At 40.6% G+C, this 68,840-nt stretch overlaps 1 protein-coding gene across 1 annotated transcript; it reads left to right on the forward strand.

Annotated features, from left to right (window-relative positions):
- The first annotated feature begins 12,991 nt into the window (after nt 1-12,991).
- Nucleotides 12,992-51,855, forward strand: LOC145395182 (solute carrier family 12 member 9). The gene is made up of 17 exons (XM_080268872.1): nt 12,992-13,181; nt 20,076-20,247; nt 27,369-27,503; nt 28,946-29,080; nt 30,078-30,274; nt 31,757-31,988; nt 32,757-32,936; nt 36,973-37,062; nt 38,061-38,268; nt 39,377-39,575; nt 42,485-42,646; nt 43,984-44,061; nt 44,551-44,699; nt 48,895-49,098; nt 50,063-50,183; nt 50,909-51,079; nt 51,432-51,855. Exons 1-17 carry the CDS (start codon nt 13,092-13,094, stop codon nt 51,693-51,695), a joined length of 2,787 nt encoding a protein of 928 aa, XP_080124998.1. The 5' UTR covers nt 12,992-13,091; the 3' UTR covers nt 51,696-51,855.
- The last annotated feature ends 16,985 nt before the right edge of the window (nt 51,856-68,840 follow it).

Consider the following 68,840-nt stretch of genomic DNA (forward strand, 5'->3'; position numbering starts at 1 on the left):
CCTGTATCCCTCCTGTTTCTCCTGTCTCTCTCCTGTCTCCCTCCTGTCTCTCAGTCTCTGTATATGCGTCCTGTCTCCATGGCTCTCTACTTTTTCTCCTCTCTTACTTATCCTGTCCCTTTCGTCATGTACTGTCAGTGTTTACATGTCGTGTATCTTTTTCTCTGATCTCCCTGTCGCTGTCTCCTGTCTTACTGTCTCTTTGTCTCTCTCTGTCTCTCCTGTCTCTGCTGTTTTCCTGTTCCTCTGTCTCTGCCTCTCCTATCTCTCTCTTTCCCATCTCTCTTTCACACTCCTTCACCTCTGTCTCATGTCTGTCTCTCCAATATCTTTTTTTTTTTTTTTTAAAGTAGCTGAGGGGAAAGGGGGGAGTCTATTCTGTCCTGTTGCTGTCTCTCTCCTGTCTCTCTCCTGTCTCTCTCCTGTCTCCATGGCTGTCTGTCTCTCTGTCTCTGTGACCTGTCTCCTATACCTGTTAGCTGTCTCGTAGCATCTTTCATCTCTTGTTTAGTCCTGTACTTACCTACCTGTCTGTCTGTCTTTCCCTCCTGTCTATCTCTCTCTCTTACCTTTTTCTCCCTTCCTCCGGCCCTCTCTGTCTCCTGTCTCCTCTCTTTCTCTCTTTCTGCCATCCCTTCATAATGGGCTGTCAGTAACTACCTACCTCCTTTCTCTCTCTCTCTCTCTCTCTCTCAACCACTACTACTACTACTACTACTACCACCACCACCACTGCTACTACTACTACTACTATTTTATTTTTTATGGGTGCTAACTTTTATGTTTTATATTTTTATTTGCACCTTTTTATTTATTATGGTTGCTAAGTTTTATATTGTATTTTTATTTGGATCTTTTATTATTCATGGCTGCCAGCTCTTGTATTTTATTTGGATTTTTTTTTATTGATGTTAGCTTTGATATTTTGTTTGGACTTTTTATTTTTTACTGATGCTATCTTTTATATTTTATTGGACTTTTTGTATTGTTTATTGATGCCAGCTGTATATTTCACCTAAGACTTCTTTTTAATTGTATTGATGACAGCTTTGTTGTTTACCTTGGACATTTCTTGTTAAATATTTTATTGATGCTGTTTTTTCTCTAATAGGATAATAATGTGTGTGTGTATTGTGACGCCTTCAGGTTTTGTAATGTGATTTTTTCTTTTATATATAATTGTACAGTACACCAACTACTGTGTAATGTGCATATGTACAGTATTTTGTATAATTACCGGGTATGTATGTACTGCTGCTGCTGCTTATGCGGTGCTGTTGCTGCTGCTGTTACACTACTACTATCTTTATGATGGTGAAATGGATTATTTTCTATGTATCGAGAGATACGAAATAAAGCTGATTGAAATTGAAATTGAAATTGACTACTACTACCACCACTACTACTACTATTACTACTACTACTATCACCACTACTACTACTACTACTACTACTACTACCTCCAGACGATTTTATTCAGCTGAAGGTATGACCTCTCTGACTACACGAATTTCGTATCGATTTGAACTCTCTCTCTCTCTCTCTCTCTCTCTCTCTCTCTCTCTCTCTCTCTCTTCAGCTGAGCGAAATTTGATGGTAATACCCGGGTTAATATAAAAAAAAAAACGAAGCAAAGAGGTAGAGAGTAATCATGAGGCGAATGGGGTAAACCTGCTCTACCCTATGAGTGTTGTGAGGAAGACTTAATCGGTTATGGAAAGGTGCTAAGGCTGTTGGAGGTTTGAATGAGTCTGTTTTCCGGGCTTCGGGTGAGAGAGAGAGAGACAGAGAAAGAGAGGTGAACTAAAAAGAATATAGTTGTCTCCACCTATGTATTTGTATCCTGTGTGTGTGTGTGTGTGAGTGCAGGGGATCACAGCAGCAAAACCCCGGGCACGTCACACCCTCCCGCTGCTTACGACCTCCACCGTTTTTAATTCCCTTCTGCGATAACATTTAAGACGCTGAGCTGAGCCTCCTGGAGTAGGGGCCTATGCAGGGGGTTCCAGGGGCTTGGGGGACATTGAACCTTATGCACAGGGGGCTTAGAGTCGATGAAAGGGGGCTGGAAAGAAGGCGGAGGGAGGGGGAGTGTAAGGGAGCTTCAACCCTATCCTAGAAGATCGTAAGGGTGTAAGATGCGGCGCCGTAAGTCCCTGCCGTAACTAGCGCCTCAATTTACGCGTGTCCCAGAGGCGAGATGGTGTGGCGGGAGGAAGGGAGTGTTGGTTGGCGCTCTGTAGCCCCGCCAGGCGACCGGATCAGAGTAATATTAAACCAAATATGTCTAATTGAGAAGGGGTCGAACTTGAGGCGCCCCAGCCTAATCCCATGAAAGACGAGGCGCCGACGACGACGAGGATGGGGGAAAAAATCGTGTCCTACGCGGAATCAATACGTGCATTGAACAACAAGCTAATCCCTGCCTCTCGCTCCTTCCCTCCTTCCTTCCTTCCTTCCTTCCTTCCTTCCTTCCTTCCTTCCTTCCTCCGTCTCTCTCTCTTCGATCCCCTCCTTCCTTTCTACCTACATCTTTCTCTCCTTGCCTCCTTCGCTCTTTCTTTCCTCTCCTCCATCTCTTCTCTTTCACTCCTCTCTTTCCCTCCTTCCATCTTTATTTATCTTTCCCTCTCTTCCTTCTTATTTTCCATCTACCTTCCCTCTTTCTTCCTCCATTACCTCCTCTCTCTTCATCTTTCCTCCCTTCCATTCCCCTTTCTTCCCATCTTTACCTTCTTCCTCCCCTCATTCCCTCCTTCCACCCTCCCTCTCTTCCTTCCTTCCTTCATTCCTCCCTTCCTTCCTTCCTTTCTTCTTTCCTTCCTTCCCTCTTTCTTTCCTTCCTTCCTTCCTTCACTCTTTCCTTTCCTCTTTTTCCTCGCTTCCCTCCTTCTTTCTCACCTCCCTTCCTTCCTTCCTTCCTTCTTTCCTTACTTCCTCTTTTCCTTCCTTTTTTTTTTCCTTCCTTCCCTCTTTCCTTCCTTCTTACCTTCCTTCACCCTTTCCTTTCCTCCTTTTTCCTCTTTCCCCTCCATCTCTCTCACTTTCCTTCCTTCCTTCCCTCCTTCTCTCACCTTCCTTCCTTCTTTCCTTCTTTCTCACCTCCCTTCCTCCCTCCCCTCATTCTTTCTGACCTCCCTTCCTTCCTTCCATCCTTCTCTCTCCTTCCTTCGTTCCTTCCCCCCTTCCTTTCCTCCTCGCTTTCTCCTCCCTTCCTTCCATCAAAATCTGTCTTTTAGGTAGGTTGGTAGTGTAGTAAAGCGTCTGATTATACTTTTGCCACAAACAGACGATTTTACTCATCCATAGAGGGACATCGTGGGAGGTTGGATCTATCTATCTATCTATTGCCAGACGCCTTAATCCCATATACGGGGTGGCCACAAACAAATCGCCTCCACGTCACCCTGTCCCCCGCCATTTCACTGCCCTGCTCCCAATTCACCCCCCTTCCCCTCTCTCATATGCTGTCTTTATTAACCCCCTCCCCTTAGCTGAATAAAATCGTCTGGCAGAAGCAATAATTCACTATGCAATGATGTCACGTAATAAAGGTGACGTCATCGTTATAAAGGTGACGTCATCGTAAGTGACGTCATCATAGTAAAGGTGACGTCATCCTAATAATGGTGACGTCATCGTTATAAAGGTGACGTAGTAAAGATGAGAGAGAGAGAGAGAGAGAGACTTGTCATCCACCTTTAAATATATTTGGTCTGTTTTCTCGTTGGTTGATGAGGCTCCCTAACACCTCTCCCTAAGCGATTTATTTTTGGATACGGCTGGTTAATATCCTTTTGTGCGCTATTTATGCGGAGTATGGCGATGTTGGAAGGATTTATGCAACACAGAAGAGGACATGTGGGTGTAGTAAGTAATTAACATCGCTTAGGAAATGGTGTTACGGAGGGCCCCACTCTCAACTGAATATAATCGTCTGGTGTTAGAGTTCTCCCTACCATGAGACGGGAGGGAGAGAGGAGGGAAAGGGAGATGAAAGGAGGGAGGGAGAAAGAGCGAGAGAATATGGAAGGTAGAGAGGGAGGGAGGTAAAGAGAGAGGGAGGGAGAGAATATGTGAGGGAGAGGAGGAGGAGGAGGAGGAGGAAGATAGAGAGAGGGAGGGAGGGAGGGAGGGAAAGAGAGAGGAAGAGTACAAGAAATGGAAGGGTGAAGAGAAGGAAAAGAGAAGAGGGAAAAATGGATGGATAATGAGAGAGAGAGAGAGAGAGAGAGAGAGAGAGAGAGAGAGAATGGAAGTGAGACGATCAATAAATTAGTGTGCAAATAAAGATCTTAATCCCTAGAGGAAGGTGACATCCTCTTTCGTTTTTTATTCCCTTGCTGCCTTCAGACGATTTTCCTCAGCTTTGAAGACTCTTTCTGGACTGGAGGAGATAGACACAACCCCCCAGTACTCCCAGGCTCCTATGACTCCCCCTCAGCTGAGTAAAATCGTCTGGAATGGAAGACTACAGTTTTGCCGCAAGAGAAAGGGATATTTGTCTATATGGCCACTCTCAGGTTCCTCTTAGCTGAATAAAATCCTCTGGAGTTAACTGGCAGAGAATACAAGAGCTGTCCCTACCATGAGAGGATCAACCCCTTCATTGTGAAAACCGTAATCGATCTTTTAACAACATTATCTGGCGCTAAAAAATTGTAAACAAAGTGACATCCTGAGGCTGAGATAGTTCCCTCAGTACCGATTTTTTTTATAAGTTTCTCTACCTTCAGACGATTTTATTCCTCTCAATGGACGCGTCTTGTAGGGGCTTAACCCTCTGATAGCCGCTACGTACTGGTGAGAGACGCCTGCAAGTGGTGGCACCGTTTTAACAGGGCTGCTTCACTGCCTGGTTGCACAAACGTCCCTCGCCTCGCATCCTATCCCCCGAAAAGGAAGATGGTGGACTGCAGGAGGAGGGCAACTTCAGCCTGCAGTCTAGCGAGTTCACATTTCAGATAAACCTTCGGCTGCTACTACTACTACTACTACTACTACAGCTACAGCTAACGTTAGGTGATTTCACTCAGTGCATGAGGGGGTTGATGAGGACATTTTCTAAACCCTCCATATCCAAAAAAAAAAAAAAATAAAGACATATAAGAGCTGAACAAAATTGAAAATAAAATAAACCGAAATTTAAATAAAAACAGACATCATGGAAAAATGCAGGAATACTTAGAGATTTGTGATAATATTAACAAAAACATCTGTCAGTAGGAATTCCACCAACATTCTGCCATCATCACACCCTGCCACCACTACCACACTCTCTGCTACTACCGCACACGCTGCCACAACCGCACACCCTGCCACAACCACACACCCTACCATCACCATACACACTGCCACCGCCACACACCCTACCACCACACACCCTACTACCACCACACACCCTGCCACCACACACCCTGCCACTACACACTCTGCCACAATCACACACCCTACTACCACCACCACACACCCTGCCACCACCACCTTACCACCACCACTTTACCCCTTCTCTCCTCCTCCTCCTCCTCCTCCCTGCCTTTCTTCCTTCCCTCTTTCCCTCTTCCTTCCTCGTTTCTCGTCCCTGCCACCACAACCCCTGCCACCGTGCCAACACCCCCCTGGTGTCAATAGGGTGTGAAGCTAATAAAGCGAGTGATTACTTGATGTGGGAACCTAGCATCTTGCACTCTCTCTCTCTCTCTCTCTCTCTCTCTCTCTCTCCGCACCTCCTTCCTCCCTCCTCACTCCCTACTTAATATTCTTTCCTTTCTCCTCTCCCTCCTTCCTTCCTTCCTTTCTTTTTCCCTTCCTTCCTTCCTTCCTTCCTTCCTTCCGCTCCTCTCACACTCCCGTAGTAGTTAAGGAGATGGTGGTAGTTAAATGGTGGTAGATGTGGTGATATTGGTAGTTGTGGTGATGCTGGTAGTTGTGGTGATGGTGGTTGTGGTGATGTGGTGGTTATGGTAATGATGTCAGTGATGATGATGGTGGTAGTTGTGGTGATGGATGTAACTGAACAAACACGCTCTCTCTCTCTCTCTACATATGTGTGTGTGTGTGTGTGTGTGTGTGTGTGTGTGTGTGTGTGTGTGTGTGTGTGTGTGTGTGTGTGTGTGTGTGTGTGTGCAAAGGAATCGCTTGATTAATCATGATTCATGGGTATACTGATATCAAGCATGTATGCACACACACACACACACACACACACACACACACACACACACACACACTATATATATATATATATATATATATATATATATATATATATATATATATTTGGAGAGAGACAGACAGACTGACAGAGATCGAGACAGACAGCGTGAGAGTGAGGGACATGGCCGCTGCTAGCCGTGCTCCCGCATCTAAAAATCAGGTCAGTGTCTTTCTTCTACGTAAGGGGTATGATGACACGCAACTAATTTCTACCAAGCCTCAGCCTTCCCTCAGAACACTAGCCCAGTGGATACGGACAATACCCAGGTGTCCTACTGTACTGTCTAACCACCCTGAAAGTCGAACTAGGGTCTGACCAGCTGCGAGTGGAACGTGCTAACCACTACACCACTGCCTGCCCCGCCCAAGGTTACAATACTGTGACGTGGTGGCCCCAGTGACTCATACGGTGCACGGTGAAGGACATTGGTTACGGTGAAGGAGTGAAGGACATTGGCTACGGTGAAGGAGTGAAGGACATTGGCTACGGTGAAGGAGTGAAGGACATTGGTTACGGTGAAGGAGTGAAGGACATTGGTTACGGTGAAGGAGTGAAGGACATTGGTTACGGTGAAGGAGTGAAGGACATTGGCTACGGTGAAGGAGTGAAGGACATTGTCTACGGTGAAGGAGTGAAGGACATTGGTTACGGTGAAGGAGTGAAGGACATTGGCTACGTACTGTGTGTTGCCTAACGTCCTTGTTCATCCTGCCCTTGTTTCCCCCTCGTCTTCCCTTAACACCTCTTCCTAAGCTATTTATTTTTGGATATGGGTGGTTAATATCCTTGTGTACGTTATTTATGCAGAGTATGGCGAGTTTTGGAAGGATTTATGTAACACAGAGGAGGACAGTAAGGTGTGATATGCAAAATAAATCGCTTAGGAAAAGGTGTTAGGGAGTTTCCTTAACCGACGAGAATAAAGACCTAAGAGTTCATAATGTTGTTCTTGTTCTTATAATTAATGTCTTCTTCTTCTTCCTCTTCATCTTCTTCTTCTTCTTCTTCTTCCTCTTCATCCTCTTCTTCTTCTTCTTCTTCCTCTTCATCCTCTTCTTCTTCTTCTTCTTCCTCTTCATCCTCTTCTTCTTCTTCTTCTTTCTCCTCCTCCTCCTTCTCCTTCTCTTCTTCTTCCTCTTCTTCTTCTTTCTCCTCCTCCTCCTTTTCTTCTTCTTCTTCTTCCTGATGCTGTTTGTTTAAAGAAATGACTCGATCCTTTTCCCCTTCCCTGACCCTATTTACGCACCACTGAAACCTTTGTTGCTCTCTCTCTCTCTCTCTCTCTCTCTCTCTCTCTCTCTCTCTCTCTCTTCTTCTTCTTCTTCTTCTTCTTTTTCTTCTTCTTCTTCTTCTCCTTGGTTTGTGCCTGGAGCCAGAACAGACTGGTGCCAGAACCACCACCATACTAGCACCCAAACTGTGGAATAATTTACCTACTGATATCACTCATTCCCGAAACATACATGTTTTCAAATCTAAACTTAGGAAGTTAATTTTAAGTGATTTGTAGTTGATATTATCATGTATCGAATATGACATGACTAATTTTGTCTGTGACTTTGTATACCGATTTGTAAGAATAACCATATTATATGGAAATAAATTATTTGAACTATTTGAACTACCGGTATTTATACATCAGTGAAACCTTCGTTATAGGCTGTCATCTCTCTCTCTCTCTCTCTCTCTCTCTCTCTCTCTCTCTCTCTCTCTCTCTCTCTCTCTCTCTCTCTCTCCAAGGGGGGGGATCTAGTGGCAGAAAGAGACAGACAGACAGAGAGATAGGCAGACAGACATATAAACAGACAGACAGACAGACAGATAAACAGACGGATATATAGACAAACAAACAGACAGACAGACAGACAGGCAAACAGACAACTAAACAGAAAGATACACAGACAGACAGACAAAGACAGAAGCAAGCAGACAGACAGACAGACAGACAGACAGCAACCCAGTACAGAGAGAGAGAGAGAGAGAGAGAGAGAGAGAACAGACTACCTCTAACCCTTTGAGGACGAAAAGCCACCTCAATGTTTACTAAAATCGTCTGGAAACAGGTAAACTAAAAATAGCCTAGATTTTTAACATTTTGGAAGGGTTTACAAAGGAGATTATGATGGGAAGGCGATTGTCATAGGAAGCAGAGAGAGAGAGAGAGAGAGAGAGAGAGAGAGAGAGAGAGGGAGGGAGGGAGGGAGAGAGAGAGAGAGAGAGAGAGAGAGAGAGATGGAGGGAGAAGGTGAGAGAGAGCTTAATCATATCATTTTTTTTCGTTCAAGAGAGAGAGAGAGAGAGATAGTTCTTTTTTTTCGTTCAACAACTTGCATTTGTTCAGATCAAGGACGTCAATACTGAGAGAGAGAGAGAGAGAGAGAGAGAGAGAGAGAGGGAGAAATAAATCCACTGACTGCACACTTTAAAAAATACATCTTGTTAGTCTGGCCTTAATATTAAATGAGAGAGAGAGAGAGAGAGAGAGAGAGAGAGAGAGAGAGAGAGAGAGAGAGAGAGAGAGAGAGAAGGAAAGAGAGAGAGAGTTAAATAAATCCACAGACTGCACAGACCAAAAAATATTTTCTTGGTAGTCTGGCCTTAATGTTAAATGTTGAATTGGGAGAGAGAGAGAGAGAGAGAACAGGAAAGGCTTTGATTATGAACATGCGACACTAGGACAGGAAAAGGATGAAATTATTTTGTTATTAAGCAGTAGTAGTGATTGTATTGACGGAAGAAGTTGGTTATCAGTGTGTGTGTGTGTGTGTGTGTGTGTGTGTGTGTGTGTGTGTGTGTGTGTGTGTGTGTGTGTGTGTGTGAGAGAGAGAGAGAGAGAGAGAGAGAGAGAGAGAGAGAGAAAGTAGTGGAGGTAACTTACTGTTGACTTGTTCTGTTTGTTGTGGCAGGCCTTCAGCTGTGACTATTGTGGAAGGAGGAGAAGGGGAAGGCCGAGAGGGAAGGAGGGAGAGAGAAAGGGGAGGAAAGGTGGGGAAGGAGAGGAGAAGAGGAGGGGAGGGAGGGGAGGAAGAGGAGACATAGGGAAGGGAAAGACAGGGAGTAAGGAAAGACGAAGAGGAAGGGGGAGAAAAGGAGCAAAGAGAGTGGAGGTGAGAGAGAGAGAGAGAGAGAGAGAGAGAGAGAGAGAGAGAGAGAGCGGGTAGGGGGAAGGGCATGTCGTGTGCATACAGTGCCCAATAAGGAACACAGCAGGAAGGACCCCGCAGTGTCTTGGTGATTTCTCAGGCAGAAGGTGAAGAAGGTGGTGATTTATCCAGCAGAGGGTGAAGAAAGTGGTGATTTATCCAGCAGAGGGTGAAGAAGGTGGTGATTTATCCAGCAGAGGGTGAAGAAGGTGGTGATTTATCCAGCAGAGGGTGAAGAAGGTGGTGATTTATCCAGCAGAGGGTGAAGAAGGTGGTGATTTATCCAGCAGAGGGTGAAGAAGGTGGTGATTAATCCAGCAGAGGGTGAAGAAGGTGGTGATTTATACAGCAGAGGGTGAAGAAGGTGGTGATTTATCCAGCAGAGGGTGAAGAAGGTGGTGATTTATACAGCAGAGGGTGAAGAAGGTGGTGATTTATCCAGCAGAAGGTGAAGAAGGTGGTGATTTATACAGCAGAGGGTGAAGAAGGTGGTGATTTATCCAGCAGAAGGTGAAGAAGGTGGTGATTTATACAGCAGAGGGTGAAGAAGGTGGTGATTTATACAGAAGCCGAAAAATGAAGGACACCGAAATGAACTCTTGGGCCATGAAATATGAGGTAGGCTACTGCACTTATGGTTCAATAATTACTTCTGATTCTGGAGAGGGACGCCTTCACGTGGTGGCACCGACATAACCAGGCGGCTCCACTGCCTGGTTATACACACGTCCCTCAACTATATGTCCCTATCCCCTAAATGGAGGATGGTGGACTGCAAGAAGAGAGAAGTCTAGGCCTGTAGTCCACTGGGTCCACGTTTCGGATGAGCTTGGGGAGACAACTGCTACTATTATTACTCTCTCAGTTAAGCAAAATCGCCTCTTGTTAAACTGAATCTTTGTTACTGTGGTTGGGGTTCATTCCACACTTAATGCCGCTCGAGGATGAGGGAGGCTGGTCACACTCTCCTCAAGTTTGGGTGTGGCTGGGGCGGTATTCTCGTGTGGTTAGGAAGCTCACCAACACCTCTTCCTTACTGTTTTTTTTTTTTTTTTCTGATTCTGCGCCGTTACTATATTCTTGTGTGTTATTCATGCAATCTATACCGACAGTAAGAAGATATAAGAAGCCAAAAAGAGGATATTAATGGGCAGTCTGGGAAATACTGTAAATCGTCAAGGAGCAGGTGTTAGGGAGCCTCCTTACCCGACGAGAAATACTGAATGACAGGTGGGTAGAGGGAAAGAACTGTGATTTTCAAACAAAATCAGTTTCCTGTCAGTCAAGATAGACTTTTATTTTTATTATTTTCTTTTTCCCGCAGGAAGAACAAGGCAACGAAAAATTTTGTACCTCTTTGAACTTCCCGGAGATCAAAACTACATGGAAAACGCAGGTGAATTTCAGAAACATTTAATTAAACCTCGCCAAATAGGTGCCAATTACATACTGATCTGAGTGTTATAGGGCAGATATAGGAGTGTTGGTAGTTTATCTACCAGACATGTATATGTGTGACTTTCACCCGGTAACAGATAAGTTTGATTAGGAATTTGGTGGAAAAGGCCCGTGTCATCATTATTGGGACGGGAGACTTCGTGGCACCTCCTCCTCCTCCTCTTCCTTCTCCTCCTCGGCGACTTAATTTGCTTATTACACTTTAATATTTTCTTGTGCATCATTCACTGTATATTATTTTATTGCCTGCACTGTATCAGTCATATACAACAAGCTGATAAAATGTGCAAACTACAGTACATCGCCGAGGATGAAGTCTCCAAGGGCATGAATAGGGGACCTTTTATTTATAGTTGGTTTGGGATATTTCGTAACATCTATTCCCATGGTATTTATTCACCACATTACACCCCAATATCCTCTTCTATGTTTTTATACAAACTATATGGACATTAAAACAATGTGCATATAGCATTCAGTATAATACTAAGATGTAATACGCGCATTATATCGCTTAGGATGAGGTGAACCGAAATCTCTAAATATTTAACGAGACAGCTTTATCTAGAGAAGTGAGAACTGATAAAGCTGGAAGAAGGAGGCTATCTTGTCACTTCGCACACCACTTTCTCTACAACTCTCTTCTGTATTCCTAGATTCTCTCCTCATTTCGTCTCTGGTCTTCTACACCACTTCCATCACCACCACCACAACCCCTGCATCACCCATACACCACCATCACCACGTCTCTCTCTCTCTCTCTCTCTCTCTCTCTCTCTCTCTCTCTCTGCCATGGCCATAAGTATGATAAAGAAAACAGTTTAGTGTCTATCATTTAACATAGACTGATGATATAAACTTCATGTCATATTCTAGAGGATTTAGGGTTCTCAATAGCACCTCCTCCTTAGATTAAATAGATATATAGATAAATAGAGATATAAAACACAGCCCACACAATATCCCTCGAAGATATAGGGGCCCAAGGCTGAGTTACCGCAGTGTAAAACAAAATGACAAAGAGTATCAAAAATCCTCTGCCTTTTCATTCAAATTCCACACGATGAAAGGCAGTGTCGTCACCCGGTAATACTAGACTATTGGGCGCCGTCCGTCCCACCAGTATTTTCTTAATTCAATGTTCACCACCCGCAAGAACTCCATTCATTTCGCAACCACCCCGCATCTACGAAGACACGCCCACCGCAGATTCACACGTAGTTTCAGTAGTAACTTATGGGTATTTACAGCTCTAAATGTTGTTGGATGCTTGGGTAATTGCTTGTGCATGTTCTTGGTTCTTGGTGTTAAGGTCCCATTTGTGTATTTCATTGTTCTTAACAAACTAACCTGCTGTTCGAATGGCATAGATTATCTTGAGTCTCTTTCTGAAATTCATTATTTAACCATCTTATCAGCCTCCTGTCTCCTTTCTCTCTTCCGACTGAGTGGCATCAAGCCCCATATTTTTAGGTGTTTTTATCAGTGACGTCAGTGTTGTATCATAGACTACTCGCCCCTCAGTGTGGGCAACCGCAGGACTCATAACTGAGGGCTGGGCAGCGCAGATGGCGCTGATGGTTACTGCGCAATGTTCATACGTAAAAATGAGTCAGAGTCATATGAGGTCCTCCCATTGCTTGGAGTGTAATTATCTACGGTACAGCTGTATCCGGGCCTACTGTGCATCCCGTATTTTGAGAAGGACTTCATGAGAGGAGAATCATGTGAAAATTAAGTCGTTTACTCAGCTTTCTTAACTTTATAACATATGCTTGAACAAATAGTCCATGAACTGGATATTTACGGTGTATAATTAGCATTTTCTTCTATGTTTATGTCTAAACTTTTGAAAAGAGGCCGAACGCAGAGAAACTACGTAGCATGAGGTCGCGGCAGTTTTGCCAGAACAGTACATTAAAAAAGATTAGCCATCGCTTGTAATTTCATTGAATATCTTATCTGCAACAAAAGTAAATATTTGAGAACACCGCTAATAGATAAACACTGATAGTCAATTATTGCGGTCACCTGGTTTATCTGATTTTTCCTACCTGAGATGTGGGGTTTGGTGCCGGGGCGGTGTGGCAACAGTGACGGATTTCATTGCCAGTGTTGTCATCATCAGCTGTGGAGGTGGTTGTGGTGGCTTGGTGGAGGAACCTTAGTATTACGCGATTATTTCCTTGATTTGTGAGGGTGTGCACAAATCCCACGGTGCACCAGGAGTGTGTGGGCGTGTGTAGGGTGTGTGTGAGTTACTGGGGCTTAGCATGGCCACCCCAGACCCCTCCATAAACAGCACCAATGCGGAGTTTGGTGGAGGCGGGGATGCCGAGGCTGTGGTGGGCGTTAATAAAAAGGTGAGTCACAAATGTACGTAAATGTGTTAGGCTCAGACTCGTGATTTATGCCATCTGAGTACATATTCTAGGTGATATACGTAGCTGATACTGATATATATGCGGTAAACAGTCTGCATCTCGGGTGATATTAGCGTGCTCAGTGCCATAGTACAGTACACAAGTGCGTTTGATAGCGCAAAAGAAATTTTGAGACCGTGTAGAGGAGCATCCTTTCCTGTATTGTAGTTATGTATATATCTTTAAGTTGAAAATACCCAGTGACCACCAAAATATAAGGGCTAAAAACATGCAGGTGTAATTTTGATCTTGTTATTAATAGAACATCACTAGTTTTACCCACAGAAGGTGAACATTATGCAAACCAAACTTAAAAACACCATAAGACAATGTTTCAGAACTGCTTTGCCCCTGTTAGTTAGATGGAAGGTCGGTTTAGGATGGACTGGGGTATATTGTACCAGTAGTGTCAGAAATTGGGTCAGGCCCTGTATATAACTTCTGCTCATATATAAATAGTACTAGTTGATACTTAACCCATCCTGACCTGACCTATTCGGGCATTGCCGTTCTAGGTTATTACCCAAATCTGACTGTGAAGCATTTTTTAGTCCCAACAGTGGTATCATTTAACACCAAACCTGATGAGACCAAACTAGCTCATAAAAGCTTCATTTGTTAGTCAAACCTGGCTGCCATTATCTCCTAGCACCAAGCCTAACAAGACTAAGGCTAATGTGATTGTGAAAGCATCATTCCTCAGTCCTAACTCTGGTATCATTCAGTCTTGACACCACACCTTACAAGACCCAATCCAGCCATGAAAGCATCATTCCATACTCCAAACCTTGGCATCTTTATCTCTTTTCTATCGCTACTTTAATGGTCACTGCTCCTCTGAACTGTCTGCTTGCATTCCTCCACCTCTACGACGGGCGCGTAGCACCCGTCTGGCAGCAAACTCTCATCCCTTTTCTGTCCAACTCTCTAATGCAAGAGTTAACCGTTACTCCCAGTCTTTCATTCATGCAACAGGTCAGCTCTGGAACTGTCTCCCTCTGTCTGTATTTCCTCCTGCCTATGATCTCCAGTCTTTCAAACGCAGTGTGTCCAGGCATCTCAAAATGATCAGATCTTGAATTTGGCTCTCTATTGTATTTTGTTTTTCTCTTGGAGGGAACTGTTACTGCGGGCTCATGGCCTTTGGTTCCTTCTTCCTCGCATTAAAAAAAAAAAAAAAAAAAAAAAAAAAATATATCATTTGGTCCTAGCATCAGTATCCTTTAGCCCTTAAAGGCAGTTTGAGTACATTTATCATGAGGATCAAGTTACTTAATCAGCCACTCTCAGCAGGATAGAGGCAGAAGGAAAAAACGGTATTCATCCTTCCTTATACAGAATTTTAAACCTTTAACAAGAAATTGCAGGCTAAAGACTAACAAATCTAATTCAATGTAGTGCTTCCTTGGTAAAAAAGTTATGTTGAATATTTGAGGGACGATTTGAATTTTAGTAATTAATTAAGAGGAGTCACCAGTGAGGGATTACAGCAAGAAGGTACCGTACTGTATTCCAAAACTGACCAAGACTGAATCTCAGGAAATACACATTCTGCAACAGAGTAATCAGAATGATCTACCAAAATCAGTAGTAAACTCTGATTCAGTTATATTCTACCCATCTGCCATCCTATCTTCTTTGCCTCATCAGAAGAATAGTAGCCTAGGGATAGGCTACCATCCTGACATTTAAGGCAAGGGTGATCAGCCCCACCTGTCCCATAGTGGCAGTATGTAAGTGATAAAACCTAACCACCCTTGGATATAAACCCCTGTGAGGCCTGTCTGGTTGGATTTCCTTAGCACCCTAGACCACCTGAGGGCATTTGGTTACCTGGTATATGGTTACCACTTATCATAGTAAATAGTTGGTGGGTTAGAGTAAACTATTCAGCTTGTCTAGTAAATAGTTTGTGGGTTAGTGTAAACTATTCAGCTTGTCACTCAGTTTAGAGCTACCTGAAGCAGTACATCGAGTCAGTGGGTGGTAATTGCACTTCAGTAAAAAGACTAAAAGATTGAATTAAGTATGGGCCCATCAGAAGCAGAAATGTAATATTAAAGAAAGTATGCAACAAAATTACAATAACCTTAACCACTACCAAGAAGAGCACGGGACAGGGCGACATGGAGGCAGTTTGTCTGTGTCACCCGTTACAGGATTGAGGTGTCTGGCAGTAGATAGATAGAAAGTATGGAGCTGGAGTCACAGACCCAATAGCATCTCCCAAAGACATCTGTAAGGGTGTGTAAGTGTGATTTATAGCTGTGCACAGCTGTGGATGGATGTCTAGCCTTCAAGGATGGCATTTATTTTTTATTTGTACTTATGTACTGTATACAGTATAATAATTTTTAAGTCCATAACAGTGCTCATGGCTTTTTGTTTTTGGTAAATTTGGGTGTGAGAAGTAAATTACATAATGGTGCAACTTAATCCATCTTAGAACTGTTTTAACATCCTTGTAGCTAAGTGAGCTTTCCTACATTTTGTCCAAAATATTTTTGTGGAAAGTTTTTTGGAGTGTAGCCTGTAGTAAATGACTTAGCTACTTGGGCACCACTTGATGGAATTTTTTGATGAGTTTCATTTGTTTCCTTATCTGATGTTTTGTACAGTATATGAGTCATTTCCTCTGGTTGCAGTGCATTTTCATAACCTCTTTGATTTATTCTCATGAAGTTTGACTGAGGAATCAGTATTTTTTCCCCATAATCAAGCATATTTATATATTTGTTTATGTTATTGTTATTATTATTATTTATTTATTTTTAAATTTCTGTGTGTAGGTGGGAAATCCACTCTCCACTTCCATTGATTACAATTGCTGACAAGCCAGGTAATTTTTTGTAGCCAAGAAAATCATTTGCTACTCTGAAAGGTAATTATCTAACCAAATAAACACCTGATGGCCTAGTAGGTTAAGGTGCTCCAGCTGAATGTGTGGTCCATAAGGCTTTACATTCAATGGATGGTTGGAGTTTATTGTTCATATAATGCTGCTCAGAAGGAAGTGACTGATCACTGTTGCCTTAAATGTTGGAACTAACTAGCTTAGTTCTGGGCTTCCATACCCTTGATGAGCAATAAAGGATTGGGTAATAGATAAGTTGATGCCATAGTTTCTTGGCAGTCTAGTTGAATTGGAAGGATCTTCCCTGCAACTTCTCTGTCATAAATTCTTAGTTTAGTACTAATATGAAGTGAGAGAATAGAGAGGGATGCTGCTTCTCCAACTCCCAGCTCCCTATACTTTCACATGTAGCTGCATTGAAATTGAGCCAACCTCATCTAATTTATTTTTAATGCAGATGCGATTGCAGATGGAGATAAGAGTGGAGAAGCAGCCCCCTCCCCATTTTCTAAACACTGTATTCAATAAAGCATTAGTGATTGAATAACTTGGAGACTAATTAGAGGATAATATAGTAGAGTACCAGTTACTCTTGGACATTTGCCTATAAGGACTGTAGATTTTATTCAGGTATTTGTGGCTCAGCCCCTGCACTACTGTATAATGTCACCCTGGATGGGGCAGCAGTGGCATCCCCCCAAACAAATCACCTTTCCATGATGCTGTATCCTCCAGTCTCAGGCAGTCCTCTCTCACTGTCCCACACCTCTTATTCATATACCTCTCCTCTCAGTCCTGAGAAAAATTGAATTCCCCTAGAGCAGTTTTTTACCTTTCATTGTTGTTTTTTTAAATTATGGTCCCAGCCTTATAGAAATGTTAACCTTGTGGATTGCAGCCTGAAGTAGTCCTTTTCTTGCAGTCTGCAGTGCTTACTTCAGAGGATAGGGAGAGACTTGAGGTGCATTTGTATAATTGCTGTGCTGATCAGATTATATTGGTGCCACTGTATGAAGGTCTTCCTCTTTAGCACCTTCCCTGGTAGTGTGATGAAACAAATAGAGGAGAAAAACCACATTCTGTGCAGTATTAACATTTCACAATTTTCCCTGAGGCTGTGAGTTGTATGTATTTAGCAGCAAAGTTTTAGCCTCAAACATGCACTTATCACCACCCTGTTAATCTCTGTGTGTTTGGGAGAGACTGAATGCACATTTTTTTATTCTTTCATTATCTGTCTGCAGCAGGGTGCCCTAATCCCATAAAGGGTGGCCACAAACAAATTGCCTCCATGGGGCATGTTGCCCTGACCCCTGCCATTTTGGTGCCATCCCCCAAATCACACTCCTCCCTCATATACCTCTCCATTCCATCCTTCCTTCTCATCCTTAGTCTCCCCCTCCCTCTCCCCCCCCATCCCACCCCACTCACATACACTGTCTTTTGTAACCCCACGTTCTCCATCCTCTCCACATGGCCAGACCACCTCTCCTAACATTTTTAGTCACATCCACACCACAATGCCCCATCACTTCCTTATTTATCAGTCTGTCTCTCCAAGTAACTCTACATGCACCTCTCAAGTAACTCATTTCCACTGCCCTCACTCTTGACCTATGCACATCCAACAAGGTCCAGGCAACTTTCACAAAGTCTGCCAATTTTTTACTCAGTATGGCACTTCTCCCTTCCATTTACACCGTGAAATCTTATGAACTCGTTCTTGTTGTTGACAAAAACAGTAATCTCTCATTGTGTGTTCACCATTTTTTTTTTTTTTTTTTTTTTTTTAAGTTAGCAGTAATTTATGAACATTTTGCATTTAAAGATCCCTTTGCCATGTGTAATGCTAATTTGCCACTTTTGACCAGTTTGCAGGAGCTGCTTGTTTTGTGAAAAAAAGTTGTAATATTTTGGAACACAGCCCTTATTAGTAAAGACATAACTTTTTATTTTTGTTTTATTTTTTTATTTTTTTCTAATGGAGCTGGGCCACTCACACAGCCTGAACACTAAATCAGTGTTGTATAAAATTTGAGGAGCCACAGTAGTTACAGCTACCGCAAATTGACTTAGGACCTCCCCCCACATGGTATAAGTAAACACAGAAATCATAGTTTATCACAATGTTTGTTCATGAAATGCCATTCATTAATATGAAATCAAGTTTCCCTCGTTTTTCAGGACCAGTTGGATGCCTTTTGGCACGGAATCTCTTGGATCTCTAAAGTATTCTAAGGACATTTCTTTTGCACCAAACATTTGTCAGTTCAGTCTTGAGGTTGTCCAGATTGGGTGTCTTCTTCTCTGCCATGATTTTCTTCATCTTTGCCTAGCAGTTTCTATCAGGTTTAGATCCGGACTGTTGCCAGGCCAATCGAGGACCTCAATCCGATTATCCTGAAGCCATTTTGTCACCTTTCTTGCTGAATCATGCGTGAAAAAGTGACACCCATGAATAGCAAAAAAGTTCAACAAATGATCTTTCAGAACTTGAATGTACCGGCCACCATTCATCATCAAGTTATTAGGAAGAAAGTAGCAACCTCCCCTTGCCATTTCACCTGAGAACCACCCCCATACCATTACTGATTGTGAGTGCTTAACAGTCGGCACCGTGTAAGCAGGGTCATATCGACTACGGGAGGCCGGGTGACAAACCTTGGCAGAACGAGCCTGGAACACTTGAAATGTGCTTTCATTGGAAAACATAACTTTTCTCCACTCATCCGATGTCCAGTGTGCATACTTCTTGGCAGACTGAATGTGCTGCTTCTTCATGCTGTCAGTGAGAAGCGGTGGTTTCTTGGCTCCGGTGCGGCTTGGCAAACCCAGCTCCTTCTGCAAGTGGTGTGGGATAGTTCGAATTGAGACGTTTTGTAACGGCTGGGGATGCAGTCTCTTCAGTTCTGCTCTGTCAGTTGAGGATTCTTGATTACTTCCCTCTTCAGAAACGTATCTGTACCTCTGGAAGTCGTCCTCATCTTTCCAGCGCCATGCTTGTGCTCTGGTACGACATCAGGTGACAGGCCACACGCCGCAGCAAGAATCTTTATGACAGTCGACTTTGCGCATCCAGTATGTTCACAAATCGTGTTGATAGGGACATTATCCTGCCTCCATGCAATGATATGGACCCTCTCATCCCCTGAGCCGTACTTTCCAGGCATGACAACTCGACTCTAGCAGAATAACAGGGCAAACAGTAATGCATACTTAAAAAGAGGGAGATGCAGGCTCAGAGCAAGGGGAACATATACTCCCACTCTCGCTTCTGGACAAGCACTGACGTGCTGAGTGTTTCACCACCTCCCGCCAACACCTGAGGAATTGCCAGTTACTTTTTGCCCCAAAATTTACTTGGTAGAGGTGGAAACACAAAGCAAAGACAGACAACTCTCCCATAGTAATTCTGTGTGTAGTTCCTAAGTAAATTTGCGGTGGGTGTAGGTACAAATAAAACCCCTTGGTTGGGGGAGGCGGTGGCTCAATCGGTAGAGAGGTGGCCTGCAGTCCTTACGGACCCAGGTTCGAATCCCGGCTGGGGTAGGGAACAGTTTAAGGATTTGAATTTCATTAAATCAGGCTTTACTAATCTACCAGAAGACCCGCCGACATGTAGTAAAAATACCCCCGCTAATACCAATACACCAGTCCTGTATGAGACAGCCCTAGCATGTATTCAATATGGACGGTGGGTGTTAGCGCCGAAGTGGTGACATGTAGAGGTGTATGGTATGTAGGAGGACTGCTGGGCCTTGATAGCAGGCTGTGAAGCCTATGCCCAGAGTCGGACACATTAAAAAAAAAAAAAAAAAAAAAAAAAAAAAGTGGAATCAATCCTCTAATCTGACCATACATGGCCATCAACTGAGCTGGGGTTAGGGATCTTCATCAAGTTATGAACAAAGACACTGTATAATGTACTGTCACTCAACATTAACTTCCTATTTGATATATCTTATACTCTCCATCAACAGGAACGAGCACCTCTGCTAACCCAGCGGCGACTGTTCCGAAGCCTCAGTGGTCGAGACATATCCAATGGCAGCTCTGAGACTAACAGCACAGGACGTACCCTGGGCACGTTTGGAGGCGTCTTTGCACCTGTCAGTCTTTCACAGTTCAGTTCACTGCTCTTTCTGCGAGTTGGTATGTAGCCTATTTTGTTTTTGTTTCATGTTGTTCACTAAGGCATATTCCTGTTAAATATCCAGGTGAATTTGGGGTACAGATTTAGTTTGTCTTAATGCAGCCAAATATTTGTACGTCTTAATGCAGCCAAATATTTGTATTCGACTTGGGTCATATTTTTGGTCAAGTAAGGGTTAATGAAGGCTATATTATATGTAACTCATTTAGTTTGAAAAGCCTATCCCAAGCAGAATAAATCTTGAAAGGCCAAGAATGGAAAAAAGGATCCTCGTGGTTATTGGGTTAAGGAAGCTGTAGCATCTCATCCGTCACCCTCATTATACAATTGACTTTTGCAGTACACTCAATCCTCATAAATCCTATGTTCATAAAGCACGGATTCGTAAATCTCGGCTAAGTGGCTGTCATACTGCCGGCAACCTTTAATCACCATTAAGTCAAGAAAATCGCAGACCTAGGCACCTAAGTGGGCCTTTTCCAAGGAGAACCATAAACTGCGGCATCCAAACTGAAAATCGCGACCCAACAACCAATGACCACGGGTCCCTGGTGGCAAGTGGGCATACTAATGCCTCCATGTTGTTGTTCTTATCCCGCCAGTCCGCACACTACAGACCATCGCCGTGGAGTACAAGAGCTACCTTCTTTTTCTGTGCAACTTCCCCCCGCCCCCTACCTGCCATGGCCCCTCCTGACCCCCCGATGAAGCGCTGTAAGCAGTATGGCATCAAGAAGCTGCCGCCATTGTTGTACTGTCAACGTTTGGAGCAGACCAACCGTGAAGTGAGTGAAGTGAATGTGCAGGAACGTTGCGGTCCTTCTATGAAGGAGCTCTGTGATTTGCTTGTTTACCTAGACTTGGCCAAGGAGATTGTGATATCCATTGAACATGATGAGGAAAAGTGTAGTGAGAGTATTGGTTACCTAGAAAAAGCTGTGCATTTTTACAGGGACATGCATAATCGCAGAGCTAATGAGAGATATCAGGAACTCATCACCCACTATTTTGCCCGGGTAAGGGGAGAAACTGAGCCTGAACCACTGCCTGACCCTTCACACACTGAGGGTGTGGATGACGTAGCATCTGTCATCTCTGAGGCAAACTTTGAGGGCTTCCTGAGGGAGGCAGAGGAGCTGGAGATAGGAGAACAGCATGAGGGAGCACCCCCATCTCATGCTGAGAGGTTCTAAGTTCTTCCCAACACCACCTCTTTCCATTCACTTAAGCAATTTCGTATAGGATTAAGGTGAGATCCCTTAACATTGCTTATTTCTATTTAATACATGCACTGAATATTCCTAAATTTGTATGTTTGTGTTTGATGGTACCTAGATAGGTGTAGGTATGGTGCTGTGGGGGCTGGTTGGCCAAAGTCCAGACCCAAATTAATTTTTCACATAAGAGTTATTATTCATAGATCATGGAATTCATAAATCATGGCAGTGGTCCAGACCCAAATTTCTGCAATTTATGAGGATTAAGTGTAGTTCAGTTATACGATCGCAATTTTATAGTAACCGTTTCTCAACAGACAGTAACCTCTCAACTAATGCCAGTTTAAACAGCGCATTTTCGTTTTAACACGAGCAAATATTTAAGGAGATATGTTTAACTAACAAGGGCTTCTCAATTTAACGCGACTTTACACATAAGTGATGTTTTCAAATTAGCCGCGCACGCCTTGGACAGTCTCAGGCTGATAGACCATCTCGGGGACGGTTTAATTTATTCAGTTGAAAAAATATATATATATATATATATATATATTGTATCTGTTTCATTATGGTAAATTAAGTCTTTACATATCAGGACAGCAGAGTGAGGAGGGACAGCATACCGAGGAGGGGGAGCAGAGGGAGGTGGGGGTAGCGGGGTGAGGAGGGACAGCAGCAAACGACGAGTGATGCGTAATGAAGTGATGCCGTGTGTTGTTATTGTTTGTGACCTACTTACCGTAATGAAAATGTTGCTTTTACTGTATTGTTTCTATCTATCTATCTATTGCCAGATGCCTCAATCCCGTTTGGGGTGGCCACAAACAAATCGCCTCCAAGTCGCCCTGTCCCCCGCCATTTCACTGCCCTGCTCTCAACTCACACCCCCCTCTCTCATATACCTCTCCACCCCATCCCTCCATCTCATCCTCGGCCTCCCCCTCCCTCTTCCCCCCTCCACCTCACTCACATACACTCTCTTCGTCAGTCTTTCACCCTCCATCCTCTCCACATGGCCAAACCACCTCAGTGTGTTCCTCATAACGCTTCCTATCACATCCACATCCACACCACAACGCTCCTTTATATCCTCATTCGTAAGCCTGTCTCTCCACATGACTCCACAGGCTCCTCTTAAATAACTCATTTCCACTGCTCTCACTCTTGACTTGTGTCCTTCCAACAATGTCCAAGCTTCACTTCCGTACATTAGAGTTGGTATCACAATACTGTCATGTAGTAACTTTTTCACTTCCATGCTCACTTCCCTATTTCTTATCACTGCTTTCAAGGAACCAGCAACCTTTCTTCCCAGCTGTACCCTTTCAAGCACTTCACCCTCCAAACCTCCATCCTTACTCATCACACTACCCAAATACTTAAATGTACTCACATTTTCCAATTCCTCACCATCTAACCTCGCTGTACATTCACTAACTTCACCTCTCTCAAAGACCATCACTTTACTCTTCCCTACATTCACCTTTAGGTTCCGTTTCTTACACACTCTCTCAAACTCATCCACCAAGCCTTGCAGCTCCCCTTCGTCTTCACTCAACAACACAGTATCATCTGCAAACAACAGTACAGGGAGTTTCCAAACAGTATCCTCTCTCACCAGGGCCACTCCAACATCCACTGCCCTACCTTGTATCTCTTTTATTACCCCATCCATGTACAGATTGAACAACCATGGAGACATGACACATCCCTGTTTCAAACCAACTTTCAAAGAGAAAAATTCACTTAGTTCACCATCCACACGCACTGCAGCCTTCGCACCATCGTACATACTCTTCACAGCATTCAACAACTTCCCATCTACTCCATATATTCTTAACACTTTCCACAATCCTTGTCTATCCACCCTGTCATATGCTTTCTCCAAATCCATGAAAGCCGCATACAACTTCTTTCCCTTCTCTAGAAACTTTTCCACTAAAGATCTAAGAATGAATATCTGTTCTACACAACCTCTTCCCTTCCTAAAGCCTCCCTGTTCTTCTCCAACTAATTTCTCTGTTCTTTCTCTAACTCTGTCTATAAGTATCCTACCATACACTTTTCCTATTATACTAAGAAGACAAATGCCCCTATGATTACCACACACTTCTTTTTCCCCTTTTCCTTTGTACAAGGGAATAATTATACCTGACTTCCAATCCTTCGGGACTCTACCTTCCTCCCAGGCCAATCTGCACATCTTCCACATCCATTCTACTACTGTCTCTCCCCCATGCTTCAGCATTTCACCACACACTCCATCAATTCCTGGGGCTTTCCCTGATTTAACTTTCTTCATTGCTTCCACAACTTCTATCCTACTGATTTCTTCCTGTCTTCTCACCTCCCTCCTTCTCCTAGCCATTCCCCAGCCACTTATACTCGCATTACTTCCATCCTCTACGTTCAACAATTCCTTAAAGTGTTCTCTCCATCTGCTCACTTTTTCTCCCTTCTCCACTAGTAATCTACCATTTTTATCTTTCACTCCCCTGCTAACTTCACTTCCACCCTGTCTGACTCTTTTCACTTCTCTCCAGAACATTTTCTTACAGTCCCTCCACTTTACACTCAAATTCCTTCCAAATTCCTCATCCACTCTCTTCTTACTCTCTCTTACTAATCTTTTCACCTCTCTCTTCCTTTCCACATATAACTCTCTCTTCCGCCTCTCAACTTCTTCCACGCCCCTATTTCTCACCCATTCATTGTATGCTTTCTTCTTTTGTGCCACAGCCTGTTTCACCTCTTCAGTCCACCACGCTGTTCCTTGCACCCCCCTCCGCCTTCTCTTCCTTCCACACACCACATCACATGCTGCACATATTTCTTCTGTAAATATCTTACACACACCTTCCACGTCTCCCATCTGCTCCAATTCATATTTGCCCAATCGTTCCTCCACTTCTCTCTTATACTCTGCCTTTTTCTCATCCTCTTGTAACCTTTCCACTCTCCTTGCAACTACTCCTTCCTCTCGTCTTTCCCTTCTTCTATTCCTCCATCTCACTTGCATCCTAATTCTGGCCACCACCAAGTAGTGGTCAGAAAGTCCACTCCCCCAACCTTTATACACTCTTGCATCCTTTACACACCTTCGCATCCTTTCATCCACACACACATAATCAATCATTGCCTTCCTTTCATTCAGTTCACCACCCACCCTTCTCATCACTCACCATGTATACCTGTGGATCATTTTATGCCTGAAGAGGGTATTGGCTATCACCAACCCCCTCCCAGCACAAATGTCCACTAACGCACTCCCATTCTCATCTATCTCGGCAGGCACACCCCACTCACCAACTATTCCATCCACCTTCACATTACCAACTTTACCATTCATATCACCAATCAAAAACACTCTTTCATTCCTTCCATACTTTTCCATGCACACTTCCACATTTGTCCAGAACTCTTCTCTCACTCTTCTAGCACGATCTTGCGTTGGTGCATACACACACACAATCGCCCACATTTGTATTCCAACTTTCAACTTTACCCACACAATCCTTGACCCAACTGATCCATACTGTCTTATGCTCTTCTTCCATCTTTTACTCACAACTATACACACTCCTTCCTTTGTATGGTTTCTATGACCTACTAATGCATTAATAATGTTGAGGAACTTTCACAATGCCATGAAAGAAACAAAACTGAAAGAAAATCCACGTAAAAATGAAAACAGTACTGTATGTATTTGGGGAGAAATAAACAACACTTTGGCCCAGCTAGAGTTCAAATGTTGCTTACTTCTCCCCAAATATACTGTTTTTGTTTTTTACGTGGATTTTCTTTCAAATTAATATTGTTGCTTTTAAGTTTAGTGTAGCATAACTTCCCAAATGGGTAAACTTTCCCAGAGTCCAGGAACGTAACCCCCAATATTACCATTGTTTCGTATGGGAAAATTATGTTTAAATAACTCGTTTTTAGGTAACGCGACCTCTCCAGGAACATAACCCTCACTTTTTTTGAGAAGTTACTGTACTGTACAGTCATAACTTTATAGCCACCGGTTTTTAATATACAATCATCATTTTTGCTTATATGACCCCCTACGAAGCACATTTTTTTAAGATTATCACCATTTTCATTTATACACCCACCGTGATCCATACGTTCTGTACAGTGTATGACCAATCATTATCCTATTGTTTTTTCTTGAATGTTACCTGATCCTTAATGTAATTCAGTTTCCAAAAATCCTCATCAGTGTGAAATACTTTTTTGGTGTAATAAGGATGTATTGATACCACCTCTCCACACACAGTTGCTGCATATTTGATTTTTTTTTTGGGGGGAGGGGAGGGAGACAGGTATAAGAACATATATAATTTAGTACAGTAATGCAAGAAGCTTCATTTATTCTGTAAAGCCCTCGGACCTAGTGGATTTCAGAGACTCTAGAATAAGGTATTATGTTTTCATATAGAGATCATTGACCATGCTGTTATGTGTAGGTCTTTTCGCTTGAGCTGTCCATGTGCTGCTGTTATGGATTATTTACCTGCTCTGTCCCTTAGCCCAGAGGCCTCCCTGCAGTACACACACAAATACAGTATACAGGATGGACATGGTGATGCCGTATTTTGTAAATGGTTTTGCCAGGTTTCATTCAGAATCAAGAGCAGGGCTGGAGAAGCAATACACATCAAGGTTAATTGCGGTAATGTGACTAATTATGTTGATGACATAATTGCAAGAAAATTTATGATGCCAGTTGTACATTGCCATTTACTATAGAGAATCCTGTTAATTCTTTAATTACTGTAAGCATATTGTCAGAGATCACGTATATAATTGTTGTGATTATAATTTTATCAGTATTATATTGGTAGGCAATAGTTAGTTTGTATAAAACTAATGTTTGAGCTGTCTGTCTCTCAGTCATATTCTAAGTGACATAATAGGGGATGGGGCAGGGCGAGACTGAGGATGAGATAGAGTCAAGAGTTAGCCTATATGAGAGGGGTTTAGGGTAGAGAAAGGGCAGCCTGATGGTGGCAGACAGGGTGACATGGAGGTGATTCATTTGTGGCATCCTTTTCCAGAATTAAGACATCTGGTTGTAAATAGATACGGGTAGATCGATAGTGTTCTTGAAATTACCTTTGCTTTAAGTTTTGCTGCCATTTGAATAGTCATAGCCATTTTAAATGTAGCTACTGTGTTCTTTATCAGACTGTATCCTGTAGGTGTATGTGAACTGTATCCATAAAGAAAAATACCAGAACAATTGATACAAATGAAAGAGTTGAGAGATGGGATGGGACTGGAGCATATTGGTGTTGTATGAGGAGGGGTACATTTAGATGGTTTGGGCATGTGGAGAGAATGGGGGATGAGAATTGGGTGCAGAAAGTGAGAAGTGTTAACATTAGGAGTAGGGCTGCAAGAGACAGACCAAAAAACACCTGGGATGAGGTCATGGAGTGTGGCCTCAGGGATAAGGGACTGAATAGGGAAGCTGCCAGAGATCAAGCAGCATGGAGAGCTGCCATTAGGTGACCAAGGCCAATCCATGCACGCATGTTGGACCCTTTAAAAATGAAATGAAACGAAGCAAAAAAATAGTTAGACCTGTGAGATACAACCAGCTTTAGACTTAAATGAAATGCGAATGAGAGTGATGGCTGTTTCACTAGGCATGCTGTTGATAGTTCCCCTATTTTCATACTTTCTCTAGTCCTTTTTTCTTGATCTTCCTTCATCCCATTCTTAGGTGGGAGAAGAAAAGGTCAGGATGATGGTAATGTTTAATATTTTCTCATTCTCATATTTTATCTTTTGGAGTTTTATAAATGTTACCGTACCTTGTCTTTAGATGGGAAAAATATGATTAGGATGATGATGGCAGTAAATATGGAACATTGACTAAAAGTGTCTCTCTGCAGGCTTCATCGTGGGTAACCTTGGTCTGCTGGAGGCGTGTGGATCGCTAACACTTGCATACGCCATCCTGCTCTTCACCATCCTCTCCATATGTGCTATTTCGACCAATGGGGCTGTGGAAGGGGGTGGAGCATACTGTATCCTTTCATAACAAGCAAAACCATTGTTACCTTTTCTTTTTTTTTTTTTCTTTCCAAGTTCACATTTTATTCAGTTTTGGGAAAGAAATCAGGTTGTGAAGAGGCTGATGAAGAAAATTTCTAACTCTTCAGTATTCCTGGTTGCTCTGAACCTTAAGAAGTGTATGTATTCAGCAACCAGAATAAAATTTAAATCATTGGAGTGAAGCAGTAGTAGTAGTAGTAGTTGTTCTTTAGGCAGTTTGGCCGAACAGCCCCGAGTCCGAATCCCTTAGGAAGGCCATGGCCGAGACCGGGCTTTCCCACAGAGCTCTCAAAGAGTGTATGTTGTGTTGTTGGCGTAGGTGATTGTGTGCAATGCAGTCTTCCATAATGTGCTTAATAGTATGGGGTGCTGTGTTGCATCCTGGACAGGCATCAGCGACGGAGTCATCCAGCCTCTTTTGGTAGCTTAAGAGGGCTGGATGGTGCCCACATCTCAGCCTGGCCAGGTGGACCCTGTCCTCACGAGGAAGATAGGATTCATAAGGGTGGAATGCAGGAGGCCGTTCATGCAGCTGTGTGTTGTTTTTTAGTGACTGAGTGGAGCAGCGAGTGATCTGAGCGTGGATATGCTTCTGGAAGCTGGTCTGAGGTGGGCGAGGGGGGAGAGATGACAGTATTTGTGTATGGTATCGTGTGCTGGGTGTTGTTTTGATGTTCCTTGGTGTGGGTGGATGTGCCGCCATGTACTGTAGTGGATGTTGTGGGTTTGTGGAGGCGCAGCAAGAAACTGGGTGCCTCTCATGTCTAGGTGATCCTTGACCTTGAGGACTTTGGTTTCTTGATGTAGGTGGTCTGTGGGTGTAGTAGCTGTGCAGCCTGTGATTATTTTTAGGGCCTTGTTCTGTATGATCTGTAGAGTGTTGTAGTGTGTTTTGGTCAGGTTAGAAGCCCAGGCAGGGTAGCAGTGGCGTGTTCGCCGTGGGTCAACCCCCCAGAGGCTGTCGAAGAGAAGAAGAGGACAACATGGGGGCCAAACCACTGCAAACCCCCCCCGGCCCTTCACGGGGCTCGAGTACCTGGGAGTGAAGCAGTTAACACCATTGCTTAAGTTCTGTCTTCAGTAACCTGCTACATTACAGTACTGTACCAGTACCTTAATCAGTCTATTTTAACTTGACCTAACATTGCCATTTTTACATCTAGAGTGCCAAGGCATAACTAGAGATTAACACTAGAATATGGTGCAAGTTATGAAAAAATGTTTTGAGAAGCATGTAAAGGCAGAGCATTGGCTCTTCTGGCACTGCAAGAAATAAACTGCAAAATAAAGAAGATATATGCCAAGTTCAAGGATGTGTGTTGGCTAAATTGTATATGAATGAAACAAAATTCATTCCGTACAGTGCAGTATTGTAGATATATGTGTACATAATATTTTCCTTAATGGTGTGCAGATATGATAAGCAGGACATTAGGGCCTGAGTTTGGAGGGGCCATAGGGGCTTTGTTCTTCTTTGCCAATGTGTTCAGCAGTGCCCTCTATGCTACTGGCTGTGTGGAAGGACTTGTGGACAACTTTGGAGAGAGTGGTAAGTTTTCAGGCAAAGATTCGTACCATGAAACCAACAGTGAACACCAGGTGGGTAAGTGGGTTAAGGCATTCCAACGAGATGTGGCCTGGGAGGATCTTAATTTGAGGGGTGATGGAATTCATTGCCACATAATGCCACTCTGGGGCTAGCAGATGATCCCATTGCCATAACCCCTTGAATCTGATGACATATTCTGACATATGCACAGGGAAAGAAATCAGGTTGTGAAGGATTTACTGGAAACTGTATCCTACCCCATCAGTGCAAATAGTTTCTCTAATATTAACAAAATCATTTAGAGGTAACACGAATAGCCAAAAAGTACATCATCGAATTCATGGATTATATGTTTGGACTGAACAGCCAAGCCTTGAGGCCCATACACTCCTGATGATGTAATGGATTGTGTGGATGGAGTAGCCTAGCCCTGGACCATTATGCTCTTGATGGGGTATAGTAAAGGTTTGGATAATATAGTATTGTACTTGGATGGGTGACCGCCTGGGAACACCAGATGCTGTTGGCATCCCTACGTCAAGTGGGGTTGGTGGAGGATTAGTGCCCCTCCCTGTAAAACAATTAACTCTAAGCCCTTAGCCACCCCGTCTGGGATACATGGCGTCTGGCAATGAATGAATGATGATGTAGGTTAATTTTATGGCAGACTCAACTTTGTGGGATAGTTACATTTAAGAATTCATTTTGGTGGTTCTCTTGGCTTTTCTGGTATTTCTGTTGATTTTCTTTTTCTACGTTGATCTCTCTCTCTCTCTCTCTCTCTCTCTCTCTCTCTCTCTCTCTCTCTCTCTCTCAAGTTTAAGCATGCAAATGAGGGAGGGACATTGAAGTGTATCTTAATGATTTTTGGTCATTTATTAAAGTTTTAAGTAAAGAAGTATTTTGCTCAGTGCCTTTTCAAGCCTGCCAGTAATCTTTCCATAAATTTCTGGCTTCCTGTATTAGATGATTATACATTTGCACTTTGACATTACAGGTAAGCTGGGACAGTTCCTGACAAGTGGAGGGTGGTATAACTTCGGCTATGGATCTGCAGTGAACTTCATCAACCTTCTTGTGTGTCTCATTGGAGCTGGCATGTTCAGCAAGCTTACTGTCGTCATCTTTGCTGTTGTCCTTATTTGCACGGGCTCTGTTGTGTTGAGCTTCTTGGTGATAAACTATGAAATATCGGTGAGTAGAGTACTGAAGTACTGTGCAGTGAATCCTTATTATGAGTAGCAAGTTTTTCCATTGCAATTATTTTTCATGTTAGAGTGGGATGTTCAGTGCAGATGCATGGTTCAACACAGGAACAGTGAGATTATAAACACTTTTTTTTTTTTAACAAATGATGAATATCTATCTGTCTATCTATTGCCAGACCCCAAATGATGAATATCTATCTATCTATCTATTGCCAGACCCCTTAATCACGTAAGGGGTGGCCACAGACAAATCACCTCCATTTCGCCCTGTCCCCTGCCATTTCACTGCCCTGCTCCCCTCTCTCATATACAGTACCTCTCCACTCCATCCCTCCATCTCAACCTTGGACTCTCCCTCCCTGTGCCCTCCTCCACCTCATTCACATACACTCTCCTCATCAGTCTCTCACTCTCCATATGGCCAAACCACCTCAATATGTTTCTCCTAATGCTTCCTATCACATTCACACCACAATGCTCCTTCACTTCCCCATTTGTTAGTCTGTCTCTCCACGTAACTCCATATGCTCCTCTCACATAACTCATTTCCACTGCTGTCACTCTTGACGTGTGTCTTTCCAACAAGGTCCAAGCTTCATTTCCATTCGTTAGAGTTGGCATCACAATACTGTCATGCAGCAACTTTTTTACTTCCTTGCTCACTTCCTGTTTCTCATCACTGCTTTCAAAGAACCAGCAACCTTTCTTCCCTGTTGTACGCATTCAAGCACTTCTTCCTCTAAACTTCCATCCTTACTCATCACACTTCCCAAGTACTTAAATGTACTTACGTTTTCCATTTCCTCCTCATCCAGTCTCACTGTACATTCAGTGACTTCATTTCTCTCGAAGACCATAAATTTACTTTTCCCTACATTCACCTTTAGATTCCATTTCTTACATACTCCCCCAAACTCATTCACCAAGTCTTGCAGTTCCCCTTCATCTTCACTTAAGAACACAGTATCATCTGCAAACAACAGTACAGGGACTTTCCAAACACTGCCCTCTTTCATTAGGGTCTCTCCAACATCATCTGCCTTACCTTGTATCTCTTTTATAACATACAAAAAGGAAATCCTACAAATTCTTATGATTCAGGAAATGTAACCTGATACATATGCATAGAACGCCCTGCATCTCAGTAGGGAATCTTGGTAAAAAGTAGACCCACTCCCCTTGCAACCCTTTCCGATAAAAAACAGTAAAAATTTGTGGGAAATCATGCATATATAAAATAAAACATGTATCTTTTTCCAGGATATTCAACTACATTTCTTCATCACTTAAGGACTGAACATAATTGCTACTGAAAGAAAATCATAACTGATTTTTTAAGCTTCTTTGATATTCCTTCTCTATTTTTGCTGTTAGTCTGAAGGAAAAACACAGCATTAAGTGAGGCAAGAATATCATATGATATTTTGTTGTTTTTTTCAAGGTTCTAATTACCCACTGCTTCCCACAGGTAGAGATTCCCCAATCCAATCCCATAGTAAATGAGAGTTATCACCTATATGGCAACTATACAGGATTTTCTGCTCAAACTTTGGAAGATAACATTTGGCCCCACTACTTCCGAGACTACACATCTTGTGATGATGACAATTACTCCACCTGCGACGTGGTTACTTTTGCATCCTGTTTTGGCGTTCTTTTCAGCGGTGTCACAGGGATTATGACCGGAGCTAATATGTCAGGTATGTATAACCAGTTAAACACAAGGTGGCCTAGTGAGGTAAGATACTTCAACTAATGTGGCCCATATGTGTTGACATAGTGATTCATGTTTATAGCTCACATAATTCTACTCAAGGACAAGCACCCTGAATGTCAAGACTAAGTAGTCTAGCCTTGGGCATCTACACTCCTATTGAGGTAATAAAGGATTGCATGCAGTGAGAGTGAAATGTAGCTACAAGCTTGGTAATTAACCACATAGTCATCATTCATATGCAGGAAACATTGAGCCACAAGTACAATCACTCGATGATCTTTCTTTTCAGTCTCTGTGTATAGTGTCCAAGCTGATACTCTTGCATTGTTACAGACATTACTACTCATCTCATGTTTCTTTTTTTCCAACAGTGTCCATTAACTGTTGGGAAGCAAATAGCTGCTTTTGGCTCTTGGTTTAGCTTCCAGTCTGTAGAAACTATCATCTGTACCATGGCCAACCCCAGTATAGGGATAAATCACAAAGAGTTGCCACAAATGCTTATATGCTGCGTAGAATGCAGGACAGTCCTGTCTTTTATTTGCAGGGGAGTTGAAGGATCCAGGAGAGAGTGTCAGTGCGAACTGTTTGGGGGAACATTGTTCATCAGTCTCCTTGTCTTTGTTCTCTTTGATATTTGCAGGGGAGTTGAAAGACCCAGGAAATACTATAGGATTCTTTTTCAAATGTCTTTCTTTGTCTACCTGCTTTTCTTTATTCTGACTTTATCATTTTTCCTTTCCTTCCACAGGGGATTTAAAGGATCCAGGCAAGAGTATACCAATGGGAACCTTTTTTGGCACATTATTCACCTTCCTGCTCTACCTGCTGCTCTTTGTACTCACCGCTGCAACCTGTGAGCGATTCCTCCTTGGCAACGACTATATGTACATGATGGACATTAACCTCTGGAACCCATTTATCACTGTTGGTGAGTATTAGTCTGTTCGTTTTCATCTTAAAGAACTTTCCCAAACTTTGAATACTAAATTGTGGTTACATGAAATTCATTAAATCTTAGTTGTGAGGTAGGAATGAGTCTCCTCAGTTATAGTTTAAATTGACCCTCCAGTCTGACCGTACATAGCTATCCACTGAGCTGGAAGGTGTTGGTAATATTAATCAGATTAGATTAGCAAGAATTTTTGAAGAGTTATGGCCTTCATCCATTTACTTCAGTGGATCATACAATTGCAACAGAGTCAACAAAGAGACGTCATGTGATCGAGCGGGTCACGGCACTTAACTGGATAAGGTCTGGAAAGATTTAAGTCCGAGGGATGAGTGGGGTTTATTGGTCACATACCAGCATTTGGGGGTGCAACTGGTCACATTCAGGTGAAATATCTAAACTGAGCAGTCTATCTCTGAGCCCCTCTTCTCCTGATGGGAATATAAAGAGTAAGGTGATGACAGCATGACTATGATAAAGTATTTTCTGGTAGATTCCTACTGTCTCCAGTCAGTTTCATTTATCTTTGAATAGACTTTGTGAAATGGATGGACTGTATGGAACCTTCATGAACATCTTCAGTACAAGAGGTCTTTTCAGAGTTGAATATAATTGGAAGTACGGTAGAGGGAATGAAATAACAAGACATCCTCATGCTGTAAAGGTTTCCACCTTGTGCTGCAGTGTCTTCTCGACTTTATTCTTGATATCACCAGATGATAGTTTTCAGCCTTGGAGAGTCCACTGTTAGTAAATTGATTTATAACGGTAGTATCCTTCCAGATCAAAAAAGGCTTTCCTAAACTAAAAGTATAGCATGGCAGTGACAAGCATAAAATAAAACTGTCATCCTTAGGTTGAAAGTTATCATTGGTGAGTAAATTGGTATGTGGCTCCATTTCACTGGGCATTCTGTTGTAGTTTATGCTTTCAGTTTTGTATTTCCTAATTCTTTACACTGTAATTTTTAATGAAAAGTGGACTATCCCTTTGAATCAGGTGATATATTCTGTTGGTTTAGTCATCCTACTTCCAGACAGTTTTATTTGTCTTGGGGGAGACCTTTACAGAGACTGGGTCAGTGAAAGCCATATCTGTCTCCCCAGTTCAATATGTCTCTCCTAAGCTGAAGAGAATCATATGGAGGCAGCAAGATTGGTACACATAATACATATCAAACTGAAGTGGTTAATGATGATAATGAGTGGTTGAAATTTTTGTCCAGTAATTTTAATTCAATGTGGATGTGTTATTTAATAATTGTTTTGCCAACATCATTTTTTATTTTGTCACAGATCTTTTCCTGTTGCTTAAAAAATACCAAGACAACACTCGTGTTTTCATCCCAATCATTTTACATTACACCATCTATGAATATTATTATTTCATTCCATAATATGCATAATAGCATATTGCTCTTACCTAGTGCTATTCTTAATCCTTATGCATATGTATGATCTTGCGAAGGAGGGACATAGGTGAGCATGGACGTAAAGAAATCATTTAACCCCTTAACCGCGGGGCGTCACTTTCGTGACGCTTGGGAGCAAGGGATCATACCGCGGGGCGTCGCTTTTGTGATTCTGTGTTATTTTGAATTCACCCGGGCTTCCAAGTGGGGGCTTGTATCATCTATCAGTACTGACAATGTCCAACACTAGTCAGCACTCCTAATCTCATCTGTACTCCCATCCATTGTTGACAATTTAGCCATTTCTCCCCTCGTTTGACTCCCTCCCCAACCCCCTCCACAATTTATCCTCTCGCCTGTCTGCCATGCTACGCTAAGTAAATCTTCCCTGGAATTTTTCACTGATTTCATCCATTGAAATAAGCCCTATGTCGTATTCTTATACCAAATAATATATACAAGAAAGAAATCAGGTAAGTGAGAGTGCCATACACCTGGAATTGGCTAATTATCACCTACAACACCTCACGTGCACTCTGCTCTGGCTAATTTTCGCTGTTTTTTCCCCTTGAAATATGTCAAGATAATCTATTTTCGTAATAAATATACATGTAAGGAGGGAAGGGAGAAGCCCAAGAGTATTTACATTCACCTGGAATCCACTAATTTATAATGTATTGTCTAGATTTCTCCAAGCCAATCATGTCAGTGCTACACAAAGCTGTTTCAAGATTTAACATTGGTAGCTCTGATTATATATCTTCTAAGTAGGCCTCTAATTTATTTTCGTAATAAATATACATGTAAGAGGAAGGAGAAGCCTAAATGATATTTACATTCACCTGGAACTACCAAATTTATATTGTATTGTCTAGATTTCCTGCCAATCATATCAGTGCTAGACTTAGCTGTTTCAAGAAGTAATATTGGTAACCTTGAATAACCCCTAAAGCAGGCCTCAGGCTAGCTGGCCTGGCCTAAGTAATGCAAAATTTTCATCTTCCAAGTGAGAGGTAATTTATAAGCCGATCTTGCTGACTTCAGGGCTTTTTTTCACCCCCATGCAAATGGCTCTGTGACCTTTACCCCTACTAAACCTCGTGTGGAAAGAGGTAAAGGGCTGACAATTGATAAAAGAGTGACTACGATCTTTCTATTGAGTAAAACAGTGCAAGTGGAATTGTAAATAATGTGTAAAAAGCAAGTGAAAGTAATGAATGTAAATATACGTGAACAATGGAAAACAGTTTTATAAGTTATTTCAAGTGACAGTGCACAACACAGTATAAATAAAATAGAAATGTAAATAACGTAAATAAAATAGAGAACGTAAATAGAAATGTAAATGAGTAGTATTATAAGAATACGAGTATATACCCTAGGAGTAATGAAAGTGAAAGTTTCACTTCTTAGCATGTCTGATTGCTATGAGTTATGAGAGTGAAGATGAATGTTACATTAACTCTCAATGCCAGTATACAGGACGGTGTTTAGTGCCACGTATTTTACTGAAAGAAATTGAATCCCTACAGTGACAATAAACTTAATACTACTGAAAGAAACTATGGATAAAGACTGTAGATATATAAGTGTTATATAGTAATAGAAATATAAAGTGAGGGTTTCATGAATAATAAAATGACAGACTACCATATTTAACTAGTGCTGGTGCGACGCATCACTGTAATTTCCATTGCTTTCACAGTGTTTTTTTTTTGAGTATGGATCCCAAACTACTTGAAAATTGTAGAATAGTGTTTATAGTGTTTGTATCTGGCTGTGGTAATCATATTACTGGCTGTCGGAAGTGTAAAGTGGAGACTTGCTACCCTACTTCAGAGGTCTCCACAAGTCCTACGGTAACCGACGAAGGCTCAACAATCATTCCAGGAGAAAGCTGAAGGTATGTGCCATAAGCATATGTAATTTTATTATTCTAGGACTAATAACTGATTTTTGGCAAATATTTTTTGAGAGTCTGTCGGAGCCCAAATAACCCCGCGGCACACGCAAGTCATTGGTAAACAAGCCCGCGGTGTAGGGGTTAATGAAAGTATTGATTCTCATTATATTTTTTTTTTTTTTGTTTTTTTTTTTTTTTTTGGGGTGGGTGAAGAAGGATACAAGTCAAGAGTGAGAGGAGTAGAAATTAGTGATCTAAGAGGAAAATGGAAATTACACAGAGAGGCAGAGTACAAATGAGGAAGTTCAGCAACATTATGGTATTAGGATGGGTACCTTGAAACAGTTTGGCTCTGTTGAGTAATGGAAAGTAAGATACTGTATTTATGTGAGGAAGGGAGAGGGAGACTGAGAATGAGGTGGCATGGCATATGAGTGAGAGTGATGCGAGATGGAGGAAGGTCTGTGTGATGGCAGAGGACAGTGGTGTGGAGGCAGTTTATTGTGCCGACGCTATCCAGGATTAAGGTGCCTGGCTGTTGATCAATACTGATGTTAGACGGATGGATAATTAAGGTCTTTGTAGCGTCCTTGTGCTGCTTGTCTTTGTGACTTATTTATGTTTCATTGAGTTTTTCCATGTTTGTGTTAGGTGTTTGCTTGGCTGTGGATTGACTTACCTCATATATTTTCCTCCTACAGGTGTTATCACAGCAACACTGAGTGCCAGTCTTAGCAACATCATAGGATCTTCACGTGTCCTGGCAGCACTAGTAAAGGATAACATATATGGTAAGTTGTGCACTGTTTGTAGGCGGAGATATTCTTGTGCATTTTGTTTTAACCCCAAGCTCATCTAACTGTAAAATCAGTTGGACTGCAGGGTGAATCTGGACTTTTCTTGCAGTCCACCATCCTTCCTTGGGGGACAGGAAGGAAGTTAAGGGATGATTATGTAACTAAGCAGTGGAACCCCTCCTGGTTATGTCATTACCTCTGCTTAAAGTTGCCTCTCTCCAGTATCATTTGTATGCAGGGACTTTGTACAGGCGATCTTTATTTTGTGTCAGAGATGTCCTCTAAGTATCACAACTTTTTCAGTTAAACTGGTACACTACATTAGGGCATAGTTGCAGATCTGCTTTATAGAAAACAAGAATAATCCCAAACCTTTCTCCCTCATATTGTAGGAAGTTAGCCCTTTATTCCAGTGACATATTTTTCATTATAATGAGGTAGCACCAGGCAATTTTATTTAACTTTGGGGAGATGTCTCATAATGAAGGGCATTAAGGAAAGTTGTATTTAACCCATTTAATTAGAAAATTCTGTCATAAGGTGCCATAAATACAATAATCTGAAAGCAGGAAGCATATAATAAACAATACCTGCACCATATTTCATGAGACACATGGGATTAACATGTCATATAGCCAACCCATTCAAATACAGCTGTCTGGAGTATGGAGCACTTTCTATTTTATAGCAAAGAGAGGTATACCTACACATGGAAAAGTTGTTTTAACATAATGTGTAGCAGTTTTGGTCAGACTTTGCCTCACCTCAGGCATATGTTCCAGTATATACAGAGGCAAGTAGGAAAGAGAGGAAGGGGAAGAGAAGGGAGGGAAGCAATGGCATTAAGTGTAAGAGAAAAAGTTGGGATGAGAAGTGAGGAAGTAGGGTTGAGAGAGATAGAGATGATATGGGAAAGAGAAGGCAAGTGAGAAGTAGGGTTGAAAGAGGAAAGATATTGTTTTAAGTCAGTGTTATTTTTTTCTACTCGTCAGGGCGACTAACCCACTTCATTGGCCTGGCAACCATTGGTAGCAACCCCGTTGGTGCTGTGGTGGTGTCAGCGATACTGGTGGAATTTGTGCTGCTCATTGGTGGACTGAACCAGATTGCAAAATTCACATCCATCTTCTTCCTTCTTTCATACTTCGCCACCAACCTCGCATGTCTTGGACTGGAATGGGCCAGCGCTCCTAACTTTAGGTTGGTATTAAAAACATTCCTCTTTGTAAGTGGGGGACATGTTGCTGGATGTCACTACATTTTGTGCCTTGATTTCATATTGCCTCTTGGCATTGAAAATATGAGACTTTCAACTTGGATTTTGGCTCAGTTTACTTGCAACTGCATGTTTCCTTCATAAGATTGATGATTTTGTGGCCAGATACTAGATGGTAGCCACACATCACTCTTGGTGCATTCTTCTAGGGTTAGTAGTAATCATCCGTCAGCTGAAAACAACCCAGCTGTTGTAACCTCCTTCATTCCTACCTAATAACTGAGGTTCATTGAAATTCACACAACCATGACATAGTATTTAAATTATGGGAGTGGCCTAGTACCATCAGGTGAAAACAAATCAGCTTTAGCAACCAAGGAGACTCATTTGTACGTCATGATAACGGCTCATCAAATTTCATCATACAACAACAGTACAGTATTCATATTGTGGGAGTGACCCAGTTTGATCAGTGAGAACAACCTTGCTATAATTCCCTGTCCCCTTACCAGTCCCACTTTCCGATGCATCTCTTAGTGGATACCTGTGCTGAGGATGGTGGATAATGGTGCCATGATGTTTATCAATGGCCATTGATGATACATACCCTCAGTGTATCAAGCTAGTTGGAGGAAAGGTTGATGATCTAACCAGTAGTTCGATATAGCCAGTGTCTGTTAGGAGGGACTGTAATGACCCCAGGTTCTATATATACCAATATTAAATCTTGATTGGTGGATGCCTAATGAAATTATATGTGTTCACAGTTTTATTTTATTTTAATTTGTGTGGGTTTTTGCTGTGTCCCATGATACTATATAGATGAATATTAAGCATTTTCAATTAGTAATAATCAACCAGACAGAAAGAACTATGAAAATTACTCTTTATTTACCTTTCGTTCAGTCTGGCAGCCATTTCATTTTGGTAAATCAACTTTTTCTTCTGACATTTGAAGATTGTTCAGTAGGTTCACAGGGGGTCATTATAGCCAAAAGTTCGATTAACAAGGTTCAATATGGCAAGGATTTACTATATTGAAGATTTACTGTAGCTCTTGCAATAATAATTTTGTGTCCCTTCCCTCCTCAGGCCCACTTTCCGGTATTTCTCATGGTGGACGTCCGTGTTGGGAATGGTCGGTAACGGAGCCATGATGTTCGTGATCAGTCCAACAGTGGCGGGCATCTGCATCATCGTGTTACTGATACTGGTCATCATACTGCATCTACAGTCACCCTCAGAACAACATCACTGGGGATCCATATCACAGGCTGTCATTTTCCACCAGGTGAATTAGATGTTTTTTAAAGTTGTCTTGTCCAGATCACCTCGCTCATCAGATTTATTTGTTTATTTATACATTTTTCTTTATATTTCTTGTTTTATTTCAGTGTTTGTATGATGGCAGTTAAATGAAAAATCTTGAAGCCTTTTGAAGATGTCCAGCAAATGTTTGACTATGCAGAAATGAATATCATAGGAAAAGTCATGGTTTTTAAAGATTACACTTTGAGAGCTTATGATCCTTTCTTCAGCGAGGAGTGTTGATGTGTGCAGACTGTAATCATGCCAAAGCAGAGTTAACTACCTTACAGTCAAACATGGCTTGTGATTAAATATATACAGTAGAAGTCCGATTTTTCGGCATCTATGGGACCAGGCAAGTGCCGAAATATCAAAATTGCCGAATTATCGAAAACCCTACCCACTCAGTACCTTATATGTTTCGGTGAACACTATCATCATTACTCATATCATTACAAATGTGTTTGGAGAGAGTACTGTATACTGTTTGATACTGTACAATACTGTAATGAATACAGTACTATACATGAATATGAAAAATAAAGAAATTAGTGAACATACTGTATATAAATGTAATGGTACAGTAGGCCTACAAGTTCACATGCACTTACCTAAACTTATAGTACTGTAGGTTCCTTATTTACATATGTACAATAGAAGGGGTTGATTGGAGTCTGCTACTGCTGGAAGAAGTCCACATCTTATGTGTACGCTTCTTGCTAACACCAGTTAACTTTCCACACGTGGAGGCCATTTTCAAAGCACGCAGATGTTTATACTGTTCACAACACACGGCTGGTCCACTCAGGTGTTACAAAGCTCCTGTCTGATATTACGGTGCTTACAGCACACTCGAATAGTAATTTCAGAGGTATTTCGGTACGAAGTTCACAAAGCACACAGAAGAATCAAGAGAAGTCGGCAGCAGCACGGCAACAACTCGGAAGAATGGCGAAACAGATTCTCTTTCCCATGCTAGACTCACTACATGTTTGTCTTCTCTTTATGCAATAGGAGAAAGAGCTAGCCTCATGGCAGTGGTAGACTCGTTCCATCACTTTCACTATCTCACTCACTAAGGCGGGTAAAGGCGGGTAGCTAGCTGGCGAGCCTCATGGAGAATTTCAAGACTGACGAAAAAAATCGGAGAATCTGCCGAACGATCGGAGATTTTCGTAAATGGGACTATTTCTCAAAACTGCCGAAATGTCAGATTTGCCGGGGAATTGGATGCCGAAATATTGGACTTTTACTGTATACAGTATTTTGTATCTTCAAGGTACCTTTTTTTTTTTTTTTTTTTTTTTTTTTTTTTTTCATACTTGTGTTTGCCTTCTCAAGGGATATGGTGGATGAGTGTGTGAGGAAGAGAGGTATGGAAGTCGGTGAGGTTAGGGAACTGACAAGAGATCAAGCTTGCTGGATGAATGTTGTGAGAAGAAGTGCATGATCAGGGATTTGGCACCCCTTTTTAATGTGACTCTATCGGATACATTTATGTGAAGCTGCAGAATGTGGTGAATGTTTTTGGCGTATCAGATAGAGCCAGGATTTCGGGGGCTTGAATGATGAATGAGTGGAAGCTTGGCCCATTGGATTGGGCAAACTTGGACTGTCTGGACACTGCTATTCCTCTCCCTGCCCTGGGGTGGGAAAGGAGGTCTGGATGATGATGTTGTTGTTGTTTACTTTCATGGAGAAGCTTTGAAAGGTGCCTAGTATGCAATTTAAGAGTAGAGGTTAGTCATTTTATTGCATTGGAAGTTATCTGTATAGTCACCTTTGGGTTGTCCATGTGCATTTGCCAACTTTTTTTTTATTTGTGAATGCCATCTAATTTGCAGATCACTTAAGATAGAAATTATTTTCTTTTTACTTTGGTAGAACATTCCAAGAGCCTGTGTATATTCTGTAGCTATTTCTTTATTCAGTACAGTATATTATTCTTAATCATACGCATGTTTCATTGATAGTTTTTGCTAGTTTAATAGAATATTTTATGCAACATCCGTCTCATATTATTCCCTTATAATGAAACATTGTGACACAGAAGAGCCAGAAATATTTTACGATCTCACTGCGACAACAGCAGACTAAAGCTGGATAGTGAATGGGACCCGAAAGAATCAGCTTGTCTAGATTTGTAAACATAAATTCAACATAAAGTAATTACAACAACAGGCAGCCTTCTGACATTAGAATAAAGACATCCAGACCCTCAGTGCACAATTAAACTTGTCATTTGGAAGTTCATTCTGGAGGAAAATTCTTGTTGTGTATTGACTGTGCATGTTTTTATTATGACTGTTTTTTATTGATACATTGTCAGAAATTGTTTATTTCATTTTACAGTGTGTGCAGTGTATTCCTTTTCTTTTGATGATGTATATAAAGTGTATGTTTATTGATTATGTGTACATATTGACAGGATGAATCAGACTTAAATAAATTTAGGCTTTTTGAAAAACCTTCTAGAATGGAACCCTTGTGTAATCTTAAGAGTCTGTGCAGTCTGTAGAATAAATATTGCCTACACAGTAATACTTTATGAGCAGACCCTTATAGTATTTGCAGTGATTCTGTCCTTGAAAGGCTGTACTGTATTCATAAACTCAGCTAAATTTTGTATAAGATTGCTTGTATATATATGTACCAGTATGTTTGCCATCGCTGATACTGCTATCAAGCACTTCAGTATTAAGTTTGAGTGATTATAAAATTATTATTGCCTAATTTAAATGATTTGTGGCAGTAATTTTTGTTGTTGTTAAGGCCTCATGTTCATCTTGACACGGTAGTAGTAAATTCATCTTGATGTGTTAGTAGTTAACTGTTATGGATACTTTATTTAACCTGTAATTTAGTTGTACATCTTAAAAAATACTTCTCCAGGTGAGGAAGTACTTGCTCTTGCTGGACTCAAGGAAGGACCATGTCAAGTTCTGGCGACCTCAGATGCTGCTGATGGTGAAGAACCCTCGTTCAGCATGTCCTCTCATAGACTTCACCAACGATCTCAAGAAATCTGGTCTTTATGTCCTTGGCCATGTTAAGGTCAGTTTAAGCCTGCATGCTGCTGTTGTGGCATTTGGATATTATATTAAAGCAACAATAGATTTTGTTTACAGAAACCCTAGCAGACAGAGCCTTAAAGCATGTTCTTAAGTAAACATCTCTTTTATTTCGTTCAGCAGAGAGATATCCAAGCAAACAGTCTTCAAAAACTATCTTGAACAATCCTTTGTGTGCTGTTGGTACACCTAAGAATTTTATTGAGGATAATATATGACTATTTTGTTCAGCTGAGAGAAATCCCAGCAGTCAAAAGATTAGCAGTAATAGTAGTAGTAGCTGCAGCCTCAGGCCTGTCTGGCTATGAACCCAGCAGACCACAGGATTCCATCCACTTAAGCTGGGAGCCTCCAGAGATCTTTTGATGTGCTTATCTTTGTGTCAGTCAAATGGTTATACTGTAAGATTAGTTCATTGTATACAGTAAATCCTCATTATAACAAACCCTGATATAATAGATGTCATGAAGCCAACCAAGCTTTTGTCAGCTATAGCAAACACTGTCTGTTAAATGAGGTGCAGTGGATTGCAGTACATGTGTTTCCTACTCTTTTTTCCTCCAACCTGGCCCGAAATAGCCCTCTCCCCATTGTGATTACTGAATTGTAATACAGTAACAGACTAGCAATACTCATATTGTTCTAGTCATGAAGAAGAACTGTGACAAAGATGTGAAATTAGTTGCAAAAAGGCGAAATTATATGGCAAGTTAGTGTAAAATGGATATAGTTTTCATTTTTAGTACAAGATTGTGCTGTTCTTTACATTCATACGTGCCTGAAATCCTGCCTCAGGGGGACCATTGAATATAACAGACTGTCGGCTGTATCGGATCAAGCTTCCTCCCAAGTCGTCCGTAATGGGACGAATCTGCTTTTCTAAATATAATCTTGCCATAGAAGGGGAGATGGTGGTCAAGTGGTTAGCCAAGTGCTCTGCTGTTTTAAAGGACATAAATTTGATCTCAGGATGGTACAGAGAACAATCTGAGGATTGGATTTGAATTTTCATTAAAACATACATTACTGGTCGTCTACAAAACCAGTGACTTATGACACCACTAACCCCTCCGTATCTAGTCTTGGATGAGACAGCCCTAGCAGCCAGTATGTACAGTATTCAACAGGGACAGTGGGTATTAGTGCTGAACTGGTGACATGTGCAAATGTGTGGCACCTAGTGGACTTCTGGGCCTTAGAGACTGAACCTTCTAGTGTATGCCCAAAGTCAAACATAAAATTAAAAATGTGAGGATTATTAACAGAGCTGTCTTTTGTAACTAACTGGATCAAGGTTGATGTCAGTGTTTATTTTTTCAGGTTGGGTCATACGAGGGACAGGTGGACCAGGCTGGGGAAGATTACCCAAAATGGATGACTCTGGTTGACTACTTAAAGGTACACTTAACTTGTATAGCTTATGTATCTGTTGAGGTAATCTGTATTAGCAAACAACAAATGACTGTGAAATACAAATTGAGAACAGTTTTTGTATCTTAATAGGAGATTCCTTATTAGTGATCAGTAAGTGACTGAAATGTTAACTGAGAAGCATAGTTTTTATCTGTTGAGGAATTCCACAGCTGTTAAGTGCTGTTGTAAATGGTTATGAAATACAATACTAATTCAGGGTATAGAAAGCTATGTATGTGTTTTTTTGATGTTATGATGTATAGTATGTGTGTGAATAATTGAACAGTAAAAGATAAATCAGTGGATGAGAGTAAGTGTTGAACTGAAGTAATAGGCTGCTCATGAGAGAGAGATTTTGAAGGTGGCTCATGAAAGAGAGAGATTTTGTAGTCAATTCATGAGAGAAAGAGAGGTTTTTGTTGTCTGCATTTAATAGAGAAGATTTATTGGATAAGACAAGACTTCTTTTTTTAGGTGAAAGCGTTTGTGGAGATAACTGTAGGGAGCAGCGTTCGCGAGGGACTCCACCACCTGGTCCGAGTGTCAGGCCTGGGAGCAATGAAGCCAAACACCATCTTGTTTGGCTTTAAGGACAGCACCCCAGCCCATGACTTCTTTACTAGGTCAGTCATGCCTCCTCATTAGCCTTTTTCACTCGGCTTGTAAGAGTTAGGTCATTGTGGGCATTGGTGTTATGTCCTTCTGGCTTCACTTGGTTTGTAGCCTGATGTTGGAGTATTATAAGGCTGGCTTTAGCTACTTCCTTCTCACTTTACTTGGTATGTTGCTTGATGGTAGATTACTGTATTGAGACTAGTCATACTGTACTTTCTTCTTGTTTCATTTGCTTAGTAGCATGATGTTAGAGTATTATTAAACTAGTTATGCTTCCATCTTGCTTCACTTGGTATGTTCTATGAGGTTAGATTATTGTATTATGAGACACTTTATGTTTCCTTCTTTGTTCCACATAGCATGTAAAATTGTATTAGATAATTGGACCATTTTAAGTTCATGTTGTGTGTTGCCTTTCTTTATGCTTGGTTTTGCTATTAAGTGAAAAGTAAATCACAGAAAAAATTTTCATTTTACTACTTTGGTTACCTAAAGCTGATTTGCCGGATTCCACTTTGTAGCACAGTACTGATTGCATATTATAAACTTGCATATTTTGGAATGTGTCCCAGATTTATAATGACTCGGTATCTGATGGTTTGACTTTTTTATGCTTTAATTACCAAACCTTGAAAAGATACTGTTTTTCATAATATACATCCCACAGCACACACAGAACCATATACTGTTTAACCAGCAGTACTGGTTATATGGTGTTAATGCCATCAATATTTAACTGTTTTATTCTAGCTGCTATGCAAATCAGTATTCATAATTGTCTCACCAAGGAAGAGCTCCCCTAGTACATTTTTCCTCAGAATATTGATTTTGCATGTTCACCCTTGTTGCACTGATTGCCCCATATTGAGCTAATGGTATTGGTTTTCCTTATTCCAGTAAAAAAGTTATGATACTGCCTTTAAGGAATGGTAGTGAGCTAAGTGAAAAATTTGCATGTGAAGTTGAATTGTTTTATTATTAGTATTAATAAGATAATCACTGCACGTGGTAGTAAGCACTGTAATTGTGGATATTTGCTTTTTTTTTGCCAGCAGCATTGTAGCTACTCTGACTTAGAAGAAGTTTCCTCTGTTTGCCATATTAATAAAATTGAATGGATGAAGGTGTAAACACAGCCCTAATTATTGACCGTCATTTGTAAAAGATCTGTAATTGTTAGATGTGATCAGCTGAATCTTACTTAGTTTAGTCAGCAACAGTGCATGATAAGCATATGTGCTTCATCATAATTATATGCCTCAGAAGTTAACAACAAAGATTTAGGGTTTTGCCCATACCTTCTTACTCTCAGTGTTAATAATATGGCCCTGTTACTGATATCCTACAAGAAATCTTAAACCCATTCCTTAGGACAGAGTGAGAGTGAAGCAAATAATAGTCGGGTATGCACTTTGTAATAAGTCTCTGCTTTTTATACTAGATACGCGATCCCAACTGATACCACTTACGGCTCAATTGAAACGGAGGATGGAGAGAACTTGCAGTCAGGGTAAAGAGACTCTTACCTCACTTGTTTTTTCCTGTCTTTTGTTGGTCACACAGTTCTATGTTATGTATCTTGCATATTGCTGCTTTTTTGTGGTGGCTGGGAATGGTGATCTGTCTCTCTGTCTCATCACTTTACTGCTGTGGGGGCTTAAATATTCAGTGAATGATTGTCTGATCCATTTCACTGAGCAAACTGTTATTTAGTGCTCCCTGTCTTCATTTTTTCTGTTCTTTCTAGACCCTGTGTTTACTTATCTTTGGGTGGGAAAAAGAAAGGTTGAGATATCGATGATGATGATGGTAATATAAACTAGTTCCGTGGGTACTCCACTGTATGAATGGTTTCACATGTATTACAGTTACATGTGGCCTACTTATTTACAATACCTGGTACTGAACATACAACAGCAGGATGCTTGAGACAGTGTACAGTATAAGCTGCCATTACAGTTACCTTCAGAGTTCAATTACTGTGAAATTTCCAACAACCTTTTATTTTTTTATTTTTTTTTATTTTTTTTTTTTTTTTTAGCAGTAACAGTCAGAATTATGTCACACCATTTTGTCTCAACAGTTTTTAGTTACAGTCATCCCAGACTCTTTGCCACAACCAAACATTTTTGGTGTGATACTGACTGATTACTCTTTCATCGAGTGCATTATGTTAAGCGCCATATATGTTCAGTACATGTATAATATGTATGACCTGAGTGTGTCCAAGCAGTGAATATTGTTTTTGTTTAATCTCCAATTGCCACCACACAAGCTAACAGGCAGTTGTTTGTTTTAAGATTACCTTTAAACTCAGTCACTAGTGGGTCACTATGGGGTATATTAATAATGGAACAGCAGTAAAGGAAGAGGATATTCATAGGCTCAAACGTACAGATATGAAAATAATTAGATGGATGTGTAGTGCATCCTTGTATATGAAGCCTGGGTGGGGATAGATTTATATTTGAGGAGTTGAGAGGAAGGATGGGACTGGAGTGTATTGGTGCTGTGATGAGGAGGGGCAGGTTGAGGTGGTTGGGACACGTGGAGAGGATGGAGGATGACCGTTGGTTGCTGAAAGTGAGAAATGTGAACAACAGGGGTCAGGTTGCGAGAGGCAGCCCAAAGACCTGAGATGAGGTCATAGATTGTGACCAAAGGGATAGGGAACAGAATAGGGAGGTTGCTAGAGATCAAGCAACATGGAGAACTGCCATTAGATGACCAAGGCTGACACATTCAAGCATGTTGGAGCTTTTATAAACAATATGATACTAGTGTGGTGTTGGAGTTCCAGCAGCAGGTGAAGGGAAATAACAACTGCACCAGCTTAGGTGAGTTGGAAGCCCATTTTTACACTTATTTTTGGTGGTAAACAGCAAGTGAAGTTCACTGAAGTGAAATACTGTACAGTAACAACCAGACTGGGTGAGTTGGAAACTTGTTTATAGACTTTGTTTGGTGGATGACCCTTGGTCAAAAACATATCCCTGTTTAGCCCATGTTATAATTGAGTCTGTTTGGTAAATCGTTATGCAGTGGACTTTTTCAAATGCATCCTTATCATAAAACAAGGGTGTGCTGTACGTTATTGACTGGAAGGGGCAACTCAGTTATATTCAGTTTTTAATGCTTATTGCATTAGTATGTATATGAAGCACATCAGCAAGGAAGAAAACAAAGACAATATGCACAGATGCTTTTGCCTGTAAGATGGAGCCAGGATTTGGAAGACAAGACTGATGTGTAAGTGTTTGTTTGATCCATATCACTGGGCATGCTGTTTAATACTTTTCTTGCCTGTGTGTTCTCTCTTTCCTTATTTCTGAAGTCTACCTCAGTGTATCATTTGGTTGGTATTTAGGGTTGGGATAATAATAATGATGTTGATGTAAAACAGTCACATGATTGTTAAAGTTAGATGGTGTTTAAGTGGTTAGACAAGTGATCTGCTATTCAGAAAGATGCAAGTTCATTCCAGAGTGAGACAGGGAACAGTTTGATGAGTTAAATTGTGTTGCTGTAAAGCAAATTTTGATCTTCCTGAAAGCCCACCAACCTGTCATAATAATACCCTTAGTACCCATGGATCCCAACTTGCAACTGGATTAATCTACGTTCAGTCTTATGCCAGTCAGACACATGAGCAGATTCTGTGTCACTTGTCCTAGTTCACTCAGCACTACAAGTGGGGATCTGACTGTAAAGTGGACTGTTAGCAGAAATTGTCTACCACAACGACCTTCATGTAATTAGTAGAGATTGTTACTTGTGATTTCCTTTTGAGAGAACACACTTGGTCTACAATTTTCCTTTCATACGGCTTATATTTCACTTGTTTCATACCACATTATAGAACTTAAACATTTCTTTCATAACTCCCACTTTGCTTATTCTGCCATACCCCATTTGTTGCTTTGTTATACTACTTGCTTATCATTTTCTTATATTCTCCTATGTTACCAGTACTGCTTATACCATGTGGTCTTCATTTTATTGCTTTGCTTATCAGTTAGCCACGGCCATTTTGTTCCTTTGTTAAACTTCCTGCTTTTTAAAAACTGCTTTTGTAGTGTATTGTACTGTATATAAACCAGTGAATCTAGACTGATGATGATGATAAAAACCACGGACTAATCATTCCCTTGTGTCCCCCTTGCTGCCTATCAAGTGTTGCAAATCTCGATCCTTTTTCCACAGAGAGTCATCCCCTTTCAACGTTAGCCAGTACCAAGCCACATCCCCTACCTCCACCTCCCCGACCCTGCTGACGTGTAGCAGCTCTTCCCCCTCAGAGCTATCAGGAGAGGAGTATGTGAGGATGGTGGCGGATGTCCTCAACCTGGGGAAAAATGTTTGCCTCTGCCGACACTTTCACCAGATGGACAAGGGTGCTATTTTGAAGTTAGTGGTGATGTGTTATGATAAGGACTGCTGTTTTGAAGTTAGTGGTGATGTGATTATTGCTGCTGTTTTGAAGTTAGTGGTGATGTGTTGTGATATGTGCTGCTGTTGTGAAGTTTGTGGTGATGTGTTGTGATAAGGTCTGCTGTTTTGAAGTTAGTGGTGATGTGTTGTGATAAGGACTGTTATTTTGAAGTTAGTGGTGATATGTTGTGATAAATGCTGCTGTTTTGAAGTTAATGGTGATGTGATAAATGCTGCTGTTTTGAAGTTAGTGGTGATATGTTGTGATAAATGCTGCTGTTTTGAAGTTAGTGATGATATGATAAGGACTCCTGTTTTGAAGTTAATGGTTATGTGTTTTGATAAATGCTGCTGTTATGAAGCTAGTATCGAGATAAATGCTGCTGTTTTAAAGTTGGAATGTGTGTTGTGATGATGGCTGCTGTTTTGAAGATAGTGGGGATTTGTTTTGTGATAAAGGGTACTATTTCATGTAGGTCAGGATTTGTGTCTTCTTAAAAAGCTGATGTTTAAACTCGTTGCCAGCAAATTACATGTTTTACATTTCTCTTTGACTAAATACAGATAATTATACCCCTCTCGGAAGAAACCTAGAGCACCAAAAATTTTAAAAACTACCATGATCGATGATTTAGCCAAGAATAAAACCTCTCTGTTTTATCCCAGCCTACTACAGATTTTATTTTCTCACTGCACTCAAAGGATTATAATTAGTGGGGATGTAGGTTTTTATATCACAGTGCTGTGAGTTATTCAAATGAATGAATTATATAGCCACACATTTGACCTCTTCCCAGTGGCAATGACTTTTCTGTTTTATCCAGGTTGCTGATAAGGTACTTTGTTTGTCTTCCAAGAGACTTATCAGGTTGAAAGGATCAGTGTAGGTAATCTGTTAATATGCAGAGCAGCTGTTTTAATATCACCTTTTGTTTGACAGGAAGGACAGAAAAAAACTCTATATTGATGTTTGGCCAATAGACTTCTTCAACCCCGATGAGTCCAACATATTTGGCACCACGTCACTCTTCCTGATGCAGCTGGCAACTATTCTTAATATGGTAAGGCTTATCAGTTGGGTTGAGACTCAGCTGTGGCTCTGATGAAATAGCCAGGTGTAATAACTTTCCAACTTGAATGTGAACTCTCTCTCTCTCTCTCTCTCCCTCTCTCTCTCTCTCTCTCTCTCTCTCTCTCTCTCTCTCTCTCTCTATTACATGTGGTGCAGTTCCTTTCAAGATTTTTTCCCACAATAATTAGGGTGCATATATGATGGTGGAGCTGTATGAATGGTGTAATGTATGGGTAATGTGAATGGGGTTAAAGGTGGGAGGAGGCATGGTAGCCCAAGAAGGTGAATGGGTTTGGTAAATGAGTATGTGAGAAAATGATTAGTGGTGTATGTGAGAAAATGACCAATGGAAGCTGATAAGGCTGGGAACTGACAGAGGATCAATTTGGTTGGCTGAATTTTGTATGGAGGATCACATGACATGGGTCTGGAATCCCTCGTTCAAATTGTTCATCAACAAGCTGGCCCTGTTGGTAGGAGTAAGTACACGTGTAAAGAAAAAAAAAATACAGATGGTTAGAGTTGTGAGGTGCAGTTAGGATTGAGGGGGTTTATAGTGAGGATTTTTTTTAAAGCAGTTTAACTCTGCTATATTTATACACTGTAATCTATGTCAGTATTACATCTGCAGTTAGGATTGGGGGAAGTTATTGCAAGGATTTATTTTAGCTTTTTATGTACACTGCAACCTGTATCAATGCTACTTGCCCACAGGTGTCATCATGGCGTAAGAGGACATGCTTACGAGTGTTCCTGTGTATATCGTCACGTGATGCCGACCCTGAGGCCCAGATGAGGCAGGTTCACAACATGTTGCATGAACTGCGCATCAACGCCATCATTGTACCTGTACCGTGGGACCACATCACTACACATCTGTCACAGGTTAGTGCAGGTTTGGACTCCCTTTTTAATGGAATGTTTTAGAAAAGAATTATTTTTTTAAATCCTTATTTTTGGTTCAGTTTGCATATTAGCAATAATCTAATATCTAGGCAGAGAGTACTGTTCTTTTGCAGCCAATTTCCCCCATCTAAGTGACAGACTTAGACAATACTGTAACCATCCCATTGCAGTTTTTCAAGACAAGCACTGTATTGTAGTGTTAATCTCTTGTTTTAGCTCAGCATGTAAGATGGAGAGGTGGCAGTTTTACTCCTCACTAAAGTGAACAGTGTATATTTGTTTTCCTGGAGTCTTATCTGTCTTCATTTATGCTGAGCTAACTTACCTTCAGAATGGTCAGTCCGATGCAGAGGCAGAGGCAGATGCAGACGTGCATCCACTGAGCCACCTGAGTGATGAATATATCAACAAGGTGAATGGCCTCATAGCTGGGCAGAGTGTGGACACCGCCGTGACTTTCCTCTACCTCCCACGACCTCCAGAAGCAACGTGTCTCCACCTCCAGTACCTCAAGTTACTTACTGGGCTGACTGATGGACTGGTGCCCACTGTTATGGTCCATGGTATCTCCGCTGTCACCACGACCAATCTCTGAGAGTGTCCCCAGGGGGCTCGCACCACTGTGGCGTTGTGAGCTCCCATACCCTGTCCCTCAGAGATCATTTATTTTATGTCATTTCACTACTGTGTTTTATTCATAGCGTCACTATTCTATTTAATATAGTACTTCACACTTTTATTTTATGTATGTTTTCATTTGTCAGCCTCATATGTAGCTTAACTCTTCAGTTTTATGTATAATTTCATTCATCAGTATGTACTTCATTATTCTGTTTTATGCATTATAACTTCTTTCATCTGTGTTATACATCACTTCACTCTTCTATTTTATATACAACTTCATGCATCTGTTTCATAATGATCTTTCCTTCTGTGTTTTGTGCATAAATTAACTCAGTCATTTGTATTAAACTTCATCCTGCAGTTTTATATGTGACTTCCCTCTCCTTTTTAGTGTAGTCATTTTAGATCCTTTCAAAAACAGCATTCCTTGAAACTCACTTTACTTCACACAATGAGCTTCCTTCATTTCATAAGATAGTTTTCAATATTTAGCTACTTCATTAACAATTTCTTTACCATGATGTGCTGTTGATCAAAAGTTCGTCACACTTTCATGCCGGCACTGGCAGTGGAAGGTTGTAAATGGAAAATATTTATATATTAATATAATATGAAGTACACCACAAGAAACATGGAAAATATTTTATGTACTAATGTAGTAATATGAACCACACAAGAAACATGAAAACTATTTATGTATTAATTTATGTATTAATGTAGGGTGGGAAAGGAGGTCTGGATGATGATGAATGAAGATGATTAATGTAGTAATATGAAGCACACAACAAGGAAAATGGATAATATTTATATGTTACCATAGCATTATGAATCACATAACAGCAAAGTGAGAAATACTGATAATCTCTGTTGTGCAGGAATAAATGAAAAATGGGGAAGAGAGAACACAGTCTTGGCACGGGATTGTTGACAAAATTTGTTTAAGGTAGTACCAGACCACAAGCTGTTTCCTGTATGATCATTTTTATTTCCTTCTTTTTCTTCCCTGGCTGTAAGTCATTTCATAAACTTAAAAGTGTGTGGTAGTATGTGGTAAGGAAAGTGTATGTATGTTGTAGGCGTATGTGGTAGGTTGATTATATTTATTATGTAATATAGTAAAGCCTGTAGTTCTAAGTGGCATGTGAGGTTCAGAGCACCTCTTCCTAAGCAATACATTTTTTACATCATACCTTAGCATCCGATAGCATACTGTTGTGATAATTTTAATGTTTCCATAGAGATTGCATCAGTAACACAGAGGAGGATATTTAAAGTATAGTGCGCAGGATAAATAACTGAGGTAGAGGTGTTATGAAATTTCCAAAGCCATAAATGACTACAGCACTAAAAACTGTTGTTGTGTTTAATCATAGGGAATTTGTACCTTAATGTGATCAGCACCAAATTGTTATTTTAAAATAATTTGTATATAATGTTGCTTTTACCAAAGGTGTTATTAAAGTACACATTCAATTTTTAAAGCAGGTATTGTACGTTCAGTGCCACACATATTTTCAAGTCAGTACACTGCAGTGTTTTCAAAATTGGCAAGATATTAGTACCTGTATTATATTTAATCTTTAAATTGGCCACAGAGGCTTCTATTGATGTTATGTTTTGATCTCTCTGATTTTATACGTAATTGACGTAATAAACTATATTTATACCTATGGCTGAAAATTCCATGTAATACTGCCCATGTACAGTTGACTATCCCAAGTATGGATTTGATTGTGAGGTAGGGTTATAGGCTATTAACAGAGAATTCCATGGTATGCAAATTTGCTTTTACCCTCTTCAGTCCAGTGAAGTAATTTTTGTTTTAGTCTTCCAAGCTTCAGATGCTTTTATTGAGCTTAAGGGAGTTCAACTGGATGGGTTAGATACAGCCTTCATCAACCCATAAGTACTGGAGGTCTTTCTTAAATATAAGGAAAATGGTCCTGTAGCAGTAGGAAATAGTACAAATGACATCCATGAGCTAAAATGGTTAAAATAATATTGTCTCATTTGATATTACCATGACAATTCCAACCATAGTGGGTTTTTGTGTTATCTTTTTTGTCAGCTGTGATTCTGTTAGCTCCAGACACCCTTTCTTGGAGGCACAAGGCACTGGCCATATTTCAGAGGTGCTTGAAGCCTTGTGGTAAACTACATTACCTTATAGACTTAGAGATAGAATAGTTAGAGGGACAGAGCTAAATGTGGATACAATGAAAATGATCAGAGTGGATGATGGAAATTTTGTAGCCATTTACTGTTTGGTGAAGGTGTGTTGGGGGCTGGTTAGTCTTATGTTCATAGTAAATGGGTACACAAAAGGTGTATTGGTGTCAGGTAGGCTGCAGGCTTGGTAGGCTTCAAATGCATTTTGTGTAAGAGTGAACAGGGAAAGAGAGCTAGTTGTGCCTTTGGAATGTGGAATGGAATTTGGTTATTTAGGTGATATGTGCTAAGGGTAAGGGGAGAGCTAGAGCCAGCTCCATTGCTAGGGTTAGGAGTGGATAGAATAAGTTTAGGGAACTGTTATGCCTCCTGACAGTGAGGAGACTTCCCCTTTACACCAAGGGAGAATTGTTTGATGCATGTGAGAAGTGTAATGCATTATGGTAGTGACTCTTGGGGAATAAAGAAGAGGACCTGCATGGGTTTGAATATATTAAAATGAGGAAGGCTAGATGGATGTAGTAGTACATCCCTAAATAATAGAGCTGCAAATGGCATATTTGCAAATGAAGAGTTGAGAGATCAGCTGGGAACTGGTGATGTGATGCAAAAGAGGAGTTGGTGGTGGAATGTACCTGTGGAGAGTTTATGAAAATTGGATGAAGAGAATTAGGAGTGTGAATATGATGGGTAAAATATGAAGACATAAACCATTGCAGATTTGAGGTAAAGTCCTACAAAATAGCTGGGTTCATGTTGTTGTGGGCCCAGGCTCATCAATATGTAAACCCAATAGACCATAGGCTGAAATTGCCATTCCCCTGCAGTCCATTCTCCTGTTCTAGAGGGACAAGGAAAGAATTGAGGGATGGTTGAGCTGCTCAGTTATAGCAGGAGTACTAATTGAAGGTATCCATCTTTAGCACCACATCAGGGGTAAGGGACTGAAATAGATCCTGCCAAAGACTGTGTAGTGTGAAGAGACACCATCAGATTCATAATTCCGATATATACAAGCTTTGCAAAGCTAAACAAAATGAAAACTTCCATTGTATTTCCCTGTGCTGATAGTTACTAAAGAAGTTAGAACTGTAAATTGTTGGTTAGAGAATACAGGAAGGTAGGTCAATATTGCTATAATTCTGGTTTAAAGTTTTAAATTATGGAATGTAGTTTTTAATTTAATATATAGAGGTTTTTAATGGTTTTTTCTAAGTAATGCTTACAGGTGTTTACATTTTAATGTACATTTATTGTATGAAACTTCTGATACAAATGAAGACTTTCTTAATTGATTTTAACAAGACTCATTCCTTTTTTCACCTCCAGTAAGTGTTATATATGACATTTGCAAACAGTCTTTTGATCTAAGAGCTTAGCTGTGTGTTTTAGGACAATGGATATCGATGTTTGGGATATGCAACTGTATATGCAGTCAAGTAAACATACAAGGCTATTTTCATGTGCAGAGTAGGTATTATTATTTGGCAGTTTTGTTCCTTGTGTGCACAGCAACACATTTCTTGAGAATTATTATAGTGTATGCAAGAGCTGTGACTTTGGTAAGAGCTCTGTTTGCAGGGGCTTTTCCGGCAGTCTTGTAAACCAAGGCACCATTTAATTTGAAAGTCATTTACAGTGCAGGTTAGTCTGAATCCTGAAGATGTGATGCAAGGTCTTTTAAATGTGGAGTACCACCAAGAGGAGTTGGCAGGTCATCTACCCTTAAATATACTGGACTACACTAATTAGTCTTGGGTCCCTAAACCTCAAATGGGATAAATATGGAATCAACTGCTACCTGTTACCAGTACTTCAGACAGCAAGAGCCTCACAAGTACGACTTTTTACTGTGAGTTTCCCTGTCTGTGACCCTGAATCAACCTTGCGTCAGTGTGATACAGAAATGCAAAACTTGCCAAGGCCTGTGTCTAGGTTGTGATACAGTCAGTATATATTCACCAAAGAGCATTAACCCCTTCAACTATATGATGTTTGTAGTTTATTCTTCCTACCTCCTGATAGTCTAATTCAGCTTAGGAGATACTTTTTGCACTGGAGGGGAGAGATATAGCCTCCATTAGCCCAGTCACAGAAATATGTCTCCCCAAGTTAAGTAAAAGTGAATGGAAATAACAAGAATAAACCATAATATTTTGTCTTATTGAAGGAGCTCATTGTTTGAAAGTCTTGCAAATGCCAGAAATTAAATGTAAGGCCAAATCTGTAGAGACAGTGCAGGCGTGTATTCAGCGAGATAGTTTTGTACAACTGATCTTTATGTATTGCCCCATCATCAGTATAAGAGGAAAATTTTATCTGCAGATGAACAATGGGCCGAACGGAAAGAAAAAATATATATAATCAAATCTTATTCCTAGTATTCCTGGGGCATTGTGCAGTGTGAGACAAAAGTTCACTTAATATTTCACACTTTTACTTCTCACTTCCTCCACCTCTTTTGCCAGGTATTCCTATGCCAAGGGAAGCTTGGTATACGTGTCTGCCCATAGATGATGCTCTTTGATATGATGCATCAGGGAAGAAAGTGACGGACATGCCCTAAGTGTATAGCAGATGTAGCGCAGTCTTAGGCAAACTTTTGTTCTAGCCTGTACACCAGTGACTGCTTGAAGTGCCTCAGTCTTCCAGCAATAATATTAAGAAAAGATTGGGTGAATAAAATTTTTTGGAGGTAGACTGACATGTATACTGTATAGACAGTCTTCAATATAAATCAGTGATGTTTTCCAAAAATCATGAATTACCCATATGCTAGGTATTGTAAATAGAGGAAATGAAAGAGCAGTGTAAAATTTGCCTTAGGAGTTTGAAAGATTTTTTTTTTTTTAATTTACTGTAGCATTAATACCAAAATGGAATGTTATGGACTGACTGTACGAAGCCAGTCATCTCGCTTTGTCTCATATTCAGAGGTATGTGTCGTAATAAGAGGAGATTATGGTGGTAGCAAGATTAAATAAGAAAGTTGCCATTATATTGAACTGCTTAATGGTTATTGCTTCTAACTACCGCACTGAAGAGACTGCTACATTGAGTGATTTTGTCTGTGGCAGTAGAAACAAATTGAAGATCATACTGAAGGGATTTAATATTATAGACCACAGACACAATGTTCCTGGACCCTACATTGTGATGAGGATAATGTGGAAAGAGTTATTATCATTACCTTTTTTTTTTTTTTTTTTTTTTTCTTCTGCACAAGATGCAAGAGAGAAATGTATAGCAATTTATAAACTTGTCGTAAAATACTGATTAACATTGAGGACGACAGGTCATGAAAATTGTAAAACGTACCATGGAATTGTTGTTTTGTGTTTTTAGAAATATGTAAACACAGTGTTATAAAATAAGAATTGATTAAGGAAGATAGGTCATGAAAAATGCAAAAATTCCGTGAAATTATTTTGTTGTTGTTGTTTTATGGTGTTGTTAAATATTGCTGGAAGTTCATGTTTATAGGACAGAATTATTGGTCAGTGAGGGGGAGGCCAAGGATGAGATGGAGGGATGGGGTGGAGAGGTATATGAGAGAGGGGGGTGTGAGTTGGGAGCAGGGCAGTGAAATGGCGGGGGACAGGAGGACGTGGAGGCGATTTGTTCGTGGCCACCTCATACGGGAGTGAGGCGTTTGGCAATAGATAGATAGATTTGAATGCTTTAATATTAGTACGATTCTGTAATGGATTAACCTGATTGATTAACGATGGTCAGTACTTCTTTAATTATAGTTGTTATTTATAGATATTTATATGTATACAGTATGAAGTTTATATTTTCTGTATGTAGAGTATAATGCTTGATTGTAATTAGTGAAATATTCCCAAACTGAAGGAGACACACACACACACACACACACACACACACACACACACACACACACACACACACACACACACACACACACACACACACACACACACACACACACACACACTACTGAACAGGATGTCATGCATGCCTCCAGTATTTGAAAACTTATTAATGAATGAATGCCGTAGTTGGAGTGGCTTTCTTTCATGCTCTCATTTCCCACAAGATAACTGAAGGATTTTTATTTCCAATGCCATCAGGGGAAGTACTCTGGTCATCTACCCTTACATTTACCAGCCTACAGCACCACAGTCTCAAGCCCCTGCACGTCAAAAGTGGGGAGATGGATCTGACTGTTACTTATTGTTTTTATTTTCTTCCACAGAGACAGTACAATATAATGAACCATATTTTGTATGCATATGGTATAGATAGTCTACATTTAAAGTCTAGCATTATTAAGCTGTCTATGAATTATAGCCTTTTTTTTTTTTTTTTTTTTTTTTTTTTTTTTTCCCACATAGATCTCATCTTGATTCATTTTAAAGTTGTTTAATTTTTATTTTTGTTTTATCATTTATGTAATTATTATTATTATTATTTTGTTTCAGTCATCAATTAAAAGTATGTTTCGCTTTAAGTTTGAGTCATAGAGGCGACCAGAGGTTTTTATATCGTGTCCACTGGTGCCGGGGGTAAAGGTCAGTCTCCTGCTTTTAAATTTCTAGGCTGCAATAGTGTACCCCAGACCCCTAAGCACTGAAGAGGGATTTTCGGGTATGGCAGCTACATCTGAGGCTCGTATTCTTGGCAGTCAAGAAAGCTCCCCAACACCTCTTCCTTAGTGATTTATTTTTGGATATAGCCAGGTAATATTTTGTAAGGTATTTATGCAGAGTATGGTGATATTAGAATGATGTAACACGGAATTGGACGACCAGGTGTAATAAGCAGAATAAATCGCTAAGGAAGAGGTGTTGGGAGGTTAGATACCTGATGAGCGTATGGGTCCAAGATGTTAAGTAAGGATTGTACTGCACTAAAGAAGATCAGTACTGCATTTAATATCTACCTCTTGTCATTCACTTACATAGGAGGCAACTCAGCCTGGTAATGTGTGTGTGTGTGTGTGTGGTCCATATGATTTTTCCCACTTCAGGAGGGAGTTCTTGTAGTGAAGGAGTTAGTGAAGACTGTATCTAATCTCCAGTTTAAATAGTATGTCTTTAAGTGAATGAAATTGGAGATAGCAGGAAGGAAGTAAATGTCACCAGAATGAATGGCATGATGCAGAATGATGAGGCATGGCTGATGAACGGTGTATGTCGTGTTACCTCAGTTTTATGCCTCATGTTTCACCCTTGTTTCAGTATGTGTAGGATGGTGCAAGTTTCATACAGAGAAATACAGTATTCAGCAACCACCCATTCCTGACGTGTTGTTAATGCATGTTTTGTGATGTTAATGTATGGGTTATATTTTAAGAATAGGTTCTGTACACGATTATAATATATTTGGTGTTAAGAATCTACCGGGTATTCCTGAGCAAGCTCATAAAATAATTTCTTTATTTTTTTATATAGTCTGTTCCTGTACAAGATTTTTGTACCATATTATTTTTTTCTTAAATCTGTTCATGTACATGATTACGTACTCTTTTATTTAAAGACTTGCTGCTCTACGTGATTAAAGTACATTTTTTTTTTTTCTGTTCTACCTGATTACATTTTTATTTATGAATCTTCCTGTACATGATTGCAGTATGAATTTTTAGAAGAATCTTCCTCTGGCTGATTACATCATGAATTTTGGGGGTCATTAAATCCTGTGTGTGATTTTGATTTTTTTTTTTTTTTTATGCACTTTGTGGATGTTCATTGGGAATCAACAATGATCTTCAAATACAGTATCAAAATATTCATCATTGCATGAATATGTGGCACTCCAGAAAAGGAATCACACACTGTTAACTTAAGGTGTATTTTTTATTTGTAAGAGTTATTGGTCAGAACCATGTTAAACTATTTCTACTGCTGTGTACTGCCATGATCAGTAGTTTCCTGACATGTCCCTCTTGGCAGTGGTGATGGAAGATAATATATGAAAAATGTAATGTGGTAGCAATATGAAGCACACAGCAGGAGTGTGGAAAAGGAGGATTTAGTCTGACATTGAAAGAGTGTTAGTAAATACAGTATGGATGACAGGGTAGTGCTGGCAGGGGTCGTCAGTGAACTTTTGATTATGACAGTACTTATTGCTTAACAATATCTCTATATTGTCAGCATCACATGGACAAAGATATCTAAACTGGTATTGTACATTGTCTGATATTGATAGCCATGTCCTTACCAGATATGTAAGTAAGGACAGTGACTTACATTTCACTCTATACATGTACCTAATTTATTGTTTTATTAGTGCATTCAGAGTAATCTCCGTCTGAGAAAATTGTACGCCTTCAAAGATTGCATCAGTGGGTTCTGAAACTCACTCCTCACTGTCTCCTTATAATGTAAGTGGATCAGTATGTCCACAGCTGCATTGAAGTAAACACACCTCATGTTTAGGTGCTTTCTGATGCATTAATTATAGACAAAACACAAAGTGACTACCAGGTATGTCATTGTGTGATGTAATTATACTTCAAATCTCAGTAGAGGATCATAAGGTTTGTCTTGATTTCACAGTGCCATAAAGATTTCTACTGTAAGAATTATACTAACAACGTCATAGTGTTTCCTTGTCATATCACTGGAATGAAAATGTTTATAGGGAAGATGTGGTGGTTTCAGCCCACCTTGAATCCTATTTTACATCAAATTCTGCTGTTTCTCCTCCCCTCCTTCCTTTGTCTCCTCTGTTCCTACCTGCACTCCTCTCTCTCCTGCTCGCTGCACTGTATATATACACACATGTTCCATCTTAAGTCATGCCTGAAAATGGTTGAAATCACACCAAAACCTGCTTTGTCTTCTCAGTAAGCAATGTTTCCATATGTAAGTGCAGATGCTCATTTTTATAAGTGAAGGGTTCTAATTGTATAAGTGAGGGGTAGTAAATTATCATAACTTTTTACATATATTTGTCACTGTAAACTGGAGGAAACTGGTAGATCAATTTCATAGGTTGCAGTGACTTTTTTTTTTTTTTAATGTATACAGGTATATACTGAGGATGTCTCTCTGTCTATCTATATACCTAGGCTGCTTCATTCAGAGAAAGGGGTGTAGCCTAGACAGGACAACATGCTCCCAATTTACTCCTCCACACACACACACATTTATTCGTATCTTAGCCCCAAGGGGATGTGATACCGAACAAGAAAAATGAGTGTCAAAAAAAAGACAGTACTTATAGCAATGACTGCCTGTATAATTCTTGCTTTAGAAGTTTTGTTGGCAAGAATAGCAACCATGTTTAAGCACAGAAAGAAGCATTGTATCCTCTTGAATGTTCAGTACAAGTCATGGGGCGTATTCTGGTGCGCTTAGGAGCTTCCATAACATAATTTCTGAAGTAATTTATTCTGCCTGTTACACCTTAATATTTTCTTGAATGTCAGTGATGCAAATTAGATCAATATTAAAATGATGTAAATGTGCATACATGAGGATATTAAAGTGTAATAAGGGAACTGAATTGTAAAGAAGTGCAGTAAAGACTCCAGTGCCACTAAGAGTACAGGCCCATGACGGAAGTAGACTACCTAATGGTATACTGTATACCAGTAGTGTTGACAGCACACGTAAATGAGTAACATGTTCATTTAATGTTGAACAATTACATATATAGTACAAGGTTATTGCATTAATGGTATCAAACTCAGAAATAGATGGCTGGTGGTCTGTTAATTTAAGGTGCTTCAGTCATCTGTGGTCCATTAGGGCATAAATCCAAGGAATGGTTGGGTTTTTGGCTCACATAATGCCACCCAGAAGGAAGGGACTGGTCATCATTGCCGAAAATATCTTGATAATGGTAAATAACTAGCCCTGGTCTCATACACTGCTGATGAGGCTTTGTAGATGTGAATTATGGTGGGATAAATTATTGTCGTGTGATTTAGATTGACTCTGTCGGATACGTTTATGTGAAGCTACAGATTGTGGTGAAAGTTTTTTGGCGTATCAGATAGAGCCAGGATTCCGGGGGCATGAAAGATGAGTGAATGGAAGTGTCGCCCATTGGACTGGGCAAACTTGGGCTGTCTGGATGTTGCTATTCCTCACCCTGCGCTAGGGTGGGAAAAGAGGTCCGGATGATGATGTGATTTAGATTATGAAAATACACAATGAGTCATATGCTGTCTCCATATGTTAACATCATATACTGTACTGTATAAGTGTTACACCAGCAGTAGTGACAATGCATGACTTGGAATAATGTGTATGGTACCCACCTAATGTTTCTTTGGGCACATTTTAATACAGGTTGTACAGTACACTTAACCCCATCTATCTTATGGTGTGTTTTTTATTTGATTCTTGGTGTGTCTTGATTTTATTCTTGCTAACAACAGTTTATTTAATTTAGCTTTGTAGAGGCTGAAGTGGAGGGATTGGGTATAGCTTTCCCTAACCCCATCACCACCCGGGGGCTCACTTAAGCTGAATATAATCATTTGGAAACAACAAGAGTGAAATGAGAATAGCGTCCTCAGTCTGTAAAGCTTACGTACAATCCTATACCCTGGTGAGTTACTTTGGCATCTTGCATTTATTGATGTAGCCACAGAGCCTCACACATGCAGGGTAGTTCGTATATTGTACCCCTCTAGTGTATGGAAGGGATGGCTCAGTCTACTGGTGTGGGGAGAACAGATATTTTAGCAGCCTTGTGAAATGAGTAATCACCCATGCAATACACTGGACATAAAAAAGGCAGATGCTATAAAGTATAAAATGGGTTATGGGAAGTTGAAAATTGTACTGGTAACACTGGTAGAAAATGTATAGATATTACTGGTAGAAAGTTATAGAGGTAACACTGATAACACTGAGCAGGCTTTTCCTATAACACATGAATTTTCCAAGTGATAAGGGATGCAAAATATATGGACTGCCCTGTATAATCTTATCTTCTTATCAAAAGAGTATGTACAATTTCAGGATTCTTCTTTTGTATTTTGGGGTAACTGTGAAATCCATGTAAACCACACCACATATATTAATGGTTTATTGTTGCCACCACCAGAGAGCTTTATGCATTGTAGAGGGGAGCTTTTGCACTGAAGGAGTCTATGAAGGCAATGTCTGACTCCTCCTGTTTGCAAAGCCTCTCCTGAGCTGAATAAAATCATCTGTAGTTAGCAAGGATATGATTAATACGTCATCAGATTGAAGGGCTTAAGGTTAATGATACTGCAGTGCTTTATTTTTTTAGGAATTATTAGTAACTTTTAAGTCCCGCAAAATCTTCTGTATGTGTAGCTCAGTTTTGAATGCAAGAAGACAATCAGAATACTGCTGTTTATGAGATAGTGATACTTAAATACAGTACAGTATACCCTTGAAAGGTAGGTTCCCCACCCCCCCAAAAAAAAAAAAAAAGTGAGTGCTGAAACTACATTTACTTGTCGTGGACCTAAATGTACTCTGCAATTTACTGACAGTCATTTGGAAAGCGTCTGTAATCAGTATGTTACAGGGTACACAACATATGAAATAACAGCGCAAAAGATAAATACACTGTAACAGAGTAAAAAATTAATACATTAGTACAGTACTAAAAATCAGTGTACAGTAAATTTAAAATGGATAATAGTTGTTTATTTGCCATTCCAAACATGTGTACATATGTGCTGCACAATACAAGCAGCAACAATTACCCTCATGGCACAAATTGTCACTCATTTGAATTTAAGTTACAGATGAAAACCAGTAACTGTAAATGCACAAAGTCAAAACAAAGTTATAAATCCATTAATTTTAAGGGTACACTGTAGTTGTACATGCCATTGTGTGTGCATACAGTTTTATAATTCATTTCAGTGCTGCTTGTGAATTCATAATATGGATATACAAAATACGTGCAGCCAGTGATAATATTTTGTGTGTAAGTGGCATTAGATGGCCAAATTAGAAAAAAAAAAAGGATTGAAAGTATGAACAGTCGCTTATGATTGTTGAATATATACTGTAGTGGTATTTATGTATACAAGGAGATGTCTCTTTTATCCTATGCCAGTTCTTATTATTTGTCCAGTGACCAAAGACTTGAATATTTAAATTTTTCATGGGCAAATTACCAGTACCTTCACCATGTACTGTAACCCTTTTGTTGTGATGACAGTTTGATTTTATTCCTGCTACTGCATGATTTTACTTAACTTGAAAGCTTAGTAGTAAAAGATGTTAATGAAGGCTTTACTATTCCTTCCAGTCAATAAAATCGCCTTGAATAAAAGTGAAGGTAGCAGAAATAAATTAAGCTCTAACATCATCCATGTGAAGGGGCTACATGTCTTCTGTATAAAATAATGTGAAGTTGTGTAGATTTCATACATGCTGTAGTAAAGTAATATTTGTAATATATGGTGATACAGAGTATATTTAGATATTGAATGCAACCTGTAGATAACAGTTAACTTTTGTGATAGAATCATATCCATAGACGATACTGAAATTAACTGTTTAGACATTTTGTTTATGTGCTTCACCACAGTGGTTTACATTGCAGCAGTTTACTCCTTCATTATGATGATGTACTTTTCATTTAAAAATTCTTGCTACAGAACTTACAGATTACTTTATTTAGCTCAGGTGAGACTTTTCTAAGTAAAGGAGTTAAACATAGTTTCCATGAAACCTTGCCAGTTTGAAATCTCTCCCCTAAATTTAATAAAGTAATGTGGAGGTAACAAGAATAAAGAAATATCCGGACATCATCATAGCTAAGGAGTTAACCTTGAATGTGGTAGTGCGTTGTTAACAGATAAGGTTTTGTACATGACACTGGAAGTCCATTAATGGAATGAGGAATCACCTTCAGATGCAAATGCATTAAAAAAATGAATGTATTATTCAAATTTGTCATAATAAAGATTAGTACAATATACTGCATCTAAGATTGTTCTTAATTCCTAGTATTGTCTGTGGAGCTATACAGTACTAATCAGGTACACCATATTAGGTCTGTCCATTGTTAGGGATTATGCAAAAAGTGTTCCCTTCACAGTAAATCCCTGAGTCTGCCCTGCTGGGTACTGACTCAATCCTCCTAAACCACTATAAGTCCTATCATACCATGGCCTCAAGTCCCCAGAAGTGATAGAGTGGAGATCATAACTGGTCCAGTGCAAAAGAACAAGAGATGCCTTCCTTGAACCTTGGTTATCAGCTCTTTGAATGCCAAAATGAACGGCAGTGACAGAGATTAAGGCAGAAATGGATAGTGTAAGGATCTTCCCTGACCCAAGACAGCACAGTTACTTATCAGAGTAGTATTACAAGAAGATGATAACACAGGTTCTGGTTCATGTTAATTTGCTGTAGATGCAGTATAAGTCATACCACATAATCCACTTACTCCCTCTTATCATGGCTGTAGAGCACTGCACCCTCCTAACCAACCTCACATCACACATCTAATGGCATCAACTCCGTGAAATCCACAGAGAATATGGTTTTCAATAAACATTAGTAAAGCCTTTGATACCATGCCCCCTCATAGCCTAAGTTTGGAGAACAAATTCAGATTGTCACCTACTCATCTGGTAGACAAGTGTATGCCATACCCCAAGGCAAGACATCATACATATAGAACTTCCCAAATGAAGTTCCACAGGGTTCGATTCTTTGCACTACACTTTGCTGCCTGGTGGCCTCCCCTTCCATCATTGTCTTTTCCCCCCAGTGTGTTGTACCACATCCCTCTATATGCTCATCCTTTTTTACTTCAAAGTCCTCGTCTCTTGATTTGCTTCATTCTCTCGTGCGCACTTGTCTGCACACTCATCTACTGTTCACATGGATGGGTCAAAGATGTCTCATGGTAAGGGTTGCGTTGTTTTATTTCCCTCTGTTTCATTTCAGTATCATCTGCAATCACCTGCCTGTGTCTTAGATGAAATTATGTTGTTTTCTTTCCTCTACGTCAAATTTTCACAATCTTCCTCTTTGTTTACCATATTATCTGACTCCTTTAGCACACATCAGCTCCTTCAGCCATCTTGCACCCATCCTTTAATACTTAAGATCCAAGAATAGCTGTTCCGTTTATCTCTCAATCATAAATCTGTTCAGTTCTGTTGCATTCCTGGTCATACAGTTATCCCAGGTAATGACTAGGTTGATTTCCTTGCATGGTTGGCCATTTCCCATCCCATTCCTGTCCCCTACCCAATTTCATTTCCCTGTGTTTAAAACCTTGCTATTTCAAACCTGGCAATCTCTATGGTCACAAGACACATGCAATAAAATCATTTGCCTCTGTGGTCAGGGACAACAGGCAAACAATTGTCCCAGCCAAATGCACCCTCAAACTCATCACCAGCAGCAAACATAAGCACAGGCTCATCCCTGATACAACACCTAACAATGTGTCATTACCGTACACCCCAGCAGTAAGAGCCTTGGAGTGACATGTGCCACTGGACTCCCCTTGAAGAACCATATACTATTAGACTTGTGGGCGAGCGGTTGTTATATTTGAGTCGTTTATGACAAAGTCGTTTATGACAATACAACACATGAGGATGCAGTGCACCCCTAGGCTCAATGCACTCAGGGGCTCTTACAGGGACAAACTTTGGCCAGCAAAAAGAAATGCTGTCTCTACTCAGCAAACAATACATTAGAACTGTTATATCCTATGCATCCCCAGCGTGGGTCCCCGCCCTACTAAACATGCACTACAACACCCTATGGATCATACAACACAAAGCTCTATACATCATCACTGGTTGCATTACTACCATTCCCACAGCCACTTGACTCTTTGAAACTTATGTTCTCCCCTTTTAGAGAATAACAAACAGTTCTGTATAGCAGTCGGTGGCAACATGCAACACCCATGTCGTTATATGACATAGACACACAACACAACTAGGCCCATAAATCAATCACCAACAAACATTTCCAGACACTCCTCAACCTAACACCTCTAAGCATTCTAACATTAGCAATGCCCCCTGGGGAGGGGAAAAAAGAATACTTCCCCATTATCCCTGTTTGTTGTAAGAGGCGACTAAAAGGGGCTTTTTGTTTTCAGTCTTTCCTTAACTGTCCTCTTCTTCTCTTCTCTCATACCTCCTTACTTTATATTTCCATGTTTCTTACAGTCTTTATTTTCCCTATACTCCTGTGAGGTTAGATATTTGGCTTCATGGCATGGATTGTTTAAACACCTCCCATTATTGACGATGACCCTTCACTCCTTCCTGGGTCAAGCCATTCAACCAATGAGGTCATTTCATCATCAGGACTCTTCATTGCCAAATCCACTTCATTGCCAAAACCACTTCAACACCAACACCACTTCAGCACCAACACCACTTCAGCACCAACACCACTTCAACACCAACACCACTTCAACACCAACACCACTTCAACACAAAGGCCATTTCTACATTTTTTGTTTTTTTTAAATCAGAGGAAGTTGTGAAGATGAAGGAAGATAGGGATTATTGCAGTCTCCCCAGCGTCTCAGAAACCAGTGAGAGAGAGAGAGAGAGAGAGAGAGAGAGAGAGAGAGAGAGAGAGAGAAGGTGAACGAATGGATAGGAGGAAAGAAGAGAGAGAAGAAAGGATGAAGGGTACGAGGAAGAGGAGAGATGAAACGAGAAATCTTGGTATTTTATGTAAGCCTGAGATATGACATGCGGAAGAGAGGGAAGTAATGAGGAAAAGAGGAGGAGAGGGAATGAGGAAAAGAGGAGGAGGAGGAGAGGGAATGAGGAAAAAAGGAGGAGGAGAGGTAATGAGGAAAGGAGGAGGAGGAGGAGTAGAGGGAATGAGGGAAAAGAGGAGGAGGAGAGGGAGGTAATGTGGAAAAGAGGAGGAAGAGGACAGTACGGTAGCCTATAGTTAGTTTCCAGACCAGCAGCGTACAAAGAGAGGTGGTTAATTGTAGTTTCCAAGCGCTCTTCCTCTTCCCTGATCACCAAAATCAGTGAAAGTGACGAAGATGAAGGCAGGTATTAGTAGCGCCAGTACCCCCAGTATCTCAGGACCCAAACCCAGTGCCGTGTAGACCAAGGAAGACACTGCCACTACCGGGGTCAGGTACAACAGCAACCGCACCCATGGACTGCTGTTTCCCGCCAATTCTAAGCTTTCCAGGTGGTGCCGCAGTCGCTCGTGTAGCCGCTGCACTAAGGGGTTCTGCGTCATTTCCTCCTCGCTGAACATCTGCTCAAACACCTGGGGATAAGGGAGACTGTTAACTCGCTTTGGAAATGACTCCCAAGCCTTCTACTGAACGACCAACCCACTAACTAGGGAGTTCTGCATCATCTCCTCACAAATGGGTTCTGCGTCATTTCTTCCTCATTGAACATCTGCTCAAACACCTGGGGATGTGGGAGGCTGTTAAACCCCTTTGAATTTGAACGCCAAGCCTTATACTGGACAACCACGCCACTAACAGGTATGATTAACACTATCCTTTCCTAGACACACTTACCCAACTACCGGTACTTGCTTTATAAAATTAGTGTATCCCATGGCTTTCTGATATACTCGTTTCACCTTGACCTGGCCCAGATTTTCGTCCTCCTGTGGATTATTTGACGTAGCTCAGAGGCAGAAAAAGATGGTGGTATACCCGTAGCCTACCTCCTTTCCGCGGCACTTCTTCGTGACTAGCATCTCAGCAGTCAAGTTGGAGAGAGAGTTTTAGGCCGTCAGAGTAACAAGAGTATAGTTATTCTTAAGCGGCATTATTAGATTATTACACATCTCTAACCTAAACCTAATTTCAACTTGTATTCTCTAGTCAAGGAAGTTCCCTAACACCTTTTCCTTAGTTACTTATTTTCCAAACTAGCAATTAATATTCTCTCTCTCTCTCTCTCTCTCTCTCTCTCTCTCTCTCTCTCTCTCTCTCTCTCTCTCGTGGTTAGGATATTTAATGTTAATATTTAGGTGGAATTTTGTGAGTAATTAGCAGC

Source organism: Coenobita brevimanus, chromosome 30, assembly GCF_032717465.1.
Source record: "Coenobita brevimanus isolate Jiangsu-jjx chromosome 30, ASM3271746v2, whole genome shotgun sequence".
Classification (NCBI taxonomy): domain Eukaryota; kingdom Metazoa; phylum Arthropoda; class Malacostraca; order Decapoda; family Coenobitidae; genus Coenobita; species Coenobita brevimanus.

Excerpts from the sequence above, each read along its gene's own strand:
- LOC145395182 (XM_080268872.1), top strand. The coding sequence starts at position 13,092 with ATGGCCACCCCAGACCCCTCCATAAACAGCACCAATGCGGAGTTTGGT. Across the intron at positions 32,937-36,972 it reads GAACCCATTTATCACTGTTG|GTGTTATCACAGCAACACTG; the intron begins GTGAGTATTAGT and ends TTCCTCCTACAG. Across the intron at positions 37,063-38,060 it reads AGTAAAGGATAACATATATG|GGCGACTAACCCACTTCATT; the intron begins GTAAGTTGTGCA and ends TCTACTCGTCAG.